The sequence below is a fragment of the Nuphar pumila genome, chromosome 2 (genome assembly GCF_984573655.1).
Source record: "Nuphar pumila chromosome 2, dmNupPumi1.hap1.1, whole genome shotgun sequence".
NCBI classification, from domain to species: Eukaryota; Viridiplantae; Streptophyta; class Magnoliopsida; order Nymphaeales; family Nymphaeaceae; genus Nuphar; species Nuphar pumila.
In genome coordinates, this window is record NC_143250.1 from 7611886 (window position 1) to 7683974 (window position 72089).

Consider the following 72089-nt stretch of genomic DNA (forward strand, 5'->3'; position numbering starts at 1 on the left):
AAGACCAACTTGTTATTTTTAATATCTGCAACAACAACTAATACTAAGGGCTTAGAGCTCACTACAATGGTAAGTTAAAGTTTTCAGTTGTTTATAAATATTTCTTACTGAGTTGTAGACTTGCCTCCCTTCCAAGTATAATCAAAGACTAACCAAAGTCGCCATTGTTCTAGTAGGTGTCTTTAGGCGGCTAGATGAAGATGAGACTTTATTTTATACTTTTATTTTATTGAGCTTATGACATGAATGAATGATGTAGCTATGAAGGCTCTTTGATTATGAAACTATGATGTGAATTTAGAAAAAAAAAATTACCATAGTTCTGTTGTCCTCACTTTGTACTCTTTCCTATGAGAAGTAATACTTATGAATTCGGACTTGAAAGGTCTCGGATCAGGGTGTTACATGCGATGACCCTCATTTAGCTGCCAAAGATGGTAAATAAAAATTTTCACCTCTAAAAAAATACACTATTGTTTTCTATCAAAAAAATACCTAATTTTTCTTTTGGGGTTTGTACTCTCTTATATAAAGTTCTTATTATGACAACTAAAAGCTGGGCAAAAGCATTTTTTTGGACAACCCAAGGGAAACCCCTACCCCCTATTTACTGACAGTACTTTGGCTGACCTCATATTGGTAAAACCTTTGAGGTCCCCCTTGCCAATCAGGGAGTACACTTGCTTTGACCTTGCGGCAAGGGAGGGATGCCACCTGTGTGTATCGAACTTGTGACAACCTCTCAACTTGGTGACATTCACAAATCACCCCTACCAGATGAGCAGAGCCGTTGTGGATGGGCAAAGGCTTTTTACTAATGAATTGATGTAAAAAATATTCAATTTTGTATCTTTTGTTCCAGCAAAGCATCAAAAATCTAAATTTTTATAAGTACCCATCCCTGAGATTCCTTATAAAGCCTATTGAATATTTTTAATGGATGTTGTTATTTCGAGAATTCTTACTAAATATCAAGCTAATGAATCTAATTTTTGCCATTGGACTTGCCAATCAAATTCATCATTATACTCATGTTGATTGACTTAATAGAAAGGTCCTTTGGATTCTAAAAGCTTATGGCATTGGTCCTGACCAACCCCACTTTATTGCTTCCTCTCCCTCACTAAAACCTACTTCATCAAGTTGTTCTAAAAAGATAGGATTGTGCATAATATAATAAGCTTTCGATATACAACTACTGCCATTGAAAAATAATTGCAAAAGCCTCCATGGACATCTAGCTTATTTGTAGTTGGCTCTGGATCAGATTCACACCAAAGCATCAAGAGTGGTCTTTGTATGGCACTAATTCCGATGGTACAAGAGTTGTAAAATCACCCCCCTACAAGCGATGTTCAAGAATCTTTAATTTTGTTGAGAAAAGAATTTATAGTTTGATAGTTATATTAACTAACTCCGCCTGTGTAGTTATACACTGCCGGTCCCAAGCCCGGATAAAGGAGGAGGGTTGCGGTAGGCCTGTGACAGCCAACATAAAAACTTTGTCATATCCTATGAAAATGAACCAATATGAGAATTTCGTTGGGGCGTTCCCTACTGAGCGACGCGCTGTACTCTCTAGGCCCGGAGGCAGTGATAAATGTGCAAGGGTTGCTAGGTCGTCGCCCAGAAGCGACGCGTCACACCGGCGCCCGGGTGTGGTGTCAAATAGGCAAGGGTTCCCTCGCTTTGTTGGACGGGTGGGGGTAAAGAAGTTAGTCCAATACCATAAAATTAGGTTAGCCACTTGGAACATAGGGTCTTTAACTGGTAAGTTGGTAGAGTTAGTAGATGTTATGTGTAGGAGAAAGATTGATATTTTATGTCTTCAAGAGACCAAATGGGTAGGTGAGAAAGCTAAAGTGATAGAACCTTGGGGATATAAGATTTGGTATACAGGAATAAATAGGAATAGGAATGGAGTAGGGATTGTTATGAGTCGTCAGTTTATAGATAATGTAGTTGAGGTCCGTAGGAAGGGTGATAGAATTTTACTTATTAAATTAGTATTAGGTACGGATATTATTAATATTATTAGTGTTTATGCACCTCAAGTAGGTTTAGATGATTCCATTAAGCATCAATTTTGGGAAGATTTAGATGGAGTAGTACAAGAGACATCTTATGGAGAAAAGCTTTTCATCGGCGGTGACCTTAATGGACATGTAGGCATTAGTAGGGATGGATTTGAGAATATCCATGGAGGCTATGGTATAGGAGAAAGAAATGAAAGTGGAGAAAGGATTTTAGATTTTTGTTTGTCCTATGATATGATCTTAGCAAACACTTGGTTTAGGAAGAGGGAGTCTCACCTAGTAACATTTAAAAGTGGGGTTAATACGAGTCAGATAGATTTTTTCCTACTTAGAAAGAGAGATAGGGGTTGTTGCATCGATTGTAAGGTTATACCAGGAGAAAGTGTAGCTACACAACATAGAGTCTTAATTTTAGATCTTAGAATTAGACAATGCCGCAAAAGGGATAGACATAGGATAGATCCTAGAATTAAGTGGTGGGCACTGAAAGGAGCTAAACAAGGAATGTTTGTAGAGCAGGTAGTTAAGGAAGTTGATTGGTGTCTCGAGGAGGATTCAGAATCAATGTGGAATAAGATAGCGGGTGGTATGAGAAAAGTAGCTAAGGAGGTATTGGGTGAGTCTAAAGGCGGTGCACCACTAGGTAAGGATACATCATGGTGGAACGAGGATGTCAAATTAGCTATTAAGGTTAAAAGAGAGTGTTATAGAAATCTAAGTAAGAGTCGTGATAATGAGAATTTGGAGAAGTATATGATAGCAAAGAAGGAAGCTAAAAAAGTTGTTCGAAACGCGAGGGCTAAGGTATATAAGGATGTTTATGACAAGTTGGATACCAAAGAAGGCGAGAAGGATATTTATAGGCTTGCAAAGATGAGAGATAGGAAATCGAAGGATTTGGGTATGGTTAGATGTATCAAAGATGAAACGCAAAGGGTTTTAGTCAAAGATGAGGAGATTAAGGAGAGATGGAAAGATTATTTTGATAAGCTATTTAATGATAGTCATGCTCAAGATCTTGGAGACTTCTCCATTCCTTTTCATGAGATAAATCGTGACTTCATGCGCAAGATTCAAAAGAAAGAAATTGCAGAGGCTTTGAAGAAAATGAAATCAAGAAGGGCAGTTGGCCCAGATGGTATACCTATCGAGGCTTGGAAATGCTTGGGAGAGAAAGGTTTAGAATGGTTGACAAATCTTTTTAACTTGATTTGGCGAACAAATAAGATGCCTAATGAGTGGAGGAAGAGTACTTTGGTGCCTTTATATAAGAATAAGGGTGATATACAAGATTGCACAAACTATCGTGGTATAAAACTCATGAGTCATACTATGAAACTTTGGGAGAGGGTGATTGAGTCTAGGTTGAGGAAGGTTGTCATGATATCGGAGAATCAATTTGGTTTTATGCCTGGAAGATCAACTATGGAAGCTATACATCTTCTTAGACAACTTATTGAAAGATATAGAGAGAGGAACAAAGATTTGCATATGGTTTTTATTGATTTAGAGAAGGCATACGATAGAGTACCTAGGGACGTTCTCTGGTGGACAATGATGAAGAAAGGTGTTTCTCTCAAGTACATTAGTATAATTAAAGATATGTATGAAGGAGTAGTAACCAATGTCCGCACTTGTGGAGGGGTGACAACCAATTTTCCGATAACGGTTGGGTTACATCAAGGATCTGCTTTAAGCCCTTTCCTATTTGCGATAGTGATGGATGAGCTTACGAGATCAATTCAAGAAAATGTACCGTGGTGTATGTTGTTTGCTGATGATATTGTTTTGATTGATGAGTCTAGAGCTGGGGTTAATGCTAAGTTAGAATTATGGAGACAGACATTGGAAGCTAGAGGTTTTAAGTTGAGTAAGAGTAAGACTGAATATATAGAATGTTGGTTTAGTAAGCAACGAAGTAGTGATGGGAGTGTAGTGAAGCTTGGTGAGCAAGATATACCGGTGAATGATTATTTCAAATATTTGGGATCCATCATTCAAAAGTATGGAGAAATTGATGGAGATGTAAATCATAGGATAAAGGTTGGGTGGATGAAATGGAAAAGTGCTACTGGAGTGTTATGCGATCGTAGAATGCCATTGCGGTTGAAGGGAAAGTTTTATAGGACGACTATTAGACCCGCTTTACTTTATGGTACGGAATGTTGGGCTGCCAAGAGACATCATATTCAAAAAATGAGTGTAGCTGAGATGCGGATGCTTAGATGGATGTGTGGAAATACAATAAAAGATAAGATTCGGAACGAAGAGATACGTAAGAAGGTAGGTGTTGCACCCATTGAAAATAAGATGCGAGAGAATCGTTTACGGTGGTTTGGACATATTCGGCGAAGGCCTAATGATGCTCCAGTTAGAAGGTTGGAGAAATGGGAAAATATATTAGTTAAAAGAGGTCGGGGTAGGCCTAGGAAGACTTGGATGGAGATGATAGGAAAGGATATGAATGCTTTGAACCTCACCGAGGACATGGCGTTGGATAGAAATGATTGGAGGAAAAGGATTCATGTGGAAGACCCAAAATGAATTTCTTTTTTGGTTCATATCGCTGACCCCAATTGTTTTGGGATGAAGGCGTAGTTGTTGTTGTTGTTGTATAGTTATATTAACTATTATCTTAAAATAATGTCCTCTATTTCTTGACCGAGGATGTCTAAAGTAACAAAAGGCATTAGGATAATATATAATACCAAGGTCATTTGTTGGACACTAGATTTTTTTTTTTGAATTTATAACACGAAGAAACCACACCCGGCACAAAAACCTGGTGGCGTTGGCTCAGCCTCCCGTCATCGTGCTGGAAGCGTAAAACTCTGAGGCTAGGACCTCTGCCCCCGGGGGCCTCTGCTACGCATTGGCTTACGCAAAGAGGTGATGGCCATGGGAATCGAACCTTGACTGCCTGGCTAGCGGCCAAGGCCCCACCCCACTATACCAACCCCCTTGGGGTTTGGAGTTTGGACACTAGACTTGATTTTATATAGACCTATATTACATTAATTCACCAGTAGGCTCTTCTAGTGTATGCATGCAATGCAATTTCAAATGTGGGATTTAAGAGCATAAAATAATAACACTTTATTGGCAATGATTCAATACCATTTCAACAAACTTACCAAACAATGAACATATTCAACTCTTTTTCTAATGTAAGAAAGTTGATAACTTACTAAAGGGTCCTCCAAGTCTGTTGATGGCATTCATAAATTTCCTTTGATGGTCTGATGTCCATTCTAACCGGTCCGATATGTATCTTTCAACAGAAACTTTACTTGAATTCTTTCTACCGTTTGTGGCATTGAAACTTGAGTTTGCCATCTTCCCTGAAATGTCCCTATCTTTTGGAAATACAAGCAATGATAAGAGAGTAACTAACTAATTTATACAATCATTACTTATTTACCTTTTTTTTCTTCAAAAAATGAACTGTACAACAAAAATGATGCGTTTTTGAAAAACCTTAAAATTTTCAAAAATAATTGCAACTTTTTAGGTGTAAAAGGACCTTTTTCACCTTTCATACATGCAAATTTCCTCTTATATTAACTTTTCTCTAAAATATCCAAATGTTGAAGTTTTCATCCTTACTTGCGAATTTTCTCCTACACATTTGTGAATGTCCTCCCGCATGTTTTCACATTTGCGGATGTCCGGGCCTTCACAATGCGAATGTCCTCACATATTTGTGAATATACTCATGCATGTGCCCCATTATGCGGCCTTTAGTAAAAAAGGGTTTGTTAAAAATAGTACCATTTTAAAAGCGCAATAGGCATTTAGTGACACTTTAAAATAGTTACTAAAGCCTCTAGCAACACTTCAAAAGTGTGATAAGCATTTAGTGATACTTTAAAACCGCCACTAAAGCCTTTAGTGATGATTTAAAAGTGTAATTGGCCTTTAGCGGCATTGGTGCCTTTAGTGCCACTTTAAAATCGCATATTTGGAAGAAAAATGGTAAAATACAAAATGACATTCACATTTTTGGGAAAAAATCAGATATTTGGATGGACATTCTTATATTCTCATATTTTGAGAGAAAATTCACAAATGTACGGGAGAAAATTTGCATATTTGAATATTTGAGAGGGGAGTTCGCATATTTAGATGAAATTCACATGTGCTAAGTATGAAAATGTCCATTTGCAGGGTCAGAGACCGTATGAAAATGTCCTTTTGCAGGATCAGAGACCTAGCCATGATGGCTCTGCCTACCGTACTTCCGATCACTGTCTTGGCAGTGTAAAAATCTGACACTTACAACAATGAATATTTGATATTAAAAAAACAATTTCATATCGAGCATAAAAGAAAATCTGTACAAACTTTTGATGGGGGGAAATAGTAATTTTCAAAATTTTATTAGGTATTTGAAAATTAGCCTTTTCTCTATGTCATCTTTCTTTCCCTAAATTCTTTTCTCAAAAAGCAAACAGAGTATTTGTGCTAGCATTACGAAAGAGATGAGTTTTTTTTTTCTTAAGTTTTATTGAAAAAGACATGTTTTAAATGGAGTTTTCACTATCTATGGGTCTAAACTAAAACCTGTTTAGTCCAAGACCTGCTTGTTTCCAACTTTATGATCAAGATGAAACTCAATCCATTTCTACACCCAAACCAGATATTGAGCTGTTCTCTCAGTGGTACCAAAAAATTAATATCCACAGATGCAAGCACACTGATTCAGTATGGGTGTGTTTGCTCTCAAAGCCAAGGGCTTGCTTTGAGATCCTTAACTTGTCTTTTCTATCAGATGTTTGAAATCCTCAAAAAAGCAAGGATTTTATACAAATGAGACCGGGTAGTGCAATGTGATTGCATACTTTAGTTTGCTGCTACCATAGTGACAAACGTTTTTATCGGCAAAATCTCATTTTTCAAAATCTCTCGAGAAATTGAAATTTTTTCATAATTCTTGCATTTTTTGGCAAAATCTCATCAATAAAAAAATAAATAAAGTATTTTTAAAAAAAGTATTAATAAAAATTATTTTAAAATAAAAATACACATTTTTTTTCATGATAAAAAGCTTTTTCAAATGTAAATATCACGTTTAAATAGTGGTATTTATGTTTTTTTCATAAATCTCACGATATTTTGAAAATCTCAGAAGAAATTGCCGTTTTAAACTTTTAGGCAATTTCTCCTGATATTTGTCACTATGGCTGCTGCATCACCCACCATCTGATGTTGGGACCCACAGCTGACAGGCTATATCTCCAAGATGGCGGGTGATCAGGTGCAGCAGCACACTAAAAGTGCACCTGATCCTCCTAGTGCTTGAGTAGCTCGGAACTTGTCATGGGGGCCCGCACAACGTGTGCGCTGTCCTATGCCATATCAGATCCTTAGAGAGGGTGGTGTATGTTCGCCCCCGATGATTCACTGAATCCTACGTCTGTGTTCGGGGGATCGAATGAGCGCCACGTATTCATGCACATGGGGCTCGTATTCTCAATCACAGCCTAAGAGTAGTGCTCAATGATGAGCTTGTCTATCTGGGTATTGACCAAGATGAAACTAAATATTAACTGTTCATTAGCCATTGTTAGCCTGTTCATCTAAATACTGCTACTACCAGAAAGAATATAAGAAAGCCCAACGAAGAGGAAGGGCTGGCCACACACAAAAAGGTTAAGAAAGAAAAGAAACAATGTGAAATAGAGATGCATGTAACAAACAAAAAGAAAGTCGATAGGAAAGGGGATCTAGTGATCTGACAAAGTACCTTGTTAAGTTCTCGGTCCAATCAATGGATGCCACACATCCAGTCATTGGGAGGGGTTTGTGGGGATGGGATGCGTGGCATCTGTTCACTGGGCCAAGGTACTCGGCCCAATACTGGATCTGCTCTGGGTCTATAGGAAACTTGACCATGACAAAGCACACAAATATCAAATCAGAAAGCTTCATTATGATCATGGAGACTGGGCATTGCCATGACTGTGGCATGGTATCCCAAAGTCCTCAAAAGTTTCCCACTAATGTCCTAGAAAAAAAATCGTAACTGTTGGAGAGAGAGAGAGAGAGAGAGAGAGAGAGAGAGAGAGAGAGAGAGAGATTCACCAGATTAGAAGTCTTGAACTACTTAGAACTCCAATTATTCTCAACCACTATGAGCAGGAAAAGACCCTAGAAGTACGCTGTCAAGCTCAACGCAATGAAAAAAAGAAGGAAACCCAACCAAACTGAGATCAATTTCTCAACCAAGGGGATGCAACAAAGGAAAATGCAACACCCTCCACAAACCAAAAAATGTTTCTCTAAAAGTTTAAATTTATGGAAAGGATTGCACTGTAGGAATGTGGTTATTAGAGGCTTATTGCACATAAAATCTGAAAATGCAAAAATTACTACACTTCAAGTCTATGAAATTTTTTACGGCAAGTAATTAATGTGGATTGTTTTTTACCCTTTTTACCTTTTCCTAACTTAGTAGATTTCACATCACCTTTCAAACCTCTCTCTCTCTCTCTCTGTTGGGTAGAGTAAGAATGTGATGCAAAAATAAGTGGGTTGGGACACAAAAGAACTGGCCCAATCAGGCTGGTTCACAAACACACACACAGATATATATATATATATATATATATATATATATATATATATATATATATATATATATATATATATATATATATATATATATATATATGGAGAGAGAGCTACCCTTGTCTTTCCTTTCAAAACCTCTATCTTAGATATGGTTTTTTTGACAAATCTGACCATGTAGATGTGTCGACCTCTGTGATTAAAAAATATGATTCAGAGTTTTTAGATGGCTAGGTAAAATTTTATAACATAATTTTTTTTAAAATTTCAGATCAGTTGATTTTTTTAATCTGTGCAGAATCCTTTCTACACAAAAAAAAAACTTGACCCAAGAGTCTAGTTATGTGTTTTCAACCGTGGAGATCACATCCGTATGGTTAGATATGCCAAAAATATATCTGACATATAGTTTTAAAGAAAAGGACGGGGTAGACCATCTCCCTTTATATATATATATATATATATATATATATATATATATATATATATATATGAAAATGAAACCCTCTCCAATGGAAAACCCTCCCAAACCTTTTCAATGGACATTTTATTTGATTTTTATTGTTTTTTTTCAAAATTGTGACCATACAAATATGATCTATATGATTGTTTTTATAGGGATCGGTTCTTGGAGCATTTGATTCCGATGCATGGATAGGTTTTAATAAGTCTCAAAATCATTGGTGTATAATTTTCATAAATTTTTGAAGCTCCAAATACCATTTTTTCTATCCAAAATTCATGATCCAAGTACCGAGTTATAGTAAATCAATCATGTTGAACACATCTGTACCGTCAGAATTTTGAAAAAACAACAAAAAATTTTCATTGGGGAGGTTTGGGAGGGTTTCCATGGGGGAGGTTTCCATTTCCCTGTATATATAAATAAAGAATTAGTGAACCAGAATAATGTCGACACTGTATGGTTATATAATATATTGCTTGCATGAGTCTACCATCAAATGTTAAATCTAATGGAACAGATGTTCTTCAACTTGGTGACATTCATGAGTTACCCCTATCAGACTAACGGAGCCCTCATGGGCATTAGATTTAATTTCATCAAACAATAGGGAGAAAGAAAGATTCATGATTCACGGAGATATGCATGATATAAAATTGGCCCAAAACAGTAAGTAAAAATAGTTTGGCTACTCTATCATATATGTCATGACATTTTGCTGATGTATGGCAAATAGTATTTTTTATTTTTAATATGTCTTAACTTCTTTTGATTAAAGTGAAAAAAATCAGGTGCCTAACTAAATATTAGTTGTTTAAATCTCTAGATAATTTCTAATATTAGTTATTTTCACGTTTAAATAGTTGAGGCACAGATGGTAGCATGCCATTCGTTTCATGTTGGAAACTGGAGGTTTCCCGATTATTTATTATATTAGGCTGAAACATGCCACATGTGTATGGCAGTGGCTCAATGTGTTTATTAAACATTATTAACATTTTACTCAATTTTCCATCCAATAGTGAAGGAACAAAATAGGTGAATTTGAGTGGCGATGGGAATTATCTTTGGCCTTATGTATTTTCATTCTTTCAATTTCTACTATTAAATATTTTCATGTTTAAACCACATGGTATTATGGCACACGTTGCACATTTTCGGGAATGATTATTTCTAGGTTACTCATTGTATACGATTATGGCTCAATTTTGATTGCTAGATATTTTAAGGTTGAGTGGCAAAGCGAATTGACTTTCTATTTATCTGGACATGTAGACATGGCTGTGGATAAATTTCAGTGGTAAACATTTTTATCATTTTTTCAACCAACCTAATATTTTTCTATAATTTATATTCTCACGTGAAAATTTTCTTGATTCAAAGGAATACCTTATTTCATTCTCAGTTATGTCAATGCATACCCATGGTAACTGCTTCCTTTAACTTGTTGGAAGTGTAAACTCATTTTGGATTGTGAGTCAAAGTCAAGTGTTGAATTTGCCACCTAATTAAAAGTTATAAGTAGTTTTGTCAATGTGCATAGAGATTTCATGAGCAAAGTTGGTATTTGCCTAGTGTATTATGAATTCATTAAAAAAGTGTTATTGTGAGTTTATTAAGTAGGTTATCCATGTATAGGTATTTCAAGATATGTAATGGATGTAGTGGGTCATGTTGTGGGATATATGTCAAGTGTAGAGCCATTAAAATAGTATGTGAAGAATCTAGAGAGAAGTTATATGAGTTATGTAAGTTAAGGCATAAAAGTAGTGGTCATAGTAATGCATGTCATCAGTAGTCAATAGTAGTAATTAAGTGAGTAATAAAGATAAAAATTTGTACTTAGACATGAGGCTCTTAAAAGGAAGGCCACAAGTTTTCATTTATGCATGAAGTGTGTGTTGAAAGCGCCTCCAACTCTATATATAGCTATGGGCAATGTAATTTGAGTACAAGTGAAGAGTATTATCCAATAAATTGATGTTTTTGAATGCTTATCCCTCTTAAGCTTTTTTTGTGTAAAATTGAAAGCCTCATGTAATATTTTATCTTTCAAAATGATATCAGAGCCACAATAATATCTAACAACATGCTCCAAGCTCAAAGTTTCTTGTTTGTCCAAAGATAACAGAATGAACTAGTGCATTCTAATGAAGACTTTGATAGACTCTCAAGAGTGTTCAGAGATGGTCAATGATGAGTGTACCGAACCAACAAATGTTAAAACAGAGACTACCCTATCAAAGGATGATATATATGCATTCAAGGTGAATAAAAAGAAAGACAAGAAAACTCTCTTCCTTATTTACCAAGGTGTAGATGAATACTTTTAAAATGATTACATCGACAACCAATTCAAAACAAGCATGAGAGATTCTTCAAAATTACTATAAAAGAGCCAAAAATATGGAAAAAGTTATGCTTTAAACTTTGAGAGTCAAGTTTGAAGCACTCCAAATGAAAAAAGGTGAGTCAATATCAAACTATTTTTCAAGAGTTATGATAGTTTCTAATCAATTGAAAATAAATGATGAGAATTTGAGTGACATTCAAATCATAGAAAAAAATATATGATTTTTGTATATAAAATTTGATTTTATTATTTTGGATATAGAAGAGTTTAAAGATCTAGAAACTATGATTATAGATCAAGTCATGAGCTCTTTCCAAGCTCATGAACAAAGATTTTCAAAAAAGACTAATGCTTTATTGAAACAAGTTTTGAAAAACAAAATATACTTAAGAGAAGCAAGAGGCGGACCTAGAAGAAGAGGCCAAAGAGCTCAAGATCAACCAAATAGAGATAAACATGGCTTTGACAACTTTAACAATGAAGTTATACTCATTTCAATTTTCAATACTTCAAATGTAAAAAGTATGGCCAGGATGCAAATTTAAGAACTCTAATGAGAATGAAGAACAAACTAATCTTGTACTAGAAGCATGAAGTGATTATAAACTGTTAGTCATTTGTGAGTTTTTTTTTTTTGAAAGGTAAGCTGGCGTTAGGCAGACCCCTACCAGTAGATTAAATAAGAATAATTACAAAATCATATGTCATCCCTCACAAGGGACAATCCGGGGGTAAACTTTCCAAAATCTCTAGCTATACATTTAGAATTGAAACAAGTTTTTTGTAAGCTTATGTAAGCAAAACTATACAAAAAATTAAGAACATTAATAGGTATATTTTGAGACATACATCTGCCATCCAACGCCTTTATCACGATGGTCACCAAGCCAACTCTATCAATTTAAAAAATGAGCTTGGTTTGTCGATTCAGCTTAGACAAAACTTCAACCCACCCATTCCATTCTTTGTCTTGCATCTTGTCTGATCCAAGGAAGCAACAAGTAAGATACCTTCATGAATCAACCTTGAAGGATCTTTTTGCTGATGTACAAAAGTCTGATTGTTTTCCACACCACCCATACGATAAGCTGAAAAGTTCTTTCCCATCCGACTCTTTTTTTCTGTTTGTGATCTTTGTTGCGAATTGCGCTCTGATGTCCTCTATAAAATTGGTGGATGCACGCCATTTAATGCCGAACAGGGAGGTTGTTGTCCTCTATATACCTACAGAAACTTTGCATAGGAAAAAATGATGGATGTTATTCACAAGCTATTGTACATAGTATGGCCGCTCTAGGATGTGGGTCCTTTATCCTTTCAAAAATATAAATTTGATCTTTGATCCCCTGGTCTCCGATGTTGTTCCATGTTTCTTTGATGGAGAAATCACCTCCTAATGCCTACGTAAGTTGGTCAGGTATCCTTGGGTGCCACTCCTGGCCATTGACTGCTTGAATGACTGTGTTTGGAACCCTCAATTCCCCTTCTATGGAACAACACAAAGGGGCTATCTCTGTTTCCAAACGCTTATAGACCTTTACATCACGCAGATTGTGATACATAATCCTTTGAGTGTTGTAACACCCTGATCTGGGACCTTGGGAGTTCGAATTCAGTTGGTATTACTTCATAGAGAGAAAGCATATAAAGTTCACACAGAGAAAAGATGGCTGATTTTTTTTTTTTACTCTATCCCCTACGGCAATTTCGTTGAGGGTGGTTTTATAGGTGTTTTATGGTAAGAGTTGTAAAAGCGGGCTTTGCGGACTCCACAGGTCAAACAAAAATTTGACTTCGGTGCCACTACCAATAACCTGGCACTTCACTGTTTCAACTTTCTTTACGCCTCTCACGTTTTCAGTTGGGCACCATATTGACTCCTAGGCAATGTATTCATTTGAAATAAGTTGGTTCCATGGGCTTTGTGATTTATTTGCCACTTTACAAGATAATCTTGCAAGATAAGCCATGTTAAACTCTCTGATCCTCCTGAGGTTGAGCACTCCTGCTTTTGGTTTGCAAATGTTTTCCCAGTTCAATATATGTGAGCATTTTGAATATTCTTCATCCTATTAACCATGATCTTCGCCAAAATTTTGTAGACAAAATTACAAAGCCCGGTTGGTCTGAATTGAGACTATGTGTTCGCTCCTTCGATCTTAGGGATTAAGGCTATGTGGGTGCAATTGATGCATTTCAGCAGTCTATCAATCAGAAAGAAATTACACAAACTCTGATAATATCAACCCCTACGGCCTTCCAATATTTCTGAAAGAAGTGACTAGGAAATCCATCCGGCATCGGGGCACTGTCTGCATCCAGCTAAAAAACTGTATTCCTGATTTCTTCAGTTGACACCTCCCTTTCTAGCTCAACATTTTCTTCTGGTCTCATCATAGGGTCATTTTCACCTTCGTAGACTTCGGTGTTGATAGGAACCTTTTGAAACATCATAGAGAAAAAGTTGATTGCTTCTGCCTTTAATCCTTCCTAGTCATGAACCATAGATTCATCCTCCTTAATAAGAGCAGAGATGTAGTTCCTCTTAACATTTTGATTATACATTGCATGGAAAAATGATGTATTCTGATCACTTTCTTCAATCTAGCAACATCAAGATTTTTGTCTCTATATTGACTCCAAAATTTCTTGAAGCGCTTGGAGTTTATCCTTGAGGCACATTTTGATTTTGAGGCGGTCTATATTGCATTGCTTAATTTGGGTCTAGCAGGAGGTGAGCTCTTCTTGAATTCCTTTTATTTTGCTTCGAATCGATTCTAGGGAAGATCGAGCCTGAGATCAAAGATTTTTCTTTGTTATTTCAAGATGAGTGGTAAGGATGTATATCAGACATCCCCTTACTGATGTAGACCAGCTTTCTTTGATAATCTTCTCGCAGTTTGTTTTGTTGGACCAACACTTGAAGAATTTGAAAAGAGTTAATGGTTTGGTCAAGGTTGCAGATGAAATCAAAATTCTATTATGACCAGATACCGATTTTGTGATGAGTCTGGCATCTGTGTTTGGAAATCTTTGTACCTATGCATCGTTTACTAGAAAATGGTCTAGTCTTTCGGCCTGAAAGGTCAGGCCAAGCCTTGCTGCTAGTTGTGACACATGAGATTTGCTTCAGGGGTCAGTATCTCCACCAAACCACATGCAATGATCGTTTGATATTTGAGTTGGTCATTGTTTGAATGGCGCTGTGTCGATAAGTATTGCATGGTGTACCAGTCACCGGTGATTACCCATGGGTTGTCTTGCTGGTGGATTGTTGGGTGAGGGTCCCTTGTGTTAGCAACATTATTCTTTCCATAGACTCCGGTAGCAACAAGAATGTCCTCCCTGCTTTCGATAATAAGAGACAAAATTTGGCCTGTGCTGAAAGCTACCTCTACGTTTATCGTGTTATGATTCCATAGACCAATTATTCTGCTATTGGTCGTGGCCTCGCAATTTCCAATACTTGGACCTATGTGCTTCACTCATAATCTCTGATTATACCCTATGCTGCCATCCTCTTGTAGGTACAGAGCTGACTCAACATGTTGGCAGGTTGCATTAACCATTTTTGAAAAATTAGAATTATCCTTTCGTTGAGTTACGATCCGATCAATGAAATTTGTTCTAATGGCGAGACTAGAGATATCAATTCTACTTGAGTTTAAACCAAAAGGCCTCCAAACAATCAAATCCTTGAGTAGTTTTCACTTACCGCTCATTATGTTTGCTAAACTTCCTGCCTTTCTGCTCAAAGAATTGATGACTATGTTGGCTTGTCCCAAGTGGTAGAATATAGAAAAGTCACAATCTTTCAGAAACTCTAGCTACCATCTTTGTCTCATATTTAAATCATTTTGCGAGAAAATGTACTTGAGACTTTTGTGATCGAAGAAAACCTCAAACTGCTCTCTGTATAGATAATGTCGCCATACTTTGAGAGTAAAAACTCCATCTACTAGTTTCAAATCATGTGTAGGGTAGTTTCGCTCGTGCACTATCAGTTGATGAGAGACATATGTGATAACCATGTCATGTTGAATCAAGACATAACCAAGTCCTGTAACTGAAGTGTCACTGTAAACTACAAATCCTCTATGACCTGATGGTAAGGTGAGCACTGGGCTAAAGTAAGCCTCTTGTTTAGCTCCTGAAAGCTTTCTTCGCACTGCTAAGTTCATACAAACATAATCTTTTTGTAAAGAAGTTTGGTCATCGAGGATGCTATTTTGGAGAAGTCTTGAATAAATATTCGATAATATCCCATGAGACTAAGGAAACTACAAATATCCTAAATACTCTTTCGTTGCTTCCACCTAATACAATTCCAATACAAAACATAAATTCTAAAAAAGTTAAAAGAAATTCAAAAGAATTTTTTTCTCTAAGCATAGTTTATCGGTATGAACTTATCTCAGCAAGATCTAATGACACTGTCTTTTAAGATCATATATCTCAAAAACATAACCCGCTTCAACCTGAATTTACACTTAGAAAACTTAGCATATAAGTGATGCCTTCTAAGGGTTTTTATAATAATCTTTAGATGCTCTATGTGATCCTCTTCGTTTTCTAAATAGATCAATATGCCATCAATGAATACAATTACCAACAATTCTAGATATGGCCAAAAAAACTTGTTCATTAAGTCAATACATGTTGTTGGAGCATTGGTTAACCCAAAAGGCATCACCAAAAACTCGTAATGACTATATCACATTATGAACATTGCCTTCTATACATATGAGTCTTTGATCCTTAATTGATGGTATTCAGATTGGAGATCTATCTTCAAAAAGACCTTTACATCTTAGCGTTGATCAAACAAATCATTGATACATGGAAGGGAATATTTATTCATGATTGTCACACGGTTCAACATGTGGTAATCAATGCACAAGTACATTGATCCATCTATTTTCTTGACGAACAAAACTAGGGCACCCCATGGTGATACACTTAGCCTAATAAGTCCCTTCTCTAACAATTCTTTGAGCTGCTTGTTTAGTTCTTCTAGCTCTATGGGGCTATACGATAAGAAACCTTATAGATTGAGGTCGTACCAGACATCAATTCTATAGCAAAGTCGATCTCTTTTACAGGTGGCAGTCTTGACAAAACATTAAAAAATATGTCTGCAAAGTTTCTAACAACTTCTAACTCTCCCATAGGAGTAGTAGAAGAGAACACTAGGGAAACACTGGCAAAAAAGGCTTCACACCATTTCTCAATAAACCATTGTGGTTTAAGTGCTGAAATCATCTTACCTTTCTTGGTCGACTTTCCAGCCTTGTATTTAAATTTAGGTTGATCAAGCTGGATAGACTATATCTGTCTCGCATGATAATTCATACAAGTATAGTGCTCGTATAATCAATCCATACACAAAATAATATCATAATCAATCATGTCTAACATGATCAAGTTCACAAAGAGGTTCTACTCAGAAATAATAACTTCCACATCTGGTAGGTATGTACGAACAATTATCCTATCACTCGAAGATGTAATTACTTTTAAAATATATTCTATCATGATAGGTGTCAAATCAATCATACTAGCAAAATATGTGAACACAAAAGAATGTGTAGCACTAGTATCGAATAGTACCCTAGCATCATATTTGGTGATGGGGATAGTACCTTCAATGACATCTGTGTCTTCCTGCAACCCCTCTATGGTAGTTGCGTACACACGACCTATGACTCTCTTTTGTCTATGTGACTGAGACTGCTCTTGCTGTTTCTATTGGGGTTGTTGTGGTCGCTACTGTTGTCCTTGTGGTGCCTGCGTTTGCTTTATCTAACGCCAACCTCTGGGGACAGTCCTTGATGAAATGTCCCATCTCACCACAGTATAGGCACACTCCCGTCTCTGTAGCGAACACCCTTATGCTAGCTCTTGCACTTTGGACACAGTCTGGTAGTCTGCTATGGACGATTAGCTCTACCTTACTGCACTCTAGGCTTCTTAGCAGGCATTGCCTTGCTCGTTCCAGCAGTGGGTCTTTGGGACCTATTCCTATTACCTTTTGACTTACCAAATTGATGAGCTTGAGTCTTCTTAAAAGACTTCAAATCATCTTGAGATGTGTAAGCATTCATTATGATTTGATAGGGTTATCTTAAGGTTAATCTAAAAATATTTTATTTTTCTCACCTGAAGTATTGCAGTAATCTCGATGGTCAGGTTCAGATTCTACAGATTACTCGTTAGAACTCGGGTCCTCAACCCATCTTGTAGCCCATGAACATACTTTTTGGCATGAGTCTCGTCAGTAGTGTAGGTGTTTGGACAATAGTTCTCTAAGTGTCTGAACAATATGGTGTACTCCACCACCTTCATGTTGCTCTACTGGAGGTCTAAGAACTTCTGCAACTTATGGTCCCTCCCGCACTATGAAAAATAGGTGTTTAAGAACACTTTAGAAAATTATGTTGGGCTGGTGTGTACCATACATCCCGCACGGTCTCCCACTAACTTTTGTCATCTCCTTGAAGTCGGTAAGTGACAAAAAAAACTTGCTTATATATGGGAACCTCCAGTATCTAAAAAATGTCTCCTATGATGTGAATCCACCCATCAGCTGTGTCACGGTCCTTATTCTCTGAGAAGGATGGGAGACTCAACTCCATGGAGCATTTGTAGTTCACTCCATGGTTCATAGCGTTATTCGCTCCATTGTTGCCATTACCGTTACCATTACCATAACCCTCGTTATTTGCAAGGTTTTGGCATATGGCAGTAAACATGTTGAGAGCTTTCAGAAGAAAGTTCATATGAGGTTTACAACCGCAAGGCTGTCGTTCGACCATCTACAATAAAATCTAAAGGTCTACATAAATTTTTATGCTTACTTAACATAATTATAAGTGATGTCCCTATTTGACATCTAAGTTCTGATTTACATGTCACAAAGAAAACAAAATTTTAATGAACTATTTCATCACCATGACATTAACAATAAAAAGAACACACTCACCAAATGATGCTGGTCAATTAGACGAGTTTTGGGCCAAATTTTTTCTTCCTGCTTTGATACCAAAGCTATAACGCCTTAAAATTTTATCTCAAAAATCATAAATTAATTTTTAATAGTTTTAAAAATCACAACAGAAATTGGATAAAGAGATTGAACGGGTTACAAATCTTTCACACCATTTACCATATTGAATTGAATTTAATAATCACATAATTAATTAAATTTAATTCCTTAATTTAAAAATAATATCAGTTATAGATGTCCAATTGACACATGGATGTTTAAAATTCAAAACTTTACAGAAAAGAGAAAGATTTGGCTCAATACCTGTAATATATATATATATATATATATATATATATATATATATATATATATATATATATATATATATATATATATATTGGGGTCAGGCTCATCAAGTTCTCAGTAGAAAGTACTATGCAACATATTGTAGCTTAAATCTAGCCAGATACCTTTCACCAGTCTCTGTTGAGGGATAACCTAGTCGAGAGAGAGCTCTCAATACCTCAATCCTGATGCATCAAACTTCACACATGAGTTTCTTAAACTGCCACCCCACGGGTAATGGAGACTTTTCCTATCTTTGTGGCTGGGGAGGAGTAACTTTCCTTGATAAAAAACTTATTCTACAAATCCTGAAGTACCACCTACCCTCTTATTGTAAGCCCAATAGAATTAATGTTCACATAATTATTCTTTTAATCCATTAATTCTATTATTTATTCATGCACATGCAGAATGAATCTAATATAAGATCCAGGCCTTTGATTTGGGCTCATGGATGTAGTATTTAATGCAAAAGATACTATCATGCCACATATGCAACTTGTAATACATTCCAATCATTTAAGCATTCATTCATAGGCATTGATCATGATTAATCATATGCATCCATACACAATCATATAAGCAATATAATGCACAATATATGCACTTCAATAACAATGTTTATTCAATCATAAGCATGTGATAATGTGCATTTTTGTGTCATGCCACTTTAAGCATTTAGCACCTGCATAAACACAACATTATATGTTTCATCTGCATATTCATTTAGCATTTAAATACATAGGCTCAAATAATGCATTCATTCAATGCATTGTTTAATCGGTCCATAGCCGGATTGGGACCCTCTTAGGCCTATATATGCTTTGATGTTTTGACTGTTCAATTCTGTACATAGTCAAAAAATAGATCTTAAACCTCTACAAAGTATAAAAAATTTTGTCAGTTTTTTAACACCGCAAACTGTTCATAGAAATTCTTCTGGATGAGAGAGATACAATCAATTTAGGCCCATACATGTTTTGTTGTTCTGACTATCACTGTTTTGTGCATAGCCTGATAACATGGTTCAAACTTTTACAAAATATGTAAAATTTTGTTAGCTTTCTAATGACATAAACCATTCATAAAAACTTCTCTGAATGAGGGAGATATAATGGATTTACCGAACCAATGTTAGATTTTACACACATGAAAGAATAACATATTCAGGTGAAACTCCTAACACATGTTTCATATTTTCTTTTTATTGATCTTCAAAACAAAATTTGTCATTTTTGGTTTTCTTTTGTTTTTATAGGCTGGGGTTAATGAAACCCATTTTTTGATTTATTCTGGGTTACCAATGATTTTGAAAAAATAATGACATGTATGTGTTCTTTCAAAAACCAGTTTGGCTTTCAGAGACAAACAACTTGAAGTATTATTTCTCTTTTTTTATCAATCATGACAGACTGAATGCATGCGTACTCTTAAGCATATCAGTTCTATTATGTCAATACATATAACAAGGATCAATCTGATATGCCCAAAGACGAAGATTTGCAAAATACATAAATGTTTTCAAAAACATTTTTCAAAGAATCATGAGTATGATAATCAAAGGAATACCTTATACGTATAGTCAGAATCCATGGTCAACTTCACACATCTTTACACGTATTATGTACACACATTATCAACATAGAATCACAAGTATGATAATCACACACACAACCACTTAGATGAACAAGTGAACCTTTAACCTGAAAATAATTTTCTCATAAACATTTTTAGTAAATCTATACTATATGTAAACTTTAATATATTATTTTTTTATGTTAAGAATTGAACTGACCCAACCCAATGAGGTCTAGTCAGGATGTTCCTAAGTTGATCAGAATTGATCTATGAGTGGATCAATAAGTGATCCCTCACAGATTGATTTTGACCAATCGGTTATGCTTGAATTGCCTGATTAAATTCCATAGTGCAACATAAAACTCAAGTTTTATTTTTTTGAAAAACTCTACAATCTTATACATGTATATGTATATATACATATCAATACATATGTATATGTACAACATATATATGTAGTCTCACATTGAACTATGTTCATGACTGATCTATACTTGAATCGGTATATGAATTCAATAATCGATTTTGAAGATTGATCTGATGCTTAATGGGTTGGAACCGACATCGATGTATCATGTGTAATATTCAATGTATGATTTCAAACCTACTTAGCCTCAGAATATGCTTGTGCATACGAGCTTCGATCTACGAGTATTGAATAAAACTTTTGACTTTGTTTTGTCGAAATTGATAGGAGCGAACGTCGAAACAACCTGTTCAATGGCTTGATCCACACAACTCTTTAGTTGTGTGTCTGCAACTCCTTGATTAGCACTCCTTCACTGAAGGTACAAACCTCCTAAACTCAATGAAAGAAGGAGAAAAACAAGAGAAAAAAGAGAGAGAAGAGAAGAGAAGAGAAGAGAAGAGAAGAGAAGAGAGAGAAAACACTAGAAATTTTTTAAAAGAGACCAATAGGGGGATGGGAGCTCCTCCTTGGTTCTCTTTATATTTGATCTCCTCTCTTTCAAACCTTTTCAAATCCTCAAGTTTCAGCCCACACTTTCCTAATACTATATTACTTAACTATACATTAAATTTTATATAGTCACATTAGGTACTATCTAATGTATGCCATAAAGTCCATGTAAGCACATGGAGTCTGCAAGCATGGGACACCCCCCTTGTGCTCTCAAACGTACCAAAGTCTAAACCAAATAGCCTAGGTACTAACTTATTTGGTAAGTTCTGACTTCTAACATTTTTTTCTTCTTATATTATTTATTGCCTAATAGTTCAACCATGATAACCTTCTAGGATGAGACGTTCTATCAGAGAGGATGTCCTCTCTTAGTAAAAAATCAATACAAGTTTCTTTGTGTTGTTTTTTGTTAAGTTTCAAATTTATTTTAATTATATTTCTTCTTTGCTTGCTTTCTTTTTAGAAAACTTTTGAAATATTATTTTCTAGAGTTTTTAGTTTATAAATTTTAAATTTAATTCTAGCATGAGATGCCACATAGGATGGGCCCACATAGGGGGACACCTTACCCTATAGACCACTGCCATTTTATCAAGCTGAATTAATTCACGTTTTTGATTCCATAAAATTCATATTCAATATTTTATGTTATTTTAAAATTTGAATTTCAAATTCATACAAACCCAATTCTAATTCAATACAATTATACTACATATATATCAAATTAAACCTAAATTCATCTAAAATCATATTCAACTTTATTTCGATGAAATTTATCAATTATTTCATTAAAATTTTAATTTTTCATAAGTTTGATTTTGAATGTGAATTTCACTAAAATCAACTTTGATTCTTTATAAAATATCTTTTAAAGTTTGACTTAGACTAATTTGCATTTATATGTTTTTTCTCATAAAAAAAAATATATATATATATAGATTAATACTATTTTTTTCATTAAAAATACTCTAAAAAATTATGTGTTACATAAGGTCTGTCTAACCCCAACGTGCCTTTAAGAAAAAGAGGTGTGGTTTAGCGTCGAAGGGTGAACACTTTATAAAGGCATGTAATACGATGCCCCTTTTTAATTAGGGGTGTCAATTGGGCCTGGTTTACGTAGACCCATCCCGAACCAAACCCCTATGTGATCCAGGTATGGTGATAAATAAAAGGACCCAAGTCCAGACCCAAAGGCCTGATTAATACATGGGCCCGGGTATAGCGTGTGAAAATTTATACTAGACTCATATCCGACCAGACCCGAATTCTGATTAAGATTCAAAATTTTTTAATGTAAAGATGATAAAAAATATGGTTTTACCAGGTATGGTTCGGGTTTAGTTTATTTAATTTTTATTGGGTTCGAGTATGGTTTTTTTTATAGTAGACCAGATTAAACTCGGGTTCAGACCCGACACCATACCCAAAAATCCGGTCTAAGTCTGGTCCCACCTTGGTGAGCCAAACCCGATCCGTCCTCTACTTTGAATAGAGCGAGTCCCACTTTTTAAATAGGGCCGGTTGGGGATCTGCTCCTTAGTAAAAATGGGTTTTTAACATTTGTTTTTTGTTAAACCCTAGAAACATGGTCTATTTAACATGTTGTAAAGGGCAGCCTAAGGTCAGGGGCACCTCTGAAACTAATAAGGTCAGAAGCGCCTTGGATGCCATTCATCTTAAAAAAATGAACGACGCCCATCAAAGGCTCATTGTGAGGAATTCATTTTAAATCCTTCAGATGTCGTCCATGGGGAAAAAAGTGGGGCCATCCAAGTGATGGGAATTGGGATGTCGTCCATGTTACGGTGAAGTTTTTTTTACTTTAATTTTTTAAGTATTTTAGATAAAAGGAGCCTGAGTTTTGGCATATTTACAAATTCACGCCTATTGTTTCAAAAATTACATTTAACTGATGAAATTAATATCAAAGGGCCACTCTGCAGCATACTGGCCCGGCAGGTTACAGAAACCATCTTCCATGTAAAAGTACTGTTATACCCTTCCAAGAAGAATATCTTTTATATATATATATATATATATATATAAAAGAAAAGTTCAATAGTTTGCGTAACAGCAGAGAAAATTTGCAATACTTGCTGTGGTCTTCTACTTCGAATGAAATTACAGCATAACCACTTCCCCAACTATTAAAATATACAGTCAACAGCAAAAGAAATCAGATATTGAAATATGAGGTGTGATTCAACCCATAATCACAAGAACGTCCCTCCAAATCACCAAAACGGTTCTCTGAAGGCAACAGGTAAAACAAGCACATGGAGACGAGGGAAACACCCCACACTTGTCATACAAACCCAAAAGAAAAAAACAGAATCTAGAGAGAGAGAGAGAGAGAGAGAGAGAGAGAGGCCTGTGCTTCCTTTGCATTTGGGGGAAAACGTGAGGATATTGGGTGGTCGGAATACTTTTTTTCATTTTAGGGCAATTTTGTATTTTTTGTTACTAACCCAGTTTAAGCCAGGGTTAAACTAAAACAATGGTAAGGTGCCGGTGGAGCTGGAGCGGCTCTTTGTGAATTACCTGCAAACTTTAGGCAGTTAAACGTAATTTCTAAAACGTTAGGCTGAATTTGTAAATATGGTAAAAGTTAGGTGCCTTTCTTGTAAATTATTCAATATTTATTTATACACAGGAAAAAATAAAAAATTTCCTGTTGCTGGCACATCCACATCGTCCTTTCTTTGTTTACCAAAAAAAAGGGACCACATCGTCCTTTCTTTGTTTACCAAAAAAAAGGGACCACATCGTCCTTTCTTTGTTTACCAAAAAACAAGGGAAAAAACAAAGAGGACTGCTAGCTAACCGTTATCGAATGATTTACAACAACTGACCGTACACCTTTACCTTTATAATACCCGTTCTTTAGGGAATGCCAAGGGATAGAGAAGGAAGAAGAAAGCCAAAGAAGGGAAACAGAAAGAGAGAGCAATGGAGAGAGAAGAAGTGAGAAGCAGAGGGTGGGTGTTGACATCCTACGCTCCACAGGGCACCCTCACCTCCCAAAACCTGCAGCTGCAACAGGCCACCCTTGACATCGGCTCCCATTCCATATCAGACAACCACGTTGCCATCAAGGCCCTCTGGATCTCCATCGATCCCTTCCTAAGGACCAGGATGAACGGCCACGAAGATGGTCTCTACGTACCCCAGTTCCCCTTAAACCAGGTAGGTCCATTGATGGTTCAGACTCACCTAAGTCTGGTTTTGAACTTTACTCAATAGGGCTGTGCCATCTAGCTCAGTTTGCACAATGTGGGTCACATCCCGAGCCTAGTGAACCAAGGCCATGCTGAATGATTGGTCTAGTTGGTCCAATTTGGGCTAGGCTGAGTCCATTGGCGAGTCGGGGTTAACTAACATAGTGCATTGTCTGGTCAATGACAGGTGATAACCGCGTACGGTTTGGGGGAGGTGGTGAGATCCAAGGCCCCTGGTTACAGCAGTGGAGATGTGGTGGTTTACCCTTTTCTACCGATATCTGAATACTCGGTGGTGCCGGCGGATTTTCTCCGGAAAGTCGATCTAGATGCCGGAATTCCACTCTATGAGTACCTGGGAACCCTTGGTAATGATCCCTTGCTTCATCTCTTCATTGATTACTTTTTTGGTCGTTCCAACTTATCCGGAAATTCAATAAGTTAGGATGTTATATTTTCCTATTATTTATCTCAAAAAAGCAGGATAAGTTGGATCTGTTAGTGTGTCGTTCGTTTCTTTTTAAGATGAGTAACATCCAAGGTGCGGCCTCTGAGCCTTAATACCCCAAGAACTATCAAAGCTCTGGCAAGGAGACCCTTTCAACATAATTTGAAAATTATCAAAGGTATGGGCAGAATTATCTATGCCATTTTTAGTGTGGACTTGAGTCGGTGTCTGCAGTGTAAAACTCCATAAGCATGCCCTCTTTGGCTAGGGAGAATAGTTTTTCATTTGGTTTAGACCTTATGGCATCGACACGCACACTTTGGATATCGAACTCTGGCCTTTCCTCAACTTGAAAGCCTTAAACTGACATACCAAGCCAATTGCGCAGAGACCTTATGAGCACCCAATTCCTCATTCTTGGCTTGCACTCGCAAGAAGTGTCTAGACATGAAATGGCAAAAAAAAAACGTTAATTAATGAATATATGATAGAGTTAAGCATTAAAAAGACGGATAAGAAAATGACATAGATAATGAGTCAAAAATAAATTGACAAGCACTTTAGATGGGTTTAAATTGGCTTTAATTTTAAAAAACAATGTCGAAAAAGGGCATGCTCATGGTTTTTTTCCTAAAAATCTAGCTAAGGTATAGGAATGACATGATTCAAATTCAAGAATGCAGCCCAAGGGGGGGTTGGCGTGGAGGGGTGGGGCCTTGGCTGTTAGACGGGCAGTCAAGGTTCGATTCCCATGGGTGTCACGCTTCTGCCCAAGCCAACACGTAGCATAGGCCCCGGAATCAAGGGTCCTAGCCTCAGAGTTTTACGCTGCCGACATGATGACTGTAGGTATGGCAGGCTGAGCTAGCACGACCAGGTTTTGGTGTTGGGTGGAGTTTGTTCGGCCTATAAATCCAAAAAAAACGGAATTTCAGTTGCTTAATGTAACCTCTAAATGAAGAGTCCTTGATTAAGATGTAATTTTTCCTTCCTGTGATGGTTTCTCTTGGATGAGGCTGACTTGAACTTATTGTTTATGCATCAACTTTTAATATAATCTTCCTTTCCTTAAAAAAAAAAAGAGGAAGAAGATCTATACCCTAGACCTGATGAAATTGGATTCATATTTAAGGTTGCTTTGAAAAGTATTTTAATTAAATAAATTTTCTGTATTCTAAACATTTCTCTCAAAAGAAAGTGTTTTTTGGTCAATTTTTGGAAAAGATGAGCCTTCATATCCTTTTAATTATGATTTTATAAGGTTTATTGAAAACGACACATTTTAGATGGTTTCACCAACTATGAATGTCCGGGCCATGACCTCCTGCGGACCCATAATCCGTATGACTCTATGATCTTGGAATCAAATTATACACCCATATATTGGATTCCAAATTTTAGTTCATGCTCAAGTTTTTGCTCCACATTTGATCTGCAATGTGTTTACTGAATGAAATGTTTAATTCATGCAAGTTTATTTTCCATTGAATCATGCACTTATGAAAGATGACGAGTATTGTGTTTTTTTTTATAGACAAGCTGGGGTTAGACAAAATGAATTGAGGGTGTAGAGAGTAGGTGCTTGAGTATGTACTTGATGGGTTTTTTGTGTTTTTCAAGTTTTTTTCATTTTATTTTTAAATTCTGACAGTACAGATGTGATCTCTGTACTTGATCTGAAGCGTTGAATGGGTTTTTATAAGGTTCGAAAAATCAACGGTCCAAAATCTCTGTAAATTTTTGAGGCTCAAAATATCATTTGTTTCATCGAAAACACATGATCCAAGTGTGAATTCCTGGTAAATCGACCATGCCTAACACATTTATGGGGTCGAAACTGCAAAAAAAATATTGAAAGAGCAGAAAAACCTATCAAGCACGTATCTCAAACACAACTTTACTCCTGAATTTGATGTGAGTATTTATAATAATAATAAACCTGAGATTTTTTTCCCGAGTTGTATGCGAAAATGATAAAATGTTATAGTTTGTCATATTTATTTAATTTGTCTTTTGTTTTTCGCGAAGGGATTGCTGGTTTCTCTGCATGGGTGGGACTGAATGTGATTGGACAAGTGAAAGCTGGTGAAAATGTATTTATTTCTGCAGCAGCTGGAGCAGTTGGAACCATTGCTGGTCAGCTGGCCAAGATTAAAGGTTGCAGAGTCATTGGAAGTGTTGGTACAGATGAGAAGGTATCTTTTCCTTATTGATATTGGGAACAAAACCTAATTATTTGTCACCCCTTCTTGTTAAGGGCTTCGCTCATCTGTTAAGGATGACTTGTAAATGATACCAAGTTGACGGGATGTCACAAGTTCAAAACCAACGGGTGGCGTCCCTAGCTCTATATATTAATCGGACTTGATGGGTCTTACCCAGATTCTAATCAGACCTTCTTGTTTATCACCAAACCTTGACCTATTTAAAGATATGTATGAAGGAGTAGTAACCAATGTCCACACTTGTGGAGGGGTGACAACCAATTTTCCTATAACGGTTGGGTTACATCAAGGATCTGCTTTAAGCCCTTTCCTATTTGCTATAGTGATGGATGAGCTTACGAGATCAATTCAAGAAAATGTACCATGGTGTATGTTGTTTACTGATGATATTGTTTTGATTGATGAGTCTAGAGCTGGGGTTAATGCTAAGTTAGAATTATGGAGACAAACATTGGAAGCAAGAGGTTTTAAGTTGAGTAAGAGTAAGACAGAATACATGGAATGTCAATTTAGTAAGCAACGAAGTAGTGATGGGAGTGTAGTGAAGCTTGGTGAGCACGAAATACCGGTGGATGATTATTTCAAATATTTGGGATCTATCATTCAAAAGTATGGAAAAATTGATGGAGATGTAAATCATAGAGTAAAGGTTGGGTGGATGAAATGGAAGAGTGCAATTGGAGTGTTGTGCGATTGTAGAATGCCATTGCAGTTGAAGGGAAAGTTTTATAGGACGACTATTAGGCCCACTTTACTATATAGTACGGAATGTTGGGCTGCCAAGAGACATCATATTCAAAAAATGAGTGTAGCTGAGATGCGTATGCTGAGATGGATGTGTGGAAATACAATAAAAGATAAGATTCGGAACGAGGAGATACGTAAGAAGGTAGGCGTTGCACCCATTGAAAATAAAATGAGAGAGAATCGTTTACGGTGGTTTGGACATATTCGACGAAGGCCTAATGATGCTCCAGTTAGAAGGATGGAGAAATGGAAAAATATATTAGTTAAAAGAGGTCGGGGTAGGCCTAGGAAGACATGGATGGAGGTGATAAGAAAGGATATGAATGCTTTGAACCTCACCGAGGACATGGCATTGGATAGAAATGAATGGAGGAGAAGGATTCATGTGGAAGACCCATAATGATTTTCTTTGTTGGTTCATATCGCCGACCCCAATTGTTTTGGGATGAAGGCGTAGTTGTTGTTGTTGTTGTTGTTGGGTTGGGTCTGGGTCAAACCCAACCCATTGACACCCCAGCGCATCAAACGCGCCCTAGGCCATTTGCAAGAATCTAATGTGAATAATTACACTAGTTAAAAAATGCTTTGTTCTACCAAAACTTTTATCATTTCTCGCATTTATGTTAAAAAAGGAAAGGGAATTTTTATTCTAATCGGGGGCCAACCTTTTGCCTTTAATTTTAAAAAATAAAAACTGTCAAATAAGGGCCTACCTTTATTATTGTCTATTAACTGCAGTCAACTTATAAGTCAAATTAAATTTTAAGTCAAATTATAATAATAACCTTTATAATCAACAATTCACCCATTTCTTTCTTACAAGGATGAATGAGAATTTTAAATTTCAAAAGATAACACAGGAAGCTTAAAAAATAAATCACGTCTTCCAAGATGTTGGACCTTGGCAGTTTTGACTTTTGATGAAAACTATACCTTAAGGCTGAATTTTCAGAAAAGTGAGGCCGATTTTTAGAATTATGAACAAAAGGTTGGCCCCCTAATAGAATTTCCCTAACAAAGAATTGTCCTGCACACTCCAAATAAGAAAGAGTCAATATATGGAACAGGTATTTGAAGATTATTCTGATATATCTTTTTTTTGTTCTTATATTTTAAAAGGAAGATTATTCTGATATTTGTTTATTTTGAAAGGAAGATTATTCTGATATCGATTAAAAAAACTAAAACCTTTACCGGCATGACTTTTACTGGTGCATCTACTGCGCCGGTAGGTGTGCCAGTAAAGAGTTTTACTGTGCAAAAGTCGCGCCAGTAAAACCCTTATTTCTTGTAGTGACTCTCTCTATCTCTCTGCGTGTGTATGTGTAGGTCAAGCTTTTAAAGGAGGAATTCGGATATGATGATGCGTTCAATTACAAAATCGAAAAAAACTTCGATGCAGTCTTAAGCAAGTAAGCCCTTTGATTTGAGAAAATTGAGAAGATTAGCCCTAAGAATTGGCAACTCAAGCTAAGATGGTCTAGGCTCCTCACTTGCCAACAAAATGCTCAAACTTTTACTTCTTATGATTCACTCTATTGCCACATGAGCCAAGCAATCCATGTCTCTTCAAGTTTGAGACTTATGTCCATTGATTGAAGTTTCATATTGACTACCATCACAACTTGAGTTCTAGTTAAGTCACATTCCATAATTTTGTTTTTGAATTCAATTGAAATTGGTCTAATATTTTTTGTACTTTTATTGAAGGTACTTTCCAGATGGTATTGATGTTTATTTAGATAACGTAGGTGGACAGATGCTTGAAGCAGTATTGAACCACATAAGTAAGGGAGCTAGAATAGCTCTTTGTGGCATGGTCTCACAATATAACCAGGTAACAGTTTTTTTTTTCTCAAATTAATTAAACATTCAAATGCTGTTGGAGCCAACACAAATGCAAGAGTTTGTATGTCTCAGCTTCACTTCATGTGCAAAGCAAACAAGTTCATTAAGTCAATAATGTTCTCATGTGGGCTATCACCAAGTTCACAATGCCCAATAGTTCTACTTTGTTTAAATGCAACCAATTTAAGGGCCTTTCATTGCTGATGAAAACATAGTAGCTAGGAGGATTAAAATTGCTGTGACAGTCTATTTCATAATCATTGTTGTTATCATCGTCGCATTCCTCGGAATTTTCTCGCATTTTAAAATGGAAGCGAGTTATTTTCAAAATATTTTTCAAAGGTCAGTTTGACTTGCAAAAGTAAAATTTTGCGATGATAACATGAGGCCCATATGATATCATGTTAGATTTGTTTGATTAGAATATTTGATCAAAACGAATCATTCATTTGAATTCAATCTGGAGCAACTCAAGCAGGATCCATTTGATTTGCTCTAACCCTTATTGAGTTGGATTTAGTAACTAGATCAGATTGAATATAGGATATTGGATCTAGTGAGAAGATCCTCACCTGATGAATTTGTAGGGTTCAAAAGAATCCTATTTGGATCGAACCAATATATTCAGATTTGGACCCAGTTGAGCAATATTGCATCAAGTGGGTCAAAATTAAGTCAGACTCATAATGATCTGGTCCAAGCTACCCTAATTAGACTAGCTTATCCCTAATGTTGATGGACCCAAGAACTGGTGTGATTAATCTGGTAAATTGTAAAGTGGATCAACTATATTAAGGAGAGTGGATCTAATGACTTCATGGTCCCATAATCCCATTTTGATTTGCTAGGTCATTAACTGGACTAGGTTAAGTTTTTATTGGTTTGGACCAAGAAGAATGGATTAAACTTATATAGGCCATGCATACTCATACCAAATCAGTTTGGGTTCAGACTTGGAGCAAGCCTACTTGAACAGGATCTGATAACTCAATTTGTATATGTCAGAATGAATTGGTCTAGATCAGATGTGCTTGTATTAGTCTGATGAATAAGGATCAAACTAAGTTGATTGTGTTGGACAAGTCCAGTCTAGATTTCATCAAACTAAAATATACATGATTAGATGAAATAAAACATTATTATATTTGGTTTAATCTGAATAAAATCTAGCTAAACTAGATTGGGCCAAAATAGTTGTGATCATGCTCAATAGACAAAATTGAACCAATTGAACCAGATTGGATCCAGTCAAATAGATTGGACTTAGTGGACTTGATTGGAACTAGTAAAAATAATCAGACGAGAACCTGGTTAGTTCTCAATGTAGGATCTATGAATTGGTTTAGTTGGTCAACAGATTGTGTGTCAGTCTTCAGGTGCGAGCTTAGAAAGATCTTCAAGCAGTCCAATTCATATGGTGCCCAATATACCATAAATTACAGTTCAAAAATTTTATATGCAGAAGCATTTTGAGCCAAAAATAAATAAAGCAGCTCACAAGAACAAATTATGGAATTATGCAACATGAAAAGTTGGTGAATTGCCTACTTTTATCTAAAGTGCACTCGGTCCTTTTCATGAAAACTTGTTTCATCAGATCTTCAAGAATGAGCAGGTGGAAGCTCCTAGAATAACTCTAAGCTTTATAGCTTCATTTACCTTTGATTAGTGGAGGCAAATAAATTATGTTCAAGCAAAAAGCTTTTTATTTCATGTTATCAAAACCATTATAGTGGAGTTTGTTAACACTGCTTATCCTATGACATCTAGTGAAAATGTAATGCTGTATTCTGGCTATTGTGTCAGGTAATTTATCTTTGACGAGTATATGTAAACCCCAAGCATATTTTTTTAGTTTCAGATAATATCATCTTAAGCTTCTAATATAATAATTAATCTCATGATGCAACATTATTTAAGTGTATATCCTACCACTGTCAGTTAAAGTATTAATGGATAATAACCAGTTAAAATGCAAATTACAAGACTAAGCTCTTGCTAGGAAAAAATAAAGCTTGAATTTGAATTCTAATGCCAACTTTCCTTACATATCTTGCAATTTTACGGTCATAATCAGTATTAGCATCACATTCGCCTTCATGATAACCTGAATGGAAGATGTTCACCGGATATCATTCCACTGATAGGTTTGATCAGTATTGCATTAAAATAAAATTATAACATTGATAACATTTAAATCTTCTTGAGGTGATGTCAAACTTAGGACTAAAAAACATCTAAGGGGGCATCTGTTACATCACCCAAGGGAAGCCACTTTCCTTTGAAAGGGATACCAAGAGAGAAAGTGCTTCCTCATGGGCGGAGGTGTGAATTCATTTTGATAGGAAATATGCTTTTTTGCATTTATTATGTAGGCCCCACCACACATTTCCTATGGCAAAGGGTGCTCTGCCCTGCATGTTGAAACAGAGGGCCCTTAAAAGAATATGGTATATATTAGAAGCTCCCAAGATTGATTAGATTGGTATATATTTACTTTACTAGCTTCTTTTATTTTATGTTGATAGTCAACCAGGGGGGAACTCTCATCCTAGGATTCATTAGCTAAGGGTGATATGTTAGCACCAAACCATCACCATAGAACTTCATTATGACATGCAAGAATGCAAAGAATTCCATCTTTGCAACAAACATGTGGCATGTATGACCAAATCTTTTTTCTTCCGTGTCTCTATAGATTTATTCTTTGTTTTAGACCTTTGGTCACGCATTGTGGGTACATATATACTGCCAGTGAAACCCTCCCAAACCTCCCCAATGATTTTTTTTTGTTTTTTTTTAAATTCTGACCATATAGATGTGTTCAGGATGATTAATTTACTATAAATGGACACTTGGATCATAAATAAATAATATATATATATATATATATATATATATATATATATATTGATTCATTGGGAACCTAGCAATGCACAATGCATGACTCAAGCCCATGATTCTGTTGGCTCTGGCTCAGCTAAGGCTGTTTCAAACGTATGGAATGATAAAAAAGTATGTGCGGGCACAAGCATGGGTGTTGAAGAATGCTTAATTAATATGCCCATTTTCAAAGGGTATTCCAAGTTAGATTTATAAAAACTGTGGCATTGTGCAAGTTTGGATAGTTTTTTATCCAGGCACATCAACTATGTGGATTTTGGGTTATAATGGTTCTTCATCAACAGGTATGGACTGAGCGTCATGGAGTGCGCAATTTGCTAAATTTGGTCGGCAAAGATGCAAAGATGCAAGGTTTCATGATCGGCTCTTATATCCCTCTTCTTGGAGATTTTACTGCAGAAATGATAGGTTACATGAAGCAAGGAAAATTGAAATCCAAACACAAAATATATGAGGGCATTGAGTACTTCTTAGAGGGCATGACTGCCATTTTTTCTGGTAGTAACACTGGAAAAGTTGCTATCAGGGTTAGTTGAAATGGATTAAAAGCAGCAAGTTCTGTTAGTTATGTGTGGAAGCTTTTGATGAACTATATTGGTTGTATTTGAAGGGCCTACATGAATTCTCAGGTCTGGTGATATTTGAAATAAGTTGATCACTTATGTTTCTTTTTGTGAAGTTCTGGATTTTCACATTAACTTATGTTTGTTGTATGGAACCAAAAATGGATAAGATGTGCATCCAAAAATCTTGAGATGATCCAGCCCTGGTAATCTTTTGACAACAGCTCATAATGAGATTTTAACTCTTGATTTGGGCTTGGCAATCTATTTATAAGATAGAGTGCTGCTCGAAAAGCGTCAACCCAAAAATGGGTGCTGACTGATGAGTACATCATACTCATGCCAGTCTCATCCACATGCTTATTATGCTTATGCTCCACCACCCCATTCTGTTGGGGGGGACAAGAAACCCACCTAGTAATACCATTCTTATGAAGAAATCTAAAAAAGAGTTTATTCACAAATTTACCACCTCAATCACTATGAAAAATTTTTAATTTGAAAAACCCTGCTGTTTCCCCACAATATTTTTAAAATTTTCAAAAACTTGAAGAGCTGCTAATTTCTTCACAAGAGGAAAAATCACCAACTAAAAGCATATAAAAACGATACCCTTCTCTTGAAATAACTGGAGACAGCCCCATGCATCAACATGTACCAACTCTGACAGTTTATTAGCAATATACCCAACTGAATCAAATGTCTGTTTATGCATATTAGCAATATACAACTTCAACATATATCAAAATAAGTTTCTATCACCAATATACTTTAAATGATTGTAAAAAATTTATAATGTCTTGGTTAGGATGACCTAACCGACTGCCACCTTCTGTTGCTTGAACAACATTACCCTTAATACTTTAGTACTACCCTGACCAACACCCCGTACATAGAGACAGCCTTTTTGCTGATCCTTGTGTAGAATAGTAGCATTGCTCTCATCCTTAACACAAAACCCGTCATTGTTAAACTCAAAAGTGCAGTTATCTTTAGTGGACCAAGCAATAGAAATCAATTTTTTCCTAATTTGTGGATTATGCAGCACTACTTTTAGTTTGAAAAAAAATACCAATAGTAGAGGACGAAGTTCTACATAGTTGGTTCTCACCCTTAAGAAACTATGAGTGAAATATGATCACATTACCAATATTCACAATTGGAAGATTAGCACTATTGTCTACCATTGATGAATCATGACCATTTGACATGTTTTTTTTTGTCTGATGTCATATGATGGGTGGTGCTTGTGTCTGGATACCAACTCTTAGTTGACGTGTTGTTGAAGTTTATCATTGCATATGCTTTAGGATTATCATAGCATTGTCCGTCTGTATGATTCTTGCCCCCCACAAATTTGACAAACAACCGGCTGAACCTCTCATTGAAACCAAGTATTGTTACCCTCATTTTGAATGACATTGTTTTGGTTTCCACGACCCTGTAAGCCACCTGGGTTGAATTCTCCTCTTCTTCTTTTTTGACCACCTTTCTCTATTCTTTTGAGAGTTTTGTCTATCCCTAGGGCACATCCCACCCACATTGATCTTGAGCTTACCCAACTAAGGCTAGAAACAAGACAGGACGTTGGCTCATGCTCAGCTTGTAAAGTGCTTGTTCAAACTTGTAAAATAGTTTTAATTTGATGCATGAATAACAAGTGTTCGGCCAACCTTGACTTGTATAAGCTCATTAGGTAGTAATAAATATGTTCAAGATATATTTAAAGACACACACCCGGTGGGAGTTGAACCCAGGATGAAGGCATTAGCACCTTCTCCCCAGGCCCGCTAACTTATAATTTATTTTTATTTTTTTGTAAATGAGCCAACTTGATCTCGTTTCTAGGGATGGCAATGGACTGGGGCAGGGGACAAGGTCTCCACCCCCGCCCCGTCTCAAAATCCAAACTTCTATCCCCACCTCCATCCTTGCACGAGGATGGATTTTAACCTCCACCCCGCCTTCATTCCTGTTTCATGTCCTCCATCCCTGGTCCAAATGGGGGTGAGGCGGGGTGGGGTCTCGTTTCCCTTCGGTCTATTGTCACCCCTTAGAAGGTTTGGAGATGGGGCAGAGTGGGGCAAGGTGGAGATCGGGATGGGGCTAGGCGGGGGAAAGTGTAAGTCCATTCCCGCACGAGAATGTATTTAAACCTTCATCCTCGCCTCCATCCTCGTTTCATGCCCTTCATCACCAGTCCAAATGGGGCGAGGCAGAGCGGGGCCCCATTTTCCCCGGGTCCACTGCGATCCCTACTCGTTTCTGCTTGCCATAAGCACAATCTGAGCCTGAAGCCCTCAAACTTGGCTTGTTCGGCTCATTTACTGGTCCTATGCCCAAAGGCACCCAAGGTGTAATAACTTCTTGCTCTAGTTGGTCTAGTTTTTTTCAACTTAGACTCGAACCGGTTCAGGCTTGACCTATAACCTACATTTGCATGGTTAATGGCAGGTTGTAACATTGTCTTTGGTGGGAGAAATGGTAAGGCCCAAGGCCTCTGGCATCAGCCATGGAGACATAGTCATTAAGGATTTTATGGCAGTATCAAAGTAATGTGTGACTTCAGAAAATGGGCTCCAAAAGATTGACCTGAGTCCGAAATTCCCTCCATTAATACATTAGGAATTTAGGTAAGGTAGACAAACATAGATGCTCTTATTGTTCTCTTCTAGGATGTCTAAAAATATGGCATGATAAAATCACAATATTTTCAAAATATAAATGATATCTAGCTCGCACAATGTGAAAATCACCTTTCTAGATGTGTATCAGTTGTAGAACTGTTGGTCTTGCTAGATATGGATCTAGCAAGATCCATAACGATGTGTATAAAATCAGTTATGGCTGGACTTAGGCTGAGTCAAGCAACTTTGCTTTCTAATACTGATGCTAAGATCCATTCCCCTATAAACACCCAAATTTTGACCGAATAATTTCATGTCAAGAGTTGCGTATAAAAATTTAGTGTTTTCGATATATTTTAAAGTTATGCTAACTTCAAGTTTTTTAGCTTTCAAAGTGACATTTTAAAGTTTTTGTCTAAAAGATCAATTAAAATAAAAGATCTTAACTTTTAAATAAGCCAAAAATCAAGTCAATACAAAATCAGAGTAGAAAGTTATAATCAAAACAATGTGACTTATTTAGTAAAAACCTATTTTTTAGATAGGGCCTAATTTGAAAATATCTTTTTACTATCAAAATAATCGAATTTGGTTTTGTACTTAAAAAATAAATTAAAGTAGATGATGTTATATTTTCAATGCATAAAAAATTACCTTAAAATAATATTCAAATAAAAAGTTACAACTGAAACAAGTTAATTCGTTCGACCTGTTTTAACCAATTTTCTGACAACAATCAAGGATTTTCGTTAGGAAAATGCTGACAACAACGAGATTATCCTCAACATATATGGGATTGTTGTTAGCATTTTTTTAATGTGTCATCAGTGATATGTGTGTCAGCACCATGTGACATCAACACTTTTATGACGATAAACCATGTTTGTCGTCAACACTTTTCTAATGACAACCACCCTTTTTTGCACACCATTAATAGAAAAGCGCTCAAAACTTATCCTATCCTTTTTCCAATTCGAGAGCAAAATATTCCAAGTCTCAAACCTCTTAACTTATTTCACTTCTATATCTAAGGCAACCCACTTACAATCAATCATAGCTCATAATTCAAAATATACCCAATAGGAGTCATTCATCTCAATCTAGGTCACATTCGAGGAGATAGATCCCGAATATGCGAACACATGTTTGAATCTGCTTGAAAAAGTTATAAATAGGGGGCCACCACTTATTCCAACATCTAGAGTTCACGTCCCTAGCTATAACCCTACTCTATCAAAATCCTAGCACATCTACATGTAACGTACCTAGCCTATTGAACCTACCTAACCTAGCTAGACTATGACCTAGATCCCTTATCTTACTCTTTTTTTAAGCTTGTGCCTAGTTGAAGTATCGTCTATGCTTCACCGCGCTCATCAACAATGTAGAAAGGGATACCTAAGCCTGATATGAGATTTAATTTATTTTTATATTTATTTTGTTTATTTGTTATATTTTTATAAGTATTGAATTTTCTAACATTGGCATATTTTGCTTGTTTCTTTTTTTTCCTGAGTCTTAATGGCTCACGTCATCAAACTCATTGTTTTAGGATTTGTGTATGAGATACATACACTTGTAAGTCACAATCCCAAAAGTGAAGATTTTGAGCTTCTGTTATGACTGATCATTGCACTACAAGAAATCTGCGGATTAACGATGGATGTAATCCGTCATAAATCTGTCGCTAAACAATTTAGCGACGGACTAGCGATAGATAACTTTCATCATAATTTCTTAGTCGCTAATTAGCAATGGAACATATATGTCTATACTTTCATCGCTAATTTACGATGGATTAGCGAATGCCATGATCCGTCACGAGGCCGTCGCTAATCCGCAAAGATTTGGTTTTGCGACAGATACACATTCGTCGCTATTGTAGCGACGGATTACAATCCATCGCAAAACATCGTCCGATTCAGTTTTGCGATGGATAAATATCTGTCCCTAATCCGTCGCTAAATTGGAGGCCGATACTAATTAGCGACAGATATTATCCATCGCAAATTTGTCGCAAAAATTAAAAAAAATTGTTTGAAATATAAATATCTAGAAAAAAATTCTCGTTATACAATTTATATATCCTGTGTATAAAAAACAAAATACACATAAAAAATACAAATACAAGGTGGGTGAAGCAAATTTAACACAAGTTATAAGTGAAGCAAAATTAACAACCCAGTATAATTCGCGTCAAGTTCTAATTTGTTACAAGTGAACATATACAAAGAGTTTCGTTTGAAACAAATTCAACAGATGAAGCTAATCCTCACCAAAATTCGGATCATCGTTCTCTTCATTGTCTCAATCTGCCCCTCCATCCATGCCTCCATCAGCTCCTCTATGCTGATCATCTCCAGCATCCTACAAGAAAACCAAAATGTTAGTATTGATAAACAAAATATAATGAAATAAATTATATGCAATGCACCTAATCTAAGACAATCAAAGTAACATGACTGAATGATACATAAACTAGCAATGAAGTGAAGAACATTAACAGAATTCAGAGGTTGTTAACAAAATTTTATAGTGATGAAATCATGCTTATATGTGTTCTAAAGTTGTCAAAAAACTTTCATAGTGATTCAATCATGCATATATGTGTTATAAGGCAATCAAAAGCTTTCATAGTGATAAAATCATGCATACATGTGTTCTAATGCTAGCAATAAAAATTTATAGTGATTCAATCATGCATATATGTGTTTTAAGGCAGCCATTTTTTTATAGTGATTCAATCATTCATACATGTGTTCTAATGCTAGCAATAAAAATTCATAGTGTTTCAATCATTCATACCTGACGGAAACCAAAGCTAATGTTGAATGCAGACAAAGTTCTCCTATCCCGAAAAAAGCTGCAGAACTCATTACAGACAACGTCAGAAATGACTTCATATAAAAAGTCACGCACTGTGTCCTTAACAAGTTGTCGGACACCATCCCAAGAATTAGCAGGGTCAATCGGACGTTGGGAGTTGATGCTGGTGGGAGAACTTTGAGAGCCCTGGCTGGAGGAGGCAATGACTGATATGGTGTTCATATTACTGCCAAACCTGAACACACAACCCTTTTTGGGTTCACCGGTTGCAGTCACCCATGCTGCAGGATCAAAAGGCGGATGCTGAGTAGAGTCATCGCCGTATCTCTCTATCATCTGTTGCTCGTATGACTCCTACAAAGTAATGACTACAGTATGAATTAATAATTAAGAATTATAATGTTTATGATAATATAATTTATAGTAACTTATATATTACAATGTTTATTAATACAATAAATACATACCGTTGTCGCTCTCGCCTTCTCTGATACAAACTCTCTTGTGGTCTTATGTTTATGTGTTTCAACAAACACATCTTTGTAAGGCACAATGCCTCCTTTTTCGGCTTCCTACACGGTTAAATGATAAAAAAATCAATTAAAAATTATCGCAAAAATACTTATAAATTTGACAATATATATATATATATATATATATTAATGAGTTACCATTTTCTTCTTATGGCTCCCAAGAGTTCTAGAACCACTTGTGTGTAGATGGACATCAGGCATCTTCGCTCATTTTTGTGCAGCCTTTGTTAAGCGGTTTCAAAATTCATGGCTTGCCCACTTGTCGCACATTACATCCCAATAATCTTTCCTGATAGTAGAAGGGCTATGACCCTTCCAATGCATTGGATCATCTATCCCCCCAACTGCTTTTATTGTTGCGGTCTTTATATTGTGAAGCATGTCGGCAAATCGACTGGCAGCCACCTTCTGTCGCACTATCCTTGCGTCTTGCTCCTCCTTCGCAGTCGCGAAGCGATTCGAAGCCTACAAATAATTTCAGAAAGTTAGTGCATATGACTATAACAAAAAATTAAATCTGAAACACATTAGCTATGATAAACAATTGTATACTATGAATGAGTACCATAATCTTTCCAATACCTCCTTCGGGTACTCTTTTCATTGAGCGACCGGTCCTGGTAGATGCTGAAGTAGTGACTTCCTAATTTCTCGTATTACTTCTTGTGGCTCGAACCTCACGTTGCACATGAATTGGTACACATTAACAATCGACTATCGATACACACTATTTATAAGATAAGTATTGGACAAGTGACAATGTAATACTTATGGTCGACTATATATATACATTATTTGAATAAGTCATCGTATGTCAGACTGAGAAGACTCTGCATCCAGCGTTGTCTCGTGATGTATATGAGTAGCTGGTGTAAGTGGGTCATGTGCGGGCAAAACATTCTCTACAAAACAATGAGTTAGAAGTTCACACAATGCTCATATAAACTAATGAACTGTTTATTTATTTAAATGATATACCTATTGAAACATTACATGAAGATGAAGGTTGACACTGGCTATCACTAGGCTGAGATCCTATAAAGATGATTAACAAGTAACAATTTTTATATCAACATATAAGCAAAACATAATGAATTCATATATTTTAATATAATACAAATACATCTACCTAATGATTTCTCACGACCTCCACTTGGTCCTCGACCACTGGGTGTTCGACCACTGTGACCTCCATGAACCATATTCTAACAAATAAAAATGTTATTTGGATCAGTTACATAAATTTTGATCTTAGCATGGACATGACATATGCATGAAATATGAAGATTTAAAGGTCTTACATGAATCCTCATCACTTGGTATGTATTACAAGATGTATTTCACTAGCTCAAGTATGCTTCATCATAACTTGTTTGACTTTTATATTCTTCTTCTTCCTCCTCCTCCTCCTCTTCATCCTCTTCGTCTTCTTCTTCATTGGGCGCCCATCCACTTGGTATATCATTTGGATCACATTCTTTCATATGTGTGTCATTGGACAATGGAGATGTGACATGTAAACCATGTGTGACATCGTGCACATAAGATAATTCATACATATTGTCTGATTTATAGTAATCACCCTGTTCAACAATCTTGTCTTTCTGTAACTGATCATACTCTGGGTATAGTTTAGACTTCACCTTGCAGATCACCCACCATTCATTTTTATCTGACTTTCTTGTATTCAAATATGAAGTATAGTAAACTTGTTGAGCTTGCAAGGCTAATATGAATGGTTCATATGTTCCAAATCTTGATTTATGATTCACCTCCACAATGCCTGAGGCTTTGTCGACTCTTGTTGCTGTGGGATCAAATCAATGACACTTGAATAAAGTTACCGTGTTATTTATGCCTAAGTAAGTTAACTACATTATTTCTTCACTAACACCGTAGTACTCAAGTTCATTTTCACCATAACTGCTACTCTTGACACACACATCACTATTCATCATTGACTTGTTTACACCGTAGTCTTTTGCATAAAATCGATAACCATTTACAATGTACCCGTAGTAATATTGCACAACTTTGGTCAGACCATTTTGTAAATCACATATTCCTAGGTCATTAACATCACCATGGTGGACCTACAAACATAAACAATGACTGTAAACACGACCAATTAAGTAACATATTGTTGTTTACACGGAAAGAATGCATGTCATCGTCCTTACCAACTCTTTCAACCATGCCCCAAACTTATTTTCACATTCTTTCTGTACTTCTGAATCAGTGAGATGTGGAAGTTCTCTTCACAACTCTAGATCAAATTGTCTACACTTAATAAATAATTATATTACCGAACCATGTACGTAGAGAACTTAGTGTAATATATTATGTATACTTACTCGATGTAGGAGTCGATCTCTGAGCAATTAAAAAAGATATAGATTTGTTTTGTGTCTTGCCCTCGATCTTTCAAGAGTCTTGACCGACAACTGTCAAAGGCATTCCCAAGTAGTTTAAATATCGATAGTTTGTCAGCCACAATAACTTGTTCTCCATCATCATGATGAGGTGGGCAAGTATAACATGTTGGAATGTGAGGTTCAAAGTACATAGATGAGAAATTTGAAATCTCTTCTAAAGTGTACGCCTCACAAATTGAACCCTTCACTCTAGCTTTATTCCAAACCTTTTTATTAAGTTCAAATATGCATTTGTCAACAATATACATCTCTTAATACAATGAATTTCTAATAGCATTAAAGAGAAAAGTATAAATAAAAATATACCTTTCAGATAGGTACATCCACCGATATTGCACAAGACCGCCAACCCTAAGTTTATATGACAAATGTATGATCACATGTTCCATAACATAAAAAAATGCTGGCAAAAATATCTTCTATAGCTGACAAATAGTAGTGACGACAAAATCCTTGAGATTCTTTACCTCAGTTACTACAACTTCTGATGCACACAATGTTCTAAAAAATCTACTCAACTCGGATAATGCCCCCCATATAGGTTTGTCTAACATATCATAGAATGCTAGAGAAATCAACCATTGCATAATGACATGATAATCATGACTCTTCAACTCATAAAATTATCTCTTGTCTATCTTCACAGCCCGAGTAATGTTAGAGACGTATCCATATGGAAATCACAACTGTCTCAACCACTGACATACATGCTTTACTTGATATGGTCTAAGCACATATATTGCCTTTGATTTCAGTACTTTGTCATTGTACTCTTGGAGTTCTAATTCTAGTCTTTTACATATTAGTTTTAAATTCATACGGGCCTTCGGATTATCCTTCATTTTCCCTTTGACATTCATTACCGTATTGAACACATTATCAAACACATTTTTCTCTACATGCATCACATACAAATTATATCGTACCAATAAGGTCGACCAATATGGTAGTTCCCAAAATATAGATTTCTTTGTTCAATTATGCTCTGTCTCAAATCCAAGAAAGGGCGTTAGACTACGGGCATCTGTTAGTCCATATAGAAAGTATCACAATCGTCTTAAAATCTCTATGCCAGACAATCGTGTAGGTGGACTTTCTATTTCAGTTGTGCCTGCTCAGAACGCATTCCTTTGTCATCGTAACAGATGGTCAGTGGGTAGAAATCGACAGTGACAATCAAACTAACACGACTTCTTTCCATGCGTCAATGTAAAAGATTTTATATCCTCCATGCAGTACGAACATGTCAACCTCCCATATGTGCTCTAACCAGCTAATATACCATATGCAAAGAAGTCACTAATTATCCATAAAACAATAGCCTTCATATTGAAGTTTTGTTTTTTATAGGCATTGTACGTGAGAATACCGTCATCCCAGAATATTTTTAGCTCATCAATCAATGGCCTTAAATATACATCAAGATTTTGGCTCAAAGAGGTCGGACCAAGGATTAATCGAGACAAAAAAAGATTTTGGCGCTTCATACACAATCTCAGAGGAAGGTTGTATGGGGTGACAAAGACTGACCAACATGAGTATGTGGTTGATCTACCCCCAAATGGATTGAATCCATTTATACATAAACCAAACTTAACATTTTTCACTTCTATTGCGAAAGTCTGATGAGTACGATCAAAGTGCTTTCAAGCTTCCGCATCAACAGGATGCGTGATCTTGTCTTCATCATGTTAAACTTTATTTGCATGTCATCTCATATGTTTAGCTATTCTCGAAAACATATACAATCGTTGCAATCTAGGGGTGAGAAGAAAGTAGCAGAGTGACTTATATGACACTTCTTTGGACCTCGTGCTACCATTGCCCATTGTCTTTGTCTTGAACCGAGGATGCTCACATGATAGACATAATCTGCTATTTTTTTGATCTTTGAAATACAACACGTAGTGATTTAGACAAACATCTATCTTTTGATACCCCATATCTAGAGCGTTGACCATAACCTTCACACGATAGAAATTTTATGGCGATTTCTTATCTTTGGGCAACATACTCTTCACAATAGAACACATACAATCAAAACATGATTGACTTAAATTATATTTTAACTTCAAATTCAGTCGTTGAAGAACTACAGACAAGATAGTGTGACTCTCGCAACCATTCCAAAGTGGATCATCAACATCTCTAAGTAAGTCATAAAATCTACTAGCTGTATCGTTTGGTGCTTCTTCCTCTACCTCAGTTAGTACATAACTAGAACCCATAGCAGAACCCAGTTCTGGTCCTGCGATGTCAAATATCAAATCCACATATGGATTATCATGCACCACATCCACCCGTACGTCAAAATTATTCCAAAATTCTTCACCATGAAGCGTCCAATTCTGATAACCACTCACAAAACTCTTCATGTATAGGTGATGCCTAATGCCACGAGGTTCTACAAATCGATTATTCTTACATATTGTGCAGGGGCACCTGATCCGACCGATGCGATCCACTGTACTGACACTTGCCGTTGCAAATTTAATAAAACTGTCAACACCATCCATATATTCGAGTGACACCTTATTATCAACTATCATACGGTACATCCATTCATGATTTGAAGCCATTTTATCCTATGATGTTACAGATATTATCTTCACCAGTTAAAAGAGAATCATAATAATGCTATGATGAAGGAAATATCTAATTTATCATGCATTGATGATAGATGTAATGATTTGATATATCACACACACACACACACACACACACACATATATATATATATGATGTAATTCAATCACAAGAACTATGATGCATACATTGATAACTTAATACTTTCATGTGCAAAACCATCACATCATATTTACACTCATCAAAAGGATATTTAGAATGATGAAATCACATTCATCAACACGATACATTCATTTGAAACATATTTTCATGATACAATTTCACATGGAAGACATAATCAAATTGAAAATAACTTCATGCAAACATGTATACAGTCACATCAAACATGACAATACAATCACTTATTCATACCACAATAATGTCAAACATGTACCTGCAACAAACACACTCCAATATGTCGCTAACTACTACCATGACTAGCATGGAACCCAAACTCCAAAAATAAGAGCACTTCTATTTTTATACATTTAAATAATGCTCAACATGATCTCTAAACTCCAGCAAAGCAGTCCTAGATATCCACAACTAAGTGAGTGTGAGCAGAAAAGTATTGCATCCAAGAAAGTAAATAACCTGGGATGCGTCTGCATCACTTACTCATCACATGTATTTACTCGATTTGCATGCTTTTGCCTTTGCATTTTTCTTATTTATTTTTATATGATATTTTTAGCCGCATGCTATGCTTAACACTAAGCATCACGCAATTAGCTCAGCTACGCACCTGCAAAGCACAAATATACAAACGGAAGCTCGGTTTCTCCAAATCAAATGGGAAACCGATCCCACAAATCCAAAGGGAACATTATCTCTGTTTGGAGACATGAAGGGGGCCAAGCACCTCATGACAAAAGCACAACACATAGCCATGACGACGTTGGGTACCAAAGCCAACCCCACTCATGCCCAAAGCATGCACATCAGGCCTGAAGCTTCCCCCACTAGCCGACACAACCACCAAACGAGTGAGCAAACAAGCTGGGGGCACATGCACTCTAAACGCGAGAGAGGGGGAGTGCAGGGAGCAGGGAGGGTCTCGCCCTCCCCTGCCGCAACAGGAAGATAGAGAATATTGGCAGGGGCTTTAGCCCCTGCCGAACTGCCATGGCTGCCAACCTGATGGAATATGGCAGGGGCTTCAGCCCCTACCGAACAACCATGGCTGCCAAAAAAGACAAACATGCCGAGCTTTAACCACTACCGGTCCACAGGAAAGAAAAAGGAGGACAAGAAGAAGAAGACACACAAAGGGGAAAGAGGTTACCTGCGGAGGCGGCTGCCGTCGTGGATTACCCGGTAAGAGTCGCCGATAAGAGCACACGAGGGTGGCAAGGAGGCAGCCGAGAGGGTTGCTTGTGTCGATCCTGGTAAGCAGAAGAAGAGGACGAATGAGCGGGAAGCAGTGGTGGTGGTGTTGTCACCTGGCGGCGGTGCTCACCGACGACGGTGGGTTGGGAAAGGCGACGAGAGGGAGAGTGCTCGGGGGTCATTGTCGACGAGAGAGATGGAGTGAGGGAAGAAGGAGGAGGTGAATAAGAGGGTGGCGGGCGACGGGCGACAAGATGAAACAAAAAGGAAAAAGAAAGGGGTTCGCATTAGGGTTTTACGGAAAATTTAGCGATGAAAAAATTTCGTCGCAAACGCCATCGCAAATTTGCGATGGAGAAGCGACGAAAAAATGCTGTCACTCATCCGTCACGAAGTTGTGACGGAGTTTGAGATGAAATTTTTCTGTCGCAAATTTGCGACGATGTTTGCGACGAAATTTTTTCATCGCTAATTTCGTAACTAATTCTAATTTTAGGAACGAATAATTTTCTCTCTCTAATCCATCGTAACTTTGCGATGGATTATTTTTGTCATAAATTTCTGTCGCTAAATAACAATTTTATTGTATTGTTTCTCTATAGAAGATAAAATGTGTGTAACCTTGAAGAAGGGACCCCATACCTCTTAAATTCAGATCCAGACTTCATACCCATTTTCTAATTTTTTTCTCATAAAAACCCTTTTTTTGTTTTTAAAATTTTAAAGATCTATAGAATAGAGATCATGATGGGACTCTTCATCCAGACTTTGAAATTGATAATTTTGAGAAATTAGCGATATGAGGTTAGTATTTTATTTATTTTTCAAATTTTGGATCCACCCCAGATCCAAAATCTCATTTACTGTTTTATGTTTTCTTTGATCCTGCCTTGTTGGCAAAGTCATACCTCCCTATCTATAGCTTACATTTTCGTATTCTAGGACTTGCTAAAAATAGGCGTTTGTCTCTAATGTTCTCACATTTGATGCGAGTTTGGATTCCGATTCTAAGGTGTCTGGAAATGCACTGAAACAAATAAAACAATCACTTTTCTAACTATTTTCTAAATAGCGATTTCTATTTTTTGAGTCGTATCTCAACATTTTGCCATTAAAAATTATTGTTTTGACATTCATTGGAAAACTAAAACTAACATATAGATCCAAAGAGTATCATGTTTTAGGTGAGAACCAAAAATCCCTCCAAGGCCCTCGTTTCTGGGATTCAAAGATCAAAACAAAAATTTGTCATGTAGACTGTAACAACTATACAATCTATTTTACGAGGGTCATTCTCTCTAACCATTCATTAGATCAGGGTGATCTTAGTGGCATTGGAAGGTTGACTTTCAAATTTATTTTTTTATTTTTATTATTTTCTAGGTTTTCAGTGAATGTATATATAAAATAGTGTAGAATAATCAGAATAAGAGCTACAATGCCTGTGTTTCTTAAGTTTTAGGAACATTGTCGGGGTTGTATACGAGAACTAACTTATTATTTTTTGATAAAAATATGTTGTTAGAAAGATATTTGTGCAGTTTTTATATTATTTTTTGAGTTTTTTTAGAATATGCTATTCTCTAGGAGCAAAATCAATGGCAAAGTCTACCCTAGACATTGAATTTAAGAAGACTTTGGAGAAAACACAAGTTTTGGATCGGATTTGCATTTTTGGGTCCCAAAATACCATGATTTCATTATCCATTTTCACTTTATGACTGTGTCTATTTGGGATTTTTTTCAAAATGACTTTTGTGTCCTTCGGTTTCACTATTCATGGGTTAAATAAATCATGCTGTGTGTTTAGTCTGACAATTTTCAAATTATGTTGAAAGGGTCTCCTAGCCTGAGCTTTGATAGTTATTGGGGTATTCATTAGGGGGACCCTCTCTCCCCATACCTTTTTCTTGTGGTGATGGAGTGTCTCACCCGCTGCCTTTTCTATGCCTCAAAGAGTGGTCATGTTAAACCTATTAAAATTGTCGAGACCAAGTCTCTTTCTTACGTTGGATCTTGGCTTTTTGACTGCGACACCCATCTCTACAGGCATGGAGGGATTCTTCTGCAAATTCCTATGGAATGGTGCAGCACCACAAGAACCTTGATGACGAAAGAGGTCTGGGATTCAAAGGGTGTTGGACACCAACAAAGCAAATATGGCTTACTTGGGTCTGCAAATAAATCATCTCAAAGTTTATATGGGCATGATTCATGCGTTCAAAGTACCTTAGCAACAAAAGGATGTGGAACTTTAAATCTCCCTCTCAAGGGTCATTAGAAGCTGCAATGGAGCTTATTCCAAATTTTGGAAGGAACCATGGCTATCATCGTGCTTAGTCGATACCCTAATAACACCAGAGCAATATGGTCAGGTGTATTACCAGCTGCATTATCTGTGTTTGAAGCTACAGCCCTTTATCGATACAATGCAGAGATCTGTCAATGGCTTCCTAACTGGGTTCCCCTTCAGATGCCGTCCATTTTTGCCCCAGCAGATTTACTACTATGGAAAAATATGGAGACCAACAAAGTTACAAGAAATCTGTTATGGGATGCCATCTGACCAAGAAATGACACAGAACTTTGGAGCCGTTAGATCTAGATTAACTCACACCTTCTGCGGGCCGCTTGGACTCTATCTCGGCTGTGATCATCGCTACTCGCTCAAGACTGCATACAGGGATTTGGTATCTCTATTGCAAACTACTGAATATTATGCAACTCATCGCCATCTTTTTATAGCATGCCCAATAACTACAACTGTTTGGAGGTTTATCATATAAAAAATTGGTCGTTCACACCGAATGGCTCATCCGATATAGTCCAAGAATTCCAATGGTTGGCAAGAATGAAATTCAGACAACATTGGCTTCAGAGGTGCTGGCTGCAAACTTTTCATACAGTCTTCTGGCAAATTTGGAGAATTAGAAGTAAAATCCTTCATCGGGAGGACAGCATGAGGCGATCAGATATGCAGCATGTCATTTGGAAAGCATGTAAAGAAAATATTCTTATTCATTGGTCTGCAGAGAACCAAAAGTATAACTTCAGTACTGGTTCGGTTCAGGTATGATCACCCATTCATGGACACCTAACTGGTTGGATATCTTCAATATACTCTCTCCTAGACTGACGCCCAAGCAATTGGAAGCCCACTTCCTAAGTGCCTTTTTTTTGCTAGGCTAATACATTTAGTGCTTTTGCAACAAATAGTATCAAATGAGTATGATATATGGCTCTCACTCAGTCTTTATTATTAATAATTTTCATTTAAATGTGAACAAGTTAGACTATATTCTTGCCAATTGATTTATTATGTGATTTTTCAAAAACAGATGGCAATACCACTTATTTCACTGAAAATTTCTTTCCAAAATAAGGGCCGGGCCAGGCCCCTTGCCCGGCCCTAGGACCATCATCATCCAACTGAAAATTTCCAACATTGGAAGCTGAAACGTCTCATACTCCCAATTCTGTGCAATGCATTACATTCAGGATACATATACTGGTTTTAAGGTGTGATATCAAGAGTGAACTGGAGAATTGGAAATGATGAGCACCACAAAACTGAAAATTGTATTCCACAGAAAAAACTAAAAGCTTCTCAAAGCCAAATTGCTCTACTAACTACTGCAAGCGAACAAAAGCCAATCCGAATTGATTTTGTAATAGATCTACTACGGATCGAATATGTTTCTTTTTCAAGTGATTGGTATCGAGTATAATTATTCCTTTTTTCATTCTAATCAAAATGTTTGGCAGCAGCCGATACGTCTGTTGGTAGCAAAAATGTCTTGCTCTAAGGTATGTCAATCTTCTGTCTCTATTTCATATTTCATCGACCAATCCTTCCTAGCTCAAGTTGTCAATCTGTCTTTCTTTTCTTTCTTTCTCCCTCTTCCAAAGAAAATGGTGGTAGACTTATATTGACAAAAAGGGGCAAATTGCATGGAATAATTAATGAGGTTTTCTTTTGGCACCTTAGGTCCTAGAGTTTCAACCCAAACAAGGATTGGAATATTTGAAGGAATTGAAGGGGAATCAACTATTACCTCCTCTTAGCCATTTCAGACAATAGATTGGTTGAAAAATGGGAATTTGAATTGAGCCACTTAAAACAGCTGATGCAAAGTTCATACTAAACAAGGATTGTGATGAATATGTGGCCTTTGGCTTTCTAGCCAGTAGAATATCAAGCAAATCCAGCATGCTTTTTTATGATAAATGATGAGGCATATCAAATTCTTATTTAGGATTCCTGGAATTTATTCCAATAGGAGTGAGAGTACACTTGCAGCATTTCATTTGGAATGAGGAATCATTTAAAGATGTGGTAGTCATAATCTAATACATCATACGCATGGAGGCATCCCCACAGTCTCATGATATGCATTTGGGAATGTTTGAAAAGGGAAAAGGGCAATTATTTATTCCTTCAAGACCCCCCCCTACTGGATCAAGCCACTCAAGGCCTAATAGAAGTTGCTGTAGGGCTCCAATAATTGGTGAATGTTTAGGTTTCCTTTTGACTCCATAACCAAATTGTCAATAATTAAATAGGGATTAAGGAGATGGTGATCAGACATGGGCAGATTCCTGTTCATTTGTTGCCTCAATAGTGATCAGAATGGTTAGGGATGTCAGTAGATCGGATTTGAGCTCCATATGTGGTTCTGAACCCTATGAGTAGAGAATTTGACCAAACAGTACCGGCGAATTAATAATCAGATTTAGATTCAATATGCAGCTTTACATTTGAATCAGATGGATAATCTGACACGATGACCTATAAAACATATCCAATTAGCTAACGAGATATTGATTTAAACATTACCATTTTTTGCATCCCAAAGTGGCATAGTGGTTTTACAATAGCCTATAAAATTGGAGTTTCAGCTGAAAGGTCATACGGGCTCAACGGATTTGAGGTCCTCTCTCTCTCTGCGGCAGATCTTAGAATAATAGTCACATTGATAAGGCAAGAAAATGAGAACCAAAAGGGAAAACTTTCCTATAAAAACCTGCATTTTACATGAAATTCCACAAATGAATCTCATCTCTTCTGAAATTCTTGGTTCAGAGCCAGTATTTAACAAAGCCACAAAAAGAGAAACTTCAACAATCCAATCCAATTTTGATCCAAACCAAGATTCGATCCAATTATATCCATAAATGAGTTTTTTGGAGATATATTTTTTTGTGTTTTAAACATTTATCTTAAAATAATGTTTTTTTGACGATTTTTTGAAAGAAAATGGAGTTTTAAATTTTATTTTTTTTTAGAAGTTCTATTGAGAAAAACACGAACGGTGCTTTTCTAACTATGGTCTTTCCACATAGATGCACTTCTATAATTAAACACTTTTTATTTTTGCCTTGTAAATATTTTTTCATAAAGCTTAAGGGTATAGTTAGGTCGTTTTACATAGATTATCTCATGTCTCAAACGTCAATCTATGGAAGAATGTATCAGAGAGCCTATTTTTGTCAATTTACAAAAAAAAAAAAATTAAAACGATTTTTAACTGTCAAAGAACAAAGAGGTTCTGAACTGAAATTTTGAATAAAAGGCAGGCCGCTTTATGGAATTTTCACAACCGAAAGACAGTTTTTTTTTTCTTTGATGATGATGCTTGACAGTTGCAGCGAAATTCTTTGAAGAAATATGATTACAAAGAGAGCACGGCGATCATGTGCCTTGGATGAGCCCGTGATGTTCTACAGCTCTACTCCCCACCCATGTGCCCCCCCTCCTCACAACCCAAACGGTCTTGATCTGCCTCTACTTCGTGGGTCATGAATATGGGGATCTCTCTCTCTCTCTCTCTCTCTCTCTCTCTCTCTCTCTATATATATATATATATATATATATATATATATATATAATACCAACCGGGGCTCCGCTTGTTTGGTAGGAGCTGTTAGTGCACTTTATCTTGTCGTGGGACGTTGCAGGTTCAAAACCAGATGTTATTTTGTATAACTGGTGGGAGTCTGTATATATATAATTAATAACTTTTCATCCAAAGATACATGTACACTACTAGAGGCCAGCCAATGTGCGGTCGAAGATGGGGTTTTGCCTTGGATTATCTAAAGTAAAAAAAATACATGGACACAAGGATGCTTGAGGCGGTTAGCAAGTTTGAAACTTTTTTGAAAAATAAGAGATTAAGACACGAAACTTTTTATTTTTTAATTAATAAAGATTGTTTTTTTATATTCTACAATTATGAATTTGGGGGATTTTTTTATTTTTACACCTTAGGCCAAGCATTAGGGTGAGAGTAATTAAGGGGTGATCTACACTTGAGTTTTTTAAAGATTTTTTAAAATTTGTTATAAATTCTTTTGAAAATTTCTTGCATTTATAATTTTTACATGGATGTATTGCCACTCATTGGTTTTGTGGAGGAGGCTATTTTACTTTTATTTCTTGCATAAATTTTCAGCATTTGTAATAGATTTTTTTTATTAAATACTTGCATTTGTGGATTCTCTTGCCCGTCTGTAAGGATTGCCATTTTCTAGTATATATATTGTGGTTGGTTCAGTACCATGATACCATATGGTGGTACACACTCTTGTTTGCATGAATCTAGCCACCAAATAGTAAATCTAACTATATAGATATATGTTTAACATGATTTATTTAATATATTAGAAAGTTTTATCATGTTTAATATACCAGCTCACACTTTATGAAAATAAGGGTAGTTTAAAAATGATATAAAACATCACATCTGAATCAACTTTTATATAAGATGTTAAGCATGATTTATGGGTTAGATTTTACTTTTGAAGCTTTAGATCTATGTAAATCAAGTATGTATCACATCACAGTACCACCATAGAAGCACCCTCTCTCTCTATATATTTATTTATACTTCACCCATGTCGAGCCAAGCCGAATACCTTGTGTTTGGGCTCATACCGTTTAAGCCAAACAAGCTGCTCGTGGCTTGATTCGCCAGCTATAAAAGACTATAAAACTGAGTTCATGACTAACCAAACCGAGTCAAGTCACGAGTTGTTCTGTTTATTTACCGGTCCTACTTTCATAAGTTGGAATGATTTTGGTGCTGCATGACGAGCGGAGCCCTTCGGGCTGCATTTTTGTTGAAATAATACTAAGAAATTAAAAATATTAACATAATTTGTGTCCGAGTCATGTCATAAGGGATATGCTACCAAAATGGTATGTCCTTCTGACATGGGAAAAGCTACTAGCATGCTACTATTGTATATGTTCAGAAGATTATATGCTAGTATTGTATATGCTCAGAAGATGAATACCCTTTTCTGAAAATGTGTTTGCACAAATGGCCTTTCTTTTGACAGTTTTATCTACAACCTTCGTCCTATGTTGGCGCATTTAATATGTGCTAATCATCTTTACTTTCCAATACTCAATAAAAATTTTCACTTGGCTTAAAAGAAGACTAACTCATCGTAAGGACAGATAATTCCCAGTGTCCATAAATTCACGTATTCCTCTCTCTCTCTCTCTCTCTCTACATGCATAGAGAGACCTTAAAAAAGAAGTTGAAAAAGGAAGAGCGAATGGTAAGAATAATTGGAAGGCGGACAACAACTTGAATGACGTGCCCAGCGAAATCAAAGGCCAAACCTCACATAACTCTATGGTTTGTGGGGCCCGCAGCCCAACCCCTAAACCACAGCACCATCTCTCTCTCTCTCTCTTCTACAATTGATCTTATGCCAGACCACATTGAGCACCACCCCAGCGCAGCCACCCCCAATTGATCTTATGCCAGAGCATTAAACACCTCCCCACCACAGCCGTTCTCTCTCTCTCTCTCTCTCTCTAGCTCTAGAGAGAGAAAGATACGGGAGACAATCAGCTATCAAAAAGGAATCCTATAAGGGAAAAATAATTAAAAAGATAGCCAACACTGCGTACATTTTGCATAGAGCAAAGGGAGAAGAGGAGAGAGGAGGAGAGCGTGTTGCAATGATCATGGGCACGTCTACTCTCCTTCAACCGCGCCTGCAAGAGGCCTCACCCTTCTCCGCCACCGACTCCCTCCCACCGGACTCCTCCTCTTCCTCCTCCGCCGCCATCGCCAATGGTGGCGGCACCACCTCCGGGCTCAAGAAGGGTCCGTGGACCTCCTCCGAGGACGCCATCCTCATCGACTACGTGAAGAAGCACGGCGAGGGAAATTGGAATGCAGTTCAGAAAAACTCGGGCCTCTCCCGCTGCGGCAAGAGCTGCCGGCTCCGGTGGGCCAACCACCTCCGCCCCAACCTCAAGAAGGGCTCCTTCTCCCCAGAGGAGGAGCGCCTCATTCTTGAGCTCCACGCCAAGCTCGGCAACAAATGGGCTCGCATGGCCGCTCAAGTAAGCTTCGTTTATCCCCTCCCTCTTCATTTCACCACTCTCTGCATTCCTCCATCGTTACTGAGATGCTCCATCTTCCTGCAAATGAGTTCTCGATTAATGCAGAGACACCGGCTTCCGAATGACTCCACAGTTCTTAAAATTCACCACTCTTCGCCTTCATTGCCTCCATTCTGTGTAGATGATATTAGAGAACACCCCATTGAGTTCTGGAGTGTGGAAACGCGAGAACAACGCCTCCCCCAGTTCCCAAAATTCACCACTCTTTGCATTCATTGCCCCCCCCCCCCCCCCCCCCATTGTTTCTGTGGTTGATATTATTGGAACACCCATCTTCTCCAAATGAGTTCTGGAGTGCGAAAAAGGTAAAACACCACCTACCCATTTTCCAAAACTTCACCACTCTTTGCATTCATTGCCCCCCATCGTTCCTAATGATTTCACGGACACCCATCCTCTGCAAACGAGTTATGGAGTGGGAGAACACCACCTCCCCTGTTCCCAATACTCGCCTCTCTCTCTGTATTCAATCCCTCTTAAATTTCTGTATCAGAAATGTCAATCTTCTCCAAAATGAGAGCAAAAAATAGCGCCTCCCAACTTCCCCTGCACACCAGAGTCATCATCCTCTGCCTTCCCCCATCATTTCTGCACATGAATAAACCATACCCATCTCCTTCAAATGAGTTCTTGACCGCAAAAACTTCGATTCCCCGATTCCCGAGAATTCATCACTCATATGGACAGATGGGAAGTTGCCCATCTTCTCAATCACGATTTCTTCGAGTGCTATATCGGCTCCCCACAGTCACCGCCACTCTGCATTTCTCTATCATTTCCTATCGATGAAAACGAGAGATTCCCATCTTCTCATAAACGAGTTGTTTGAGTGTTGAAACGTCGATTTCAATCGTTTTTTTCGTTTGTTGGTGCAGTTGCCAGGCCGCACGGACAACGAGATTAAGAACTACTGGAACACACGGATTAAGAGGAGGCAGAGGGCGGGCCTCCCTCTGTACCCGTCCGATATCCAACGCCATGCATCGACTCAGCCTTCTCTGACACCTTCCTCGGCCAGCACCAACGCCAACGTAGCGGCCTCCCCTCCCACGGCCTCTATCTTCAACTGCCTCAAGCCGCAGCACCCCCTCCCCTTCTTCGACCCTCAGCGCCTTCCCCCGCCCGGCGGGCTCGCCCACGCCCCCTCCACTCTCGTCCCGGGGAGCCGGTTCAAGAGTTTCCGCGATGGAGGCTTCCAATTTGGCCTACCCTTTTCCGGCAAGTCCCTCCAGCCATTGCCGATGCCGACGCCGGTGGTGCTGCCGTTCCGGAGCGCCGGCTGTGCGGGAGTATTGGGGCTTGATTCTCTGCTCCGGGGCGTGACCGTACCGTACGATCCTGATCCGGTAGCCGGGAAATTGCCGTTCACATTCGATGTGAAACCGGAGCTCCCTTCAAGCCAACTACCAGAGGCCGCCAGGCCCATGGACGCCGGGTTCTTGTTCGGCAGCAGTGGCATTGACTGCCCTGCCAAGATGGGGCCGCCGACAGTGCCGGTGCCTGCAACTCTCGGTGGGTCCAATAGTGGGTTGCTGGATGCCATGCTGCAGGAAGCTCAGGTGATCAATGAAAGCGAAATTCGGAAACCACCAGAATTCGGCAGTGGGCAAGGCTGTGATTGGACCAGTGGCAAGGATGTTGCCTGTAGTCGTGGCATCGACGGCCAGTGGGAGGATTCTAACTCAATTGGTCAGTTGTTCTTTGCTTTTCTGTCTCTGCTTGTTTATTCAAGTGAAAGAATCTGTGATCTTTTTCATGAAGCTGAGACTGAGCCAATCCAGATGTACTTCCAAGTCCATGTTATGCTCAGAAGGCTCATATAAGCCGCCTGGGCTCACTGACTCTATAAGATCTGGCTCATGCTTGGTCAAATGCTTAGTGAACATGCCTCGTAGTTGAATTGTGGAACAAACCAAGTGACATTATTGGACTCATTGGCTTTAGCTGCTAGCTGCTTGGAACAGTTGCACAGAATTGGAACACAAAGTTGCTAGCCAGAGGCTTAGTGCTTGAACAGATTCATGCATCTTGATATGACTCCTTGGATCTCCCAGCAGGTCCTGGTCAAGGGTTTTTGGCTAGGATGATGGATTTAAGAGGGACTATCTCTTAGTAAATTCATAGACCTTAGGACTTCCCCCTGTCTTAGCCAACTCTAGGAAGTTCAAAGAGAACAGAGGACTTGCTGTCTCTAACTGAGACCAGCAGGTCCAGGGATTTAAAACAGACCACAAACTTGATTTTGTTTCAACTGGCTTTATTTTCACCTTGACCTGCACCTACTTTATTGTTTCTGTGTGAGCCCATGTTCCTACTAAGTGGTAGCTGCTGCTTCTGGCTTGTGGAATAAGTAGGCTGTGCGGGAATCATGGTACTAAGTTGCCGCTAAAAAATTATAGTTTCTGGGATTTTGAATTTCTTATGCTTATTGATTTTCTGCACCATTAAGAGGCATACTGCAATGATCACTGTATTCTGTTTTTATGGATTTCCTGCACCATTAAAAGATATGCTGTTACTAATTTATATAAGTTCTCCGGTTTGTGGCACTTGTGCCCATACTAGAAGATACAAAATTCAGAATTTCCACGATTTTCAGCATTATGAAAGCAAGAGTTGCATTTTTAAGACGACGCACTATTGAAAGAATGACACACATGCACTATACAACATATATATATTTTTTGATAGTTTAAAGCCCATGTGGCAGAGGCATTCGATCCTGGGCCTTCAGCTTGGCACAGGACCCCGCTTACATAATTCACAAGATGACTAAGACAAAAGATGACTGTTTTATGTTCATTATAATTTTCTTAACACTGCCTAATATAATCTGATAACAGTTTGATACAACCTAACGAGTTCCCATAACAATGGGTGTAATCTGTTCACTGACAGGGGATACCAAGATTAAGAAAGAAGCAGGGATTGATGAGTGTCACTTGGTGGATGACGAGTTCTCGACATTGCTTGATTTCATCCCTTCATCTACGGCACCATCCATCCCAGAATGGTACAGTGAGGGGACTAGAGAGATGCCCGAAGGGCAGACGGGGTTAACGGCATCAACAGCTGCAGTAATTGCGGACGACCTCAGCGTTGATATGCAGCAGTTCGCATCTACAGATCAGATATGGGGCCTTAGTTCTTGTGCCTGGAACAACATGCCTGGAATCTACTGAATAACTTCACCTTGCAATTAAGCCACCTAGAGCCTGCTTCAAGTGTGCTGATGAACATGGTGTTGCATTTGCTTGTTGATAATTTGTATTGCGTACATAAAAACTCACAAATTTTTTGATATTGTGAATTCAATACCTGCTATGTAGCCTTCCATATCATAATTTTTACCATGTTCTTTATGGGGTTGCTTGGCAGTGTTACTTTAATTGTCCAACTAAAGGCAGATCAGAGGATGATATATTTAGAGTATGGACCTATGGATGGGGTAGATTCCTCTCTAAAGATAGTAAAGGTGACGATAAATAAGACTGCATCCTAAGGACAGCAACCCACATGGCTCATATAGACCGGCATTAGCACTAAGGATATCCCTAAATTTAGGGTTGCTTAATTGGTAGGATGTGCTTTTCTATTTAGAGGGCAAGGCAGATTTTTTTTTGAGTCATTTGAATGCATATTTTCCAAGGTATGAAGTTCCGTGTTTTCACAAGTCAGAAGGTCATTCTTCTCACGCGTTGCGCGTTACGCGGCTCCTTTGCATTGCGTGTGTTGTCCATACACAAAAACAATCTGTCCTTGTTCCTTATGTACATGGGTACTATTTGATCATATGGACCCGACTGTCTGAATGATTTAAAATCATGGCTGCAGGTCGAGTTGGTCTAATCAGACTTTATAGATGGATTCAGCATAGTCCAAATGCTAGGAAACCACTTTTTGATCTTGTTTTTTGGACAAAAAAAAAATTTAATGAGCCGAGAAAATACTTCACATTCTATGCCATTGATTTTTGAAATCAAGGCTCAAAAAATCATGCCATGTGTTATAATTGGACAATTCAAGAGCGATTCCCACTAACCAAATTATGTAGATTATATTTTTAAGGTTAGTTTCATAAAAAAACCAAAAAGTAAAATAAATGAATAAATATATATAGGAAAAGTGGTAGCTGCTTATCACTTTTCTAGACTACGCGAGTGAACAAACATTTTTGGGTTGTTTTTCACAAATCTGACTCAGCGGATGTGTTCCACATGATTGATTTGCTAGAAAACCATACTTGGATAATATTTTTTAAATAAAAAACATGAATTTTTAATCCTTGAATATTTATGAAAATTTTAGACCATTGATTTTTAAATTTTATAAAAACCTACCTACGTGTCAAAATTGGACAATCCAAGTGTACTATAAAAACCTACCTACATGATGGAATTGTAATTGTGTTCAGTATGATGAATTTGCTAGGAATCAAACGTTAGATCATGTTTTTTTTTTATGAGAAAATCTGATTTTTAAATGCTTGAATATTTATAAAGGTAATGATCCATTGATTTTAAAGCCTTAAATATCTTGTTCATGCATCCTAATCAGATGATTCAAGATCTGGTCCTTATAAAACCAAGCATGTAGATCACATCTGCATAGTTAGATTTATTATTTAGGACAAAATAACAAAAAAATCCATGAAAATCATGGTTTTCACAGAAGTTCTTATATATATGTGTGTGGATTTATATTTGCTGCAATCGATTGTCTACAATCAAGTTTGAATATCATGAAGAGAGTTTTTTTTTACTCTATCAAACATCTTCATCATGCTTGATTTAGTAGGAATCTACTCTTCAATCATAATTTTTTTGATGAAAATTGTGTTTTTATTAGTCAGAAAAAATCTGTAAATTCATTGTTATTGATTGTTTGATCATCGAAAAAATTGATATACAGGTCTGACCTGCGATAAAAAAGCCGTTTTCCACTAAGCAAAATATGTAGATCACATCTATGGTGTCAGATGTGTCAAAAAAATGGAACTGCTATTTTGCTAAGTGGTTTGCATTTACAATCAAAACCCAAAACAGTGGATGGGTTTTCCAACGAATGAAGGTCGGACGCACCTTGCACATTTGATTTGTGCAAAATCAGAGCATACTAATGCTCTGGGCAGAAAAATAAGCATTAGCAGCGGTTGCAACAACTGCTAATGCCTGTTTTAACTTGAAAATTTTTTCTGCCACTTATCGGCGTAGGAAAAGCGTTCAATAATAGTGGACGCATTACAAGTCCACTGTTATATATATATATATATATATATATATATATATATAGAGAGAGAGAGAGAGAGAGAGAGAGAGAGAGAGAGAGAGAGAGCTGCGCAACCCTTAGGTGTGCAGCTACCAATGAAATGATAGTGGCCATCCATCACGCCCCGTGATGGACGGCCAATATCCAAAAAATGCAAAAAAGATGTTTAAATATGTTGTTTGTGCGACCAAAGGTTTCAGTTCCGCTGGGACCTTCAGTGGTGCTTTAAAGCATTGTTAAACAATTTTTACAAAAGACTTGCAGATTTCCTAGTCCCAAATAGTAATGCTTTAAGGCGTTGTTAAAGCTTAAAAGTTATTTTTGCAAGTTTTTTTTGGGTGCTAGCCGTCCCGTCCATGATGGGCGGCCACGCTTGTTCCACCATAACTGCCACCTAAGAGTTGCACAACTATATATATATATATATATATATATATATATATATATATATATATATATATATAGAGAGAGAGAGAGAGAGAGAGAGAGAGAGAGAAAGATCAACATTACCACCCATGAATATCAACAAAATATTGATATTCCCAAGCTCAACCAGGATTCGCTGGACTAGAAGGCACCACCGATGAGTGAACGTTGATCAGAAGAAAGGGGAGGTCTCTAAGATGCATATACATAGAATCACATATACATCAACCAGGATTTTATGAACAAGATTATTAAGGATAAAAAAAATTTGATGAAAAATAACATAATTGTGCATCATCCAAACAAACCACCAAGTAGTAAGCAACCACATCTTTCATATCAGCCTCTACCGCTTGCATCGTCTAATCCGAACAGGGTCCAGGAGCAGATCAAGCGCGAAAGACTCCTCTTTGACAATTACGTTCGGAGATCTTCACGTCCTATTAAAAAAACCACAAAAAGAGAGAGAGAGAGTGAGAGAGAGAGAGAGAGAGTTCCGTTAAATCGTCAATCTTCTCATTAAATTTGAAATTTCTTCATGATTTAGGAGATTATAAACCTGCTCATGTATCAGTTGATAGTCTAGCATGCACTGATTCACCTAGACAATGTAATGTGGATATTCACTACCCAGGGGGTTTGCGCCAGTAGGGGGATTGTGAAGGTGTTGAGTTGAAGACCTCAAATCAAACTCTGCTGGTGAACGGGTGTGTCAGTAGCTTTCAATGGTAGGTCACGTAAGGCTGGGTGGTTGTGGAGCTCCAACCGAGGTTTCTCCTCACATCCGCGGGGGTAAAAAACAATGCAATGTGGATATTCATTTGTGGTTTTTTCTCTTCTTTGTTGATGTGGAGAAGGAGATGGATCTGTTCAGAGCCCTGGATGTAAAACTCCTCAATAGCACCACATCTCGATGGGAAAAGGGTTCCAGTTGGCTTTGGCTCACACATGAGACGCTGATAAAGAAAGGTTGACATAATCCAAGTGGAAGGAACTAGGGAAAAAACGGTGTTATTGAAGGCTAAGGAGACGATGATTCAGGTGATAGGAAGTATTATAAGGTTACTAAAATCAGCTCACCTCGTTTAATCAGGATAAGACTCGATGATTATGATGACTTGCTGATAAAAACGTGAAGAAAATAAAAAAATAATAATTTCTTACGAGAATCAATTTGGCTGCCATTAATCTATATATATATATATGTTCTTTTAAGTTTTTCTTTCGTTATTTTCAAAATTGCGATCTGCAAAACTGTCCACAAGGGCTTCCCTCTTCTCATAGGGGGCGACTTCTGAACGTCACTAACTCCATATGGGACATCATGAGTTTGAAACCCACAAGGGGTGTCCATTGCCGCAAGGTGGAAGCTGGGTATGCTCCCTCCCCGGTACGTAGGCAGTCCGGACCTAAAGGGTTTTACAAACCAGAGGCCAGCCAATATGCAGTTGGTGATGCAGGGTTTTCCTTGGCCTAGCCAAAATAAAAATACTATGCAAGTGGGGGATCCTCAAAGTTCCTTCAAAAGGAGGAAAGTGGTATTCAGTGACTTCGAACAAGCAGGAACTGAAATCCCAATTCAAATACTAATGTTCATTTTCTCAAAATGCAACCTAGAAGATCTGCGGGAATTCCCTTGCATACAAGAAACTGATCTCCAGGGGTTTGTTTCTCACCCATGGATAGGGGTGTCAACTGGTAGGGTTTACCCAGACCCGAGCCGGACCAAACCTTATAGGATCGATCTGAGTATGGTGACAAATAAGAAGACCCCATTAAGACCCGGCCGAAGGTCCGATTAATACATGGACCCGGGTATAGTTTGTGAAATTTTATACTATACTCGGGCCCGGCCTGAGTTCCGAATAAGACCCACAAATTTCAATGTAAAATTGATAAAAAAATATTACTTTACCGGGTATGGTCAGAGTATGGTCCGGGTCTGGTTCATGTAATTATTATTGGGTCCGGGTATGGTTTCTCTTATAATATACCAGGGTCCGGACCCAATACCATACCCAAAGATCTGATCCAAGTCTGATTTCACCTGGGTCTGAACCAAACCCGACTCGTTGACACACCTACACATGGATCAAAAGAAAAATGCTTGTTTAATACTACTTTTGCGAGTAGAGAGCAAAGTGATCAAAACAAGATTTTATGAAATAATTCACTATTAGGGCTTGAACAATGTATATTAAATGCAATTGTAAGCATGGCCATTCACCCTTTACTTTAATAATAATGTTGATTTTTTTTTCTATTGTAAATGGGGAAAAGAACCTCATTTTCGTTCCCAAGTTAATTGGTGTAAAAACTCCGGGTCCCCTGGCCCATTAGGAAATATGCTTAGGCTTTGGCCTCGCAGCAGGGGAAGCACACTTATGGATTCCTTTCAGCTGGGTGATGTTTGTGAGTCACCCCTACCAGATGAGGAGAACCCTTCTAAGCTCTCCATTGTCATTTTAACACAAAGTAAACTTTCATATTTCAGGATTTCTTTCTATAATTCCAAATATTTATTTACTCTTATAGCTATTTTTTAACTGGAGCATCATTTCTTTACTTTTCATGGAATTCAAGATGCTATGTTTCCATACTTCGAGATTTTCAATAAGTTTGTGCCTTTCACTGGTAGGCTCCACAAGGGCTTGGGTGTGGGACCCTACCCTAAGATTTTCCACTTAGAAGGAGAACTTTGTCATAAAAAAAAAGAGTTTCCTCCATCCTCACACGGGTTTGGATTTTAACCTCCATCCTGGCTTCCATCCCAGTTTCATGTCCTCCATCTCCGGTTCATATGGGGTGGGGCTTTTTTTTTCTATCGGTCCATTGCCATCCCTAAAGAAGGATTGAGGACGACGGGGCAGGGCGGGAGAAAGCATAAGTCTATCCCGGCATGGGTTTTGATTTTAACCTCCATCTCCGTTTCATGTCCTCCATCCCTGGTCCAAACAGGGCGAGGCGGGGCGGGCCCCCGTTTCCCTAGGTCCACTGCCATCCTTAGATATAATGGGGCATGATAAATATATCAATGGACAATGGTGCATATTTTCTCCCAAATTGTAGAAGAATAATTTTTGTAAGATGAATACCACCACCACCACCACCGAAAGCAACAATGATGAAAATAAAGATTTTTCCTGTTATATACTATCATTATTTCCCCTACTAGTACAAAGTTTTACTTACTATTTGGTAAAAATTCATGGCATAAATCTAAGATGATGGAACATATATTGAGCATAGATTCACTCAATCTTATTTTATGATTGTAAGTAAATCAACTGTTTTGGAAGATCAAGATCCTGAACACGATTGAATTACTGGAAACCAGGGAATAATAAACTCATATGCTCTCCAAGTAGGATTGATTCTTGGGGGCCACACTCTAATCTCCTCAAGCTAGGAAACACTAGGATTGCATGACCATGGACCCCCCTCCATGCACAATACATGCATTGGCAGCTTAAACCTTATCTTTAGCCCTTGATTACTCCAACAATCATTATTAAAAATATATGAGTTCACATCAAACTTGTGGGTTTATCCATCTCTGAGGGTTGGAAGGCACTATCAACTTCTCATTTTCACTAGAAACCCACGCTCCACCTCACCTCCCCATTGCCATAGAATGGTATCATCCAACTAGCCATGCAAAAAACAAGGAAAAAAAAGTTGAATAATTCCATTTCCTAAAAACAAGCTTGATCTTCAATCTTGCTAGTTGCACTACTTTGTGTCTTCTAGAAGCCACTTGACTCCTGGCAATGGTGACCACTTGAAGATTCCTAACTTTTCCATTATGGGCAACTCCATTTGACCTAGAATTGGGTATCACAGTTTCTAGTATTACATTCTCATTTGGTCAATTCCTTTGGTGGAAAAAGTTCACATGTGAGTCCCAGTGGAACATGGTCATAATTATAAAGGCTTTCTCCACAAATTTCCCTTGCCTGACCATATTGGGCCTTTGGCTGTTTCATCAGAAACTTGGTCATTCTAGAATAAGACCACAGTGCAGGTTATGGTGATTGGTGAGAATCAGATTTCAAAAAAAAAACTAAATGTTTGAGTGAAAATCAAGGGGTAAGCCCACAGAGTTTTATGCTGTCAGGACAGGGACTGTAAGTATGGCAGGCAGAGCCAGCATAGCTAGGTCTCTAATCCTGTGGCTGGTTTCTCTGTGTAAATATAAAAAAAAGCTAGCTTGACTATTTTGTGTGTATAGAAAAGTTTTTTATACTCTTTTGTAATGCTGTTAGATTCAGTTTCTGAACTGAATTGATTTTTAACATGATTCAGAAAATAGGCCTCAGTTGAGTCGAACGAATTGAATCCTTTTGAACCAGTCTAATTAGGATTATGATTTTTAACAAAACATAAAAAGTAAAAAAATAAAAATAAAATCAGGAAATTTTATGTGAAACAAAAGATACATAAATAAAGAAAGTGATGACTTATAAGGTCCATTCAAATTTTAGAATAGGCACGTGATACCAAAACAATATAATAGCTAATTAATAAATATCATCATAAAAAAGAAAAAAGAAAAACCCATTTGTGCCAATTTTAAAGAAAATCGATGGACATGGTTCTTGCATCATTAACCTACTTCTCGAACTTTGTTGGTCATTTTATCGCAAATATATCGCAAGGATTTGACAATGCACCTTTTGCATGATTTGTGACATGACCATACCATTATATGTATGGCCTCATTTCACCACTGATATCCAGTTTCAAACCTTTGAGAGTTAAAGGTTAGGAGGTCCATTTTAGTGTCACCCAAATTAACACACGCCAATTCCTTTCGGATTAGTTGGTTCTCATGATTGAGGAATGTCAATAAGCTTATATCTAGGTCTATTCTTTGACCAAAATTTACCCAAGGTTCATCTCTGATGCATGAGCAGAGCAGAAGACTGGGTCCATAAGGATCTTTTCAGTAAATCGGGTCCTACAGGTTTACATCAATCTCAAAAAAACAAAACCCTGATATTACTGTTGATGCACTCCTAAAACAGTGGTATACGAGATATGATTTCAAGTACTTTTGGCACATGTATTTGCCTCCAGAGAATACCTTCATTGTATGTGCAAAAAGATTTTTGCCAACTAGGGTTGCAAACGGGTACGATTCATGAAGTCAAATTTGTAAAATTTGGCCGTGTCTCGGATTGGAACCGATCCAAAATCCAATCTGTTTGCATCCCTACTGCCAACTTATAGGCTTTGTTAGTAACTTCTAATCTCTAGACAATGTTAACTGAATTAAGCCTTTCCTCATGTAAGATGGTTTTCTTTCCTATGTTCTTCCAATCTCACACTTTTAGTTATGATGCCCTGGCATGCTTCCGGTTTGAACTCCCCTACAAATAATTGCAATCCAAGTATACTTCACAGCTAGCAAGGTGTTCTCCATTTAAGAATTGGAGCAAGCTCTACATTTCAATCCTATGTATGTTTTTTCTTTTGATGATGAGGAATCCTTGTCGAGAACCGGGTCACTTAACAGGTCTGCCCGTATGCGAGGTAAACCTGGGTGGGGTCACCGACACCTAAGCCCTTACGGATAGGGATGGCAGTGGGGCGGGGCGGGGCGGGGCGGGGCGGGGCGGTCTCCACCCCCGCCCCTCCTCAAGATTTTATCCTCTACCCCCGCCTCCATCCCCGGCAGGGAATGGATTTTATCCTCCATCCGCGTTTCATGTCCTCCATCCCCGGTTCAAACGGGGATGAGGCGGGGCGGGGATATTGCGGGGAAAAGTGGTCGGGGCGGGGATGAGGCGGGGATCATGGCGGGGAAAAGTGCACGTCCATCCCCGCCTTCACCCCCGGACGGAGATGGATTTTAACCTTCGTCCCCGCCTCCATCCCCGTTTCATACCCTTCATCCCCGGTCCAAACGGGGCGAGGCGGGGCCTTCTTTCCCCCGGTCCACTGCCATCCCTACTTACGGAGCTCACCAGTTAAAGTTGACAAGAATAACTTTACTTGTGCTTGCATAAGTCAGAAGAGTGCACTGTGGCCCACGTCAAAAAACGCCATCCCTACCAATGGGAGCTCCGCTTGTCTGGTAAGAGCAGCTAGTGTATGTCAACTTGTGTTGGGACATTGAGAGTTCGAATCCCAATGGTATCACTGTATAACTGGTAGGGGTCGGGCTAATTAACCCCGGCTTGTCTTTAAAAAAATACTCATCCTGCAACTATTGCCGCTGTGGGGCCTACGGAAACACATGGCATCCCTGTGGGATCACGATAGACGTTGCATGCGTTCATCTTTGCATTATTGTTTGGCTTTCATGAGATGCTTTCTATGTGAAATTGGCAAATCCAAACTCATTTTGTAGAATTCCCAATATTACCATTTTTTCTCTTCCTCTCCTTTCTTGCAGTCAATTTTCTAATCTGTGTATGTGTGTGCCCACCATAGTGACAAATGTTAAAAATGGCAAAATCTTGGTTTTCAAGAACTGGCAAAAATTTAAAAAATTTAAAAAATCTCACATTTTCAGCAAAATCTCGGCAATAAAAAATAAATTAAAAATTAAAAATGTTTTTATAAGAAAATATTAATAAAAATTAATTAAAAATAAAAGTACAATATGTTTTTTCATGATAAATAGCCATTTAAAATGTAAATATCGTGTTTAAATTGCAGTATTTATGTTTTTTCATAAATCTCAGGATATTTTGAAAATCTTGCAAAAAATTGCGGTTTTAAACTTTCAGGCAATTTCTCACGATATTATCGAAAGATTTTCATAAATCCCACGATATTTGTTGCTATGTTGTGCACATGTGTCGGTTAGGGCTGGTAAACAAGCTCAACAGGGACTGTTTGGGCTTGGCTTGTTTACAACAATGTAGTGTTTGGGCTCAGCTTGTATGGCTCGTGCGGGTCAAGTGGAACTCAGTTCATATGAGATTCAGCCAAACGAGCTGGCTCACTTAATTAAAAATTTATTTTTTTATCAAAGGGTCCATGGTAAAAATAGATCTAACACCTGACATGTTGGATGTGGATGCAAGTATATCGATCCAAACAATTTAGCTATCATGCCTCTTTGAACATACATGACACATAAATTCAATATATGCTATCTAAATGAGCCTATGTGAGCTGAGCCAAGATGAATACCTCTTTCTCGTGCATCCAAATAAACCAAACACAAACGGGCTTGCAATGCGATGAACTGAGCCGAGCCATGAGCAGCAGGGTTCGTTTCCCAGCCCTAGTGTCTGCATATACAAATTCAAAGAAAATTGATTGGCTGCATTTAGGTTAAGAAAAGTTTCTACAATTTTGTGTTGCCATTTCTAGCTAATGTAATTGTGCATTCCATTTTTTTCCTAAAAGAAATAAAGTTTAATTATTTGACGCAGAAGCGGAGCTGCGTGCAGCTTGGCTCCACAAGTGATCTATTTGGATCCAGTATAGTTTAGGGTTTTTATTTGAGTTTATTTAGATTTGGATATTTTGTTAATGTGATAGATCCATATCGGATCTAAAAATAGACCTAGGGTTTCCTATGTTGCCCTATAAATACTTATTATAGGGGTTTCTCAATCAGAGTTGATGAGTTAAATTATTGTTATTTTTCTAAATTTTATGCATTAGAATTTTGCTTATTTTTCCCATTGATCTTGGTTTTTGGTAGCATAATTCATAAGAGTAACGGTAACTTAGTTGTTCCTTCTCAAATTGGGCAACCGATTTGCATAAATGTAGTATCGAAGCAAGAGGTTGATGCTGCCAAGCTTGCGGAATAACTTGAAAGAAGCACAAAATGCATGCATGGTTGCGTGAAATAAAAAAGAAGGTAAAGACATGGTTCAAAAGGCCGTTTAGATGGTGATGATGCTAGAATGAATGGATCAAAGATGTGCTTCTCTAGAAAAGAGGTTCATGAAATTTATGCAACGTTTAAATCAATAGAGTAGTGAACCAAAACACATCCCTAAAGTTCAGGGCAAAATGGGGTTGTCGTCATGCAACCTAGGGAGCGACATCAAGAACTCGAATCAAGCGAGCGATTTTAGCAACATCGATGTCCATTGGTTCGAACCCCCACAAACAGCATGGATGCCTCAATGGACCTTTTATTGATGATCCCCGAGTCCCAACCTTGCCTCTACCCATGTCCAGTGTTGTGAGAGGCGTACGCCTCAGTACCTGAAGCGTACGCCTCAGAGGCGAGGCGCACGCTCAAGGTACTGAGGCGTGCTGTGATGCACAAATTGCCCCTCATCAACCTCCAGAACCCCCTCCTTCATCCCCAAGTCTTCCTCCTCCGCCCGATTCGTCGGCTGTGCTAACCCCAAGTGTCGGTGGATCCACCGCCACGTGCCGGCCAACTGCTCCTCCGCCGCTCCCTGTCTCCCCTCCCACCGCTTCACTTCCATACCAGTTGTGAGAGGCGTACGCCTCAGAGGCGAAGCGCAGGCTCAACGCCTCGCTTCGCCTCATCGTATTTAACAACCTTGCCCATGTCTTTCCTTCTCTCTTTTTGCTACATAAAAGACCGAAAAGAGGGGATCCCTATCGATTCCACCCCTCTCAATGTCAAGTGGCCAGCGAAGGAGGAAGTTGATGAGAAGCAAACCCTAGGCTGGGAGTCTCCTGCCAACCAGTTGATATGGATAGGGGAGGATTAGGGTTTGCCGGCCCTCCTCCTTACTTTTTTGGGCAGAATTCGTGGCTCCCTGTCTCCGATTTCTTTGGACCCAAAATATTGTTCCAAACTTAAACCCACTTCAATTGAATCATTCAAACCCAAACATCACTCTAAACCCATCAATACCTATTCAAGTCCATTAATAATCCTCAAAGTACCTATTTGACCCAAGTGAAACCAATTTGGATATGATCTATCTTAATTAGATTCAAAAGAATTTGTAGTTGGACGTTTCTACTTTGGCTCATATATCGCAATAAGATCTATTTGGCATTGTTCTACACCAACCAACATAGGGCAGCATGCTCTAAATATTCTCCTTATTTGAATTATTGGCAAAATAGATCTTTATGAGTGCTTAATAAGTGTGCATTGATTTGGAGATCACATCATCTTCGGGATTATGAAGTTAAACGAAATTGAAATAAGCATAAGCAGAATCTAGACTTGAGGTCTAGTCTTTTCTAACCCATGGAGAATGAAGGAGTAGTAGAGTAGTATGAGAGATCCATTAAATCTAGTTTAGTTTAGGATTTTTATTTGAGTTTATTTAAAATTTGAATATTTTGTTTATGTAACGGATCCATCTCGGATAAAAAAAAAGACTTAGGGTTTCTCATATTGCCCTATAAATACTCATTATAGGGGTTTCTCATATTGCCTTATAAATACTCATTATAGGGGTTTCTCAATTAGAGTTGATGGGTGAAATTATTGTTATTTTTTAACAAAACATGGAAAAATGGTTACTAATCAGGGAAGCATAGGCCTAACTATATGTATGAATCTAATAGCACTTAGATAAACACTAAGCACACAAGCGACTAGAGTGTCAACATCTTTGTTTCCTTCCTTCTAGGCTTACGCTGCTTCTTTGAGGTTCTTTGGACACCAACTTAATAGGTGCCATACTTTTAAAATTGCATTTCTTTTTTTAGAGAGAAAAAAAAGTTAAAAATGAATAACTTAGAAAACAAAGGCAATGGAGCGGAAAAAAATAATTAATTGATTAATGCACAATACATGTATTTATACAAAACAAGAAAACACATCTAATGAAGCTTTTCTTATCGAAGGAGGATTCCCAATCTCCTTGTTCAAGGAGGTTTCCTAATCCAAGAAAAACAACTAGAATTCCTTTTCTCTTTCTCTAGGTAGTTACCCAAAGCAAACGCAACTCCACCTCATCCCCTTGATTTTAGGTAGATCTTTCCTAAATACCATGTAGATATTTTTCCTTCACTTCATGAGAATCCAGCCTCTCAAATATCCTGCTTAATGTACAACATTACACGATTTTACAAGTTTTCAATTCCAATATGCCTCCCTCAAATTGTAGCATGCTAGCATGCCCAACTTGGTCTTCAATCAAGGGTAATGTGCACTGCCTGGGGGCGTTGGTGAATAGTTATGCACATTGGGAAGGGAGAAATTGAGTATGGATCAATCCACTTTGGATCTTCTCGCGGATAATGTGACAATTGATTTCAATATGATTTGTGCACTCATGATATACTAGATTAGTTGTTATATTCATGGTAGCTTGGTTGTCACAAAACAGTATCATGGTTTGGGGATGTAAAACTCCAAGATCAGCTAATAAGTATTTGACCCATGTGAGCTCACAACTGGCCCACACCATAGAAGGATACTCAACCTTTGCTATGACCAAAAAACGATAGACTGCTGCTTTAATTTTCAAGATCTCTCTCTCTCTCTCTCTCACACACACACACACACACACACACACACACACGGAGAAACCACCACTACAGTTTGCATGTCCCGTTGCGAGCTAAGAGATGTAAAGTTGACTGCGGATCTTAGTTGGTGCCCAACAGTGAAAAACTTGTGGAATACTACCCTTGCCCACTGAAAATAGTTGGTGTCCAATGGCTAAGGACATAAATGGTTTGGATTCAGATTAGATGTGGTCAATACCAAATCTAACTAATCGAATGTTTTCTAAACAGTTTTGAAATCGGATTCAGACTAGGATTGTAAAAAGCTCCTACCAAATCCACTTTTTTACAATTGGATCCGGATATCCATCAAATCTACATCCATCAGATTTGGTAGCAAAAAATCAAAACCATATCCACACCCGATTATAAACGGATACAGTTGATCTAACTGAACAATGCTGGATTTGGTTGAATTTTGGATAAAATCTGATCTATTGACATCCCCACATTTGGCTTAGGCTTTGCAGCAAATGACACACCTCGGGTATCGAACTTTCGACCTCCTCAAAATTTAAAGCCTTAAGCCGACCCACCTAGCTAGGTGGGTGGAGCCCTTGTGGGTCTCTCTCTCTCTCATCATTTTCCTCCAATAAAAGGGTCGTAGGTTAATCCTTTTCGTATTATATATATGATTAAAACACTTAACAGAAGCAGGCCATGACAGTAGTAGGACTTCCTTTCCCGTGGGAAAGGTTGATAAGGGGAGCACTTTCTTGGGAGAAGGGAATCCTCACATCTTTTAATGTTATTACCACAACCAGCTTTTGCCTCCTAGAGTGCAATCATGGGATGTTGTCTTTCTCTTTCCCTATTCTTCCAAAAAATAAACTGAAGCTTCACTGTGCAACTGCTATGTCACAAAATTTCACTCTGCTAAAGAGATACTCATGCTGATGCTGAAATAGTGAAAAGAAAACCTCGTCTAGCTCACAATCTCACACTTCTATAAAGATAAGAATGAATTTAGCGTAGTTGGAGAAGGCCTCGGCTATTAGATGGGCAGTCAGGGTTCGACTCCCGTGGGCGCGCTAGTCCCCTTGTGTAAGCTGATGCCCAGCATAGGCATTGGTGGAGAAGGTCCTAGCCACGGAGTTTTACCCCCTGTAGGGTCGAGCTGAGCTTTACCTTTTAATAAATAAAAAAACTTTATACGCTGATTGGATGCCAAATTCAAATTCATGTTTTTGCATGCAATATATAATTTCCAAAAAATAAATAAATAAAACAAACATTTTGAAAAATAAATTTATCAGGTGCCTCAAGGACTCTGCCTTCTTGGCTAGGGGCAACTGCGGTTTCCCACCTAGCATGGAATGAAAGGCTGGAAAGCAAGGAGGTGTTCCCTTGTCACAATTAGGTCAAAACTAGAAGTAAACCCAATGGAGGACATGAAACGCCGGGGGGGGGGGGGGAAGGTTAAAATCCCTGTGCGGGGCTGGAGGTTCGGATTTTGAGATGGGGCGGGGGTGGAGACCTTGTCCCCCGCCCCGGTCCATTGCCATCCCTACAAATGTATATACTAATGTTGTCAGTATCGGTATTTTAATTATTTTAACCTGTCTGATTGACACATAATATTTTTTAATTATTTTTTTGGCTGATTCAAAACGATACACTTGAATATTGGTATTGGGCCGATACACCTGAATTCGTTGTCCAAAAGATACAGGTCTGATTCTGATACTGAGAACATTGGTACATACAAATTGGATAAAATTTTCAAAATGGCACCCAACTTTTTGACACAATTCATAAGTGCACTTAACCTCCGACAATTTCAAAAAAGCGCCAAAGTTTTTGTAGCAGGTAAACGTTAAACTTTTTTAAAATTAACTACTAACTTATATTTATTGCGTTAGTATAAAAATATTACCATTTTACCCTCTAACAGCTACAGTAAACTCTTGGCCTAATACGCTAACTGTCAATATAGACTTATGAGGCTTTTGAATT

The 72089-nt window shown here is 37.7% G+C and overlaps 2 protein-coding genes across 2 annotated transcripts; both read left to right on the forward strand.

Moving 5' to 3' along the window:
- The first annotated feature begins 24125 nt into the window (after nucleotides 1–24125).
- Nucleotides 24126–33310, forward strand: LOC149844626 (2-alkenal reductase (NADP(+)-dependent)-like). The gene is made up of 6 exons (XM_089994969.1): nucleotides 24126–24444; nucleotides 24664–24844; nucleotides 26953–27119; nucleotides 29226–29308; nucleotides 29607–29733; nucleotides 32933–33310. The coding sequence occupies exons 1-6, from the start codon at nucleotides 24208–24210 to the stop codon at nucleotides 33182–33184; spliced, it is 1047 nt and encodes a 348-aa protein (XP_089851095.1). The 5' UTR covers nucleotides 24126–24207; the 3' UTR covers nucleotides 33185–33310.
- Nucleotides 33311–53570: 20260 nt separating this feature from the next.
- LOC149844627 (transcription factor MYB101-like) lies at nucleotides 53571–57308 on the forward strand. Its single transcript, XM_089985694.1, has 3 exons — nucleotides 53571–53954; nucleotides 54890–55703; nucleotides 56913–57308. The coding sequence occupies exons 1-3, from the start codon at nucleotides 53571–53573 to the stop codon at nucleotides 57194–57196; spliced, it is 1482 nt and encodes a 493-aa protein (XP_089841820.1). The 3' UTR covers nucleotides 57197–57308.
- The last annotated feature ends 14781 nt before the right edge of the window (nucleotides 57309–72089 follow it).

Coding starts and splice junctions, on each gene's coding strand:
- LOC149844626 (XM_089994969.1), top strand. CDS start 24,208: ATGGAGAGAGAAGAAGTGAGAAGCAGAGGGTGGGTGTTGACATCCTAC. Junction 29,309..29,606: donor TTCGATGCAGTCTTAAGCAA/GTAAGCCCTTTG, acceptor CTTTTATTGAAG/GTACTTTCCAGATGGTATTG. Junction 29,734..32,932: donor TGGTCTCACAATATAACCAG/GTAACAGTTTTT, acceptor CTTCATCAACAG/GTATGGACTGAGCGTCATGG.
- LOC149844627 (XM_089985694.1), top strand. CDS start 53,571: ATGGGCACGTCTACTCTCCTTCAACCGCGCCTGCAAGAGGCCTCACCC. Junction 53,955..54,889: donor GGGCTCGCATGGCCGCTCAA/GTAAGCTTCGTT, acceptor TTGTTGGTGCAG/TTGCCAGGCCGCACGGACAA. Junction 55,704..56,912: donor GGAGGATTCTAACTCAATTG/GTCAGTTGTTCT, acceptor GTTCACTGACAG/GGGATACCAAGATTAAGAAA.